The sequence below is a fragment of the Myotis myotis genome, unplaced genomic scaffold (genome assembly GCF_014108235.1).
Source record: "Myotis myotis isolate mMyoMyo1 unplaced genomic scaffold, mMyoMyo1.p scaffold_m19_p_5, whole genome shotgun sequence".
NCBI lineage: Eukaryota > Metazoa > Chordata > Mammalia > Chiroptera > Vespertilionidae > Myotis > Myotis myotis.
In genome coordinates, this window is record NW_023416357.1 from 29,487,451 (window position 1) to 29,553,298 (window position 65,848).

Genomic DNA, 65,848 nt, shown 5'->3' on the forward strand with positions numbered 1-65,848 from the left:
GCAGAGACGGCCTTGTAAGGCAGAGGCGGCGCTGGGACCGGCCTCCGTGCGTCCAGCGCGCTCCCCCGGCTTGGAAGGACGGGGGCGGGGCCCGGAGCGCCCGGGTGGGCTGGGGTGGGGGCCGGGGCGAGGCTGGGGGCAAGCTCGGGCCGGTGTGGACGGGGCCGACGGTAGGCTTGGGGGGTCTGGGGCGCGCGGGGGGCGTGGGGCGCTCGGAGGGGTGGGGGCGGTGGAGCAGGCGAAGCGAGGCTGGGGGGGCGTGAGCAGACCAGTGGGGGCGGGGCCGGGGCGGGGCCGGGGCGGGGCCGGGCGGCGGCGGCGCGAGCGCACCGCCAGGCACTCGGTTGCGAGCGGCCGAGTCGCGGAGGCGCCGCCGCAGCAGTCCCTGCGTCTGCGAGGTAAGCGATCGCGGGGCTCGGTACCGGGGCGCCGGGCAGACGGACACCCCTCGGGGACGCAGGGCCTCGGGCCAGCCTGCGCCGCCCGCCACCTGCGCCCGGGCTGCGCGGCGGTCGGCGCTGTGCAGGGTGCGGGAAGGGAGACACGGGAGAGGGGCGGGAGGGACTGGCGGTGCAAAGCACAGGTTTATAATTGGGCCCCAAGCGAGGCCCTTGGCCTTTCTTCACGGAGGTGCCTCTTGCGCCTTCTTTCCTGCGCCGCGCGGCAGTGTATCTCCCCGCCCTTCACGTCCAGCCGCAGGAGCGCTGTTTAGCGACGCCCGGGCCTGGGGTGCCGCTCCCCACGAGACAGTGGGAAATTAGGACTGAACGGGTTTGAAATGAAGCCGCTGCCCTACAGCACGGAACGGCCGTTTGTGTCCAGGGGCCCAGAATGAACGTGATTCCGGCAAGGGCTGCGCTGCCCCTCTCAGGGTCCCAGCCCAATGGGTCCGGCACAAACGTCACCTTTCCCGGGCCAAGTGTCAGGCCTACAGTCTGCAAATCGAAGCTTCCCAAGGGGTATTCCGTCTTCTGATCGCCTGTGAGCACCGAACCCGCAGGATAAAGAGGTTGCTGCCGGTGCATTTCCCACGCACCTCTGCGGCCAGTGCCCGCCTTTGAGAGCGAGTCCTGAGAAACCCTTCATTCTGCGGTTTCGGTTTTGTCCAGAAGCCTTGCGACGCGGTGGGGGGGAAATTAATTCGCGCTTCCCTGTTGGGACTGCTATTTTGATAGGCGTCGTGTGTTCTCCGAGGATCCGACACCTTTTGGGACGAGCCGGCTATGCTGTCATCCACCTGCGCATTTCATTGGCTGATTCCCCTGACATTTATTAGATACTTGCGGCGTCCCTGGGGGACGCTGATAAAAGGACCCAGCAACCCTGGCCGCCCTCTCCGAGAGCACAAGCGGGAGCGGGAGCGGGGTTGTCCCCAGAGCCTAGACCAGCCCCTGGCCTCTAGGAAGTGAGCAGTAAACTGACCTGAACTCTGAGTGCACTGGGATCACATCCGGGGATGAAGTGATGGGGCTGGGGAGGGAGAGCTGCAAACAGGCAGGAAATGGGGTGTGTGTAGTGGGCGGTGAATCAGGCCTCAAGGCTTCCCAATGCCTTAAACTGGATTCCAAGGTCCTGTCTCAGGTACCAGCCCCTGTTCCCATCACACAGTGGGACTCACAGGGCTCAGTGATGGGAGGTGGTGGGGGGAGGTGGTGCTGGGGAACTTCCTGGGAGCTGGGAGTGTCTGCAAATGCATGCCAGTGAGGGTTCTGTGGGCATGGTTTCCAAAGGGGTCTGACTCAGAAAGGTACCACAATTTAAGGGCTACAATAAAAAAAAAAAAAATGGATCTGCATCTCTATGGAGTGATGAGGTGATGGAGATTAGAGGAAGCTGTGCTGCATTCTTATCTCTCCTGCGTTGTTTGGCTGATCTTCCTGGATCCTTTAAAGTTGCAACAAATAACTATGTACGTGGTTATAAATGCTAATGGTGGAAAATGCACACATTTGATAAAGAAAATTAAAGCTACTCAGCGCTGATGGAGGTTTAAGAGAAACCTTTGAGCAGCCAGACTGTCCTCAGGGCCGTCGCGTCCTGGTGGCTTCCCTCCCGCGGGGCAGCAGAGCTGCTCCCTGTGGAAGAGGCTGAGAAGCACTGGGAGTCGCGAGGGGAACACTCTGTAAAGTGTATTGATTGTCCAGCCACTATGCTGTACACGTGAAACCAAAACAAAGCAATATTGAAAGTAAATTGTAATTGAAAGATTTTTTTTTTAAGGAAAGGCTTCCTGGGGAGAGGCTGTGCTGACTTGGAGCCAGGCCTATATTTAGCTGGTGATGTTGCTGGTGAGGCTGGAGGAGCATGCACAGAGATGCCATCTGGGGATCTTGAGCAAGGGGCCCTGCGGCACCTTGAAGTATCAGGTCCTCCTCGGGCTGTGAGATCCAGGCCCTGAGCTCCTGTCCAGAAACTCTTCTCCTGTGGCACAGTGTCTCCACATGTCCCCTGGACTGAGGGTGGTTTGGGCCTGGGGCCAAGTCCACCTGAGCCTACAAACCCAGGACCAGGCAGATGCTGGGACTAGGCAGGAGAGCAGACACTGCTTAAGTAACAGGTGGGAAGGAAAGAGCGGAGCTGCCTGGGTGGGGCCCACACTACCTGTCTCCAAATCCCATGTGAGCCCTCACCACTGTTCAGCCCCCTCCTGGGAGACCAGCTTCCTCTTTGGGTGGGGAGGTAGCCACCGTGTCATAATCCATGCCATCCCTAACCATGGCATCTCACCTCCGCAGAGCCTCCTGGGCAGCTTTCAAGTGCCAGGAACTTTACTTGGCTTTACTTGGCTCTGCTGGGGTCACCGGGGGAGGCTGCAGGGTCTGTGATCCGTTGGCAGCCCCCAGGACCTGCATATGGAGGAAGGGCAGCTCCCCACAGGAACACAGCATCCAAATCCAGGAACTGTGTCCAAATCTCGGTTCCTAATAGAGGAATTAAGACTGGTTTTCACTTCCATATTTTCCCTTTACTGTACAAAGACTTGTAATGGCAGCTCAGTTGTGACTGTGAATGACTCTCTAAACGTCCAAATGCAGGACCTTCTCTGGAGAGCAAATGTAAAAAATCTTTCACAAAGTATAAGAAAATGATGGCTTTCTGACTTTTGCACCACACTAAAATGTCTTCTGCAACCCCCCATACACTCGGAGACCTGAGCTTCTTAGCTGTGGGCACTGTGAGCTCATCCTTATAAGACCACATTCACGCTGACTTTAAAAAATATATATATATATCTTTATTGATTTCAGAGAGGAAGGGAGAGGGAGAGAGAAATCAACGATGAGAGAGTCATTGATTGACTGCCTCCTCCACGCCCCCCACTGAAGATCAAGCCCACAACCCTGTCAGGTGCCCTAACTGGGAATTGAACCGTGGCTGCCTCCTGGTTCATAGGTCGATAGTCAACCACTGAGTCACACCAGCTGGGTGACTTTTTCTCTTTTAAATTAGATTTGTGAAACGTCCTTACCTACCTGGAGTCCTTTATGCCCTCTTCTCCTGTGGCTCAGTGTCTCCACATGTCCCCAGCTTGTCTCCGTCGGGCCCAAGTCTCTGATTTTCTTGGCATGCTAAGTGGGGCATCCCGTGTGGGCTCCGCGTGATCTCCCCCGCCCTGGGCCACTTTTCTCGAGATCTCATCCTGTAACCTTGTTGCACCCTTTTGTTCAGCAGATGTCTGAGCACCTGCCAGGTGCCAGGTAAGCTGGCGTGGCCTCCACCCTGGGGAGCTCTCACTCTAGCTGGAATGTCACAAAACAGCCAGCATCCTCTAGGTGACCTCATTTAGGCCTCACACTCCCCACTGTCTCATCTCCTCTTGGCAAAGGATGAGCTAGGCGGGCAGGTTGAGCTTCCCTGGGGTGTGTGTGCATGTGGGCCTCACACCCAGGAGTCTAGCCCCAGAGTCGGTGTTAACTCAGATGCCCCCTCACATCTGACTGGAGTGAGCTCCCAGGAGCCTGCAGGGTGCCCCTAAGGAAGCGTGCTTCACACACCATGCGTGCCTCAGGGTTCTCACCACTGTCCACTTGATGACTCTCGGCCCCTCCCTGTCCCCCACCCCGCTCTGGTTTTCTAACGCTGTCCCACACCCATCCCAAACCAGGAGTTAAGACAGTGATGGCGTCTATCTGTGGCCGCCATGGTGCTGCATGTGCCAAATGTCCCACCTGCCTCTGGCGCAGGGTTGGCCGCAAGCCCCTGTGCCTGTGTCAGGGGCAGGCTGTGGACAGAATGGCGCTGGAGGATGAAGGAGGTCATCTGAGCCTCCCATCACCGCCCTGCCTTCCCTGGGATGCTGGCACCCAGCTGTCCCCGGGCCGGATGTGGTGGCTGCTCTTTTGTTCCTGGGGGCCCCTGTGCCTTTGCTGTGGTTTTACCACCTTCCATTGTAGTTGTGTTCAACCTTTATATCTAGGGAGCCACGGAGAACACATTCTTCGGTGCTGGCTTATTTCTGTCAGCGCTGTGTGAGCGGCTCTCTCGTGTGGTCTCACGTGTCCAGTGTGTATGTGCCGTGCTGGGAGCCCACCACCGTCATTTACCCACGGTGTGGCTGATGGGTGCGGGGCACTTCCATTTTTTGGCCGTTGTGAATGAAGCTGCCTGACCTTCCTGTGATGCTCTCTGGAGCACATGTGCGAGCGTTTCTGTTGGTGACGAGTGTAGGCCCTCGTTTATCCTGATGTCCCCCTGCAGTCCACGTTGCCAAGGCAGCTGGAACCATGTGCCCCACCGTTCCCTGTTGCTCCTCATCCCCCAGCACTTGGCATCACCGCCATTTCAGTCGTCCGCCATTCTGGAGGGTGTGGTGGTATCTGCCTTGTGTTTTTTTGCACTTTCCCTGTGTATTGGGCATCCAGTGTGCTCTCACTGAATGCTGGGCCAAGTCCTTGCCCTTGTCCTAGAGACGGTTGTCTCTTTCCTGTTGATGAACCGGGATCCTCATAGACTGAGAGGAGCCTATGTTCATTATTAATAGCTGATTCCTCCTTCCCTGTAGCTTGCTTTTTCACTCCCCCCATAATATTTTTTGATGAATAGAAGTTCTTAATTTTAACTCGGTGCCATTTGATAAGCTTTTCCTTTGGGGGTAGTGATGCTTGTGTCCTGGGTAAGGAATCTTCCCCTGCCCTGAGGACATCAGATGCTCTTGTGCATTATCTTCTTGCAGCCTCATTACCCTGCCTTCCCTGCTTCACTCTGCCATAGGCCTGAGCTGATGGTGTCAGGACCCAGTGTGCTTTTTTTCATGTGTCCATTCAATCAGCCCATCTCCACTGACTAAAATCATTCTTTTCCCTTTTTTTTTTTTTCTCCCTGCAGGGCCACCTTTGTCATTCTGAATGTGTCAATATATGCTTGGGTCTATTGGGGCTTTATTCTGTCTCATCAGTTCATTTCTCTCCTTGTGTCAGGACCACTATTGTTAAGTGTGATGGTTTGTATCAAATTAAGGAATTTCCTTTTTTTTCTAATTTGCTAAGAATTTTTATGGTTAATAAATGCTGAACTCCATTGAATGCTTTTCCTGCATTCATTAAGAAGATAATATGATTTTTATCCTCTATTCTGTTAGTGTGATGAATGATATTGATTGATGTTAATGTTAAACCAACCTTGCATTCCTGGCATAAACCTGACCCAATTGTAAGGTATTGATTCTTTTTATTTATTACTGGCTTCAGTTTGTTAATATTTGTTTAGGATTTTTGCATTTACATTCATAAGTGATATTGACATAAATTATTCTTTTTTAAAAATTCTCAACCGAGGATATGTTTGTTGATTTTTTTAGAGAGAGAGAAAGGGAGGGAGGGGAAGAGGGAAAAAGAGAGAAGAGAAAGAGAGAGAGAGACATTGATGTGAGACATAAACATCATTTGGTTGCCTCCTGTACAAGCCCCAACCAGGGATCAAACCCAAAACCTAGGCATGTGCTTTGACTGGGAATCGAACACACAAGCTTTTTGGTGCATGAATGATGCTCCAACCAACTGAGCCACCCGGCCAGGGCCATAAATTATTCTTTACTTGTAACACCCTTATTAAGTTTTGGTAGCAGGATTATTTTAGTCTTATAAAATGATTGGGAATGTCCCATCTTGTACTCTTCTTTGGGAGAATTTGTGTAAGATTGACATTACTTCTTCTTTCAATACAAGGTAGGGTCTGCTGACAAGGACAGCCATGGCTGGAGTTTTCTCTTAAGGCACAACCTTTTTATATTGTTGGACCTCTGTAGTGTATATTTATTTTCTAATTTATTAATTTTGTGCTTATATTTATTATTTCTGTTGTTTTTGTCCGTATATACATGTCTGTACACACACACACGTTTACATCACATCTAGGTGTTTTCTCTTGGGTATTTCCAATTCATGAGTTCTTGTTAATGCTGTGTTGAATCTGCTCTGTTGTTAAACATATCCACCGAGTTCTCAATTTTAGTTATTGTGTTTTTTAGTGCCAGAATTTCTAACATATTCTCTTCCAAAGTTGCTATCTACATTTTTATAGCTCCCAGTTTTTGCTGGAATTTTCCATCTTTGCACATGGCATGCATAGTTACTTCAACCCCAGTATCTGATCAAGTGCCAATAATTGGAACCTCTAGATTGTTCCTGTTGCATTTGTTCTGCACTTTTCCCCCTCATATGCCTGGTTATTTTTTTTACTGTGTACTAGATATTGTAATCAAAACATGTTTATAGAAATATTCTATGGTCTCGATGGCAATCTCTTTCTCTAGAGAGTTTTTATATGTGTCCTGTTGGCATGTCAAGGCATTAGCAATCCAGAGTCTCCTGAATCCAAGTTGTGGGTTGAGAAGCTGAGCTGATTCGGTCTCCTGCCAGCTCACCCAGCACGTCCCTCCAGGAACAGCTGTGAACAGTGTGCTCAGCTCTCCAGCACCAGCCAGTGCCCACAGAGAAACAGCGGAGTGCACGGCTGGCCTGTCCAGGGTTCCCTCTTCCTGGGTCCAGCCTGCTTCCTTTCTCTCTCCTGTTAGCACATGGGTGTATTGAGGAAGAAGGGTTTTCTCATTGTCCACTCTTCCTTGCTGCCCTGTGGGCTGGAAGGCCTGACTGGTTCCATCTCAGGAAGTAGGAGTGCAGCATTCGTATTTTCAAAGTTCCCAGCTGACTCTGAGGGGTGGCCTGGCTGAAAACCCCTTCACCGTGGCCCGTGTGCTGTCTGGGCTGAACAGTGCCTGGCCAGGTGAAGATGGTGTTTGCAGGGAACACTCCCACTTCTCTTTAAGGCGTGCTGCACTTCACAGCTGTGCCAGGTTCCTCAGCGTCTCAGCCTCAGGTGGGCCCTGCTCAGACCTCCATTCTTCCTTTCTGACTACAGTGCTCTGTCAGTCTCTTCCCACATTGGCTGCTTTTGGGGGCAGGAGATCTTTGAGGCTTAAAGGTACTGACACACTGAGAACCAGGCAGACCTGGTCAGCAGCCCTTTCCCGCAGGTCCTCTGTCCTTTCTGGGCGCATTCCTGTTGTCCCTGTTGTCCCTGCGCTGGCCTGAGCAGACCCCAGTTCTTTCTGACCCGCCCTCAGTTGCCTGCAATCCTTGTTGGTTTGGCCTGGGCAGCTCCAAAGCAGGAGAAGCCCTGGGGAGCGACTCCGGCCCCAGCTCATCCCTCAGGAAGGGCCCCCCCTGGCAGGGGCCAGCCGCAGGCGCACATGTTTATCTTTGCCCCGATTTTAAACGTTTCCTGTCCCGGTCTCATGTGCTTCACCAGTATTTTTCCTCGCCCTGAATGTGTACCCACCTTTATTTCCTGCCCAAATACCTCCAGCCTGAAGCCAGAGTGGGTATCTTAGAGGACAGGTGTCCTTTGGCAGTCCCCTACTTAGAGCTCATCCTGGCTCGGAGTGACCTCCAAGGGCCTCTGGAATCCACTGCACGGGGACCTTCTGCTGGGTCTTGCCCCTGGGTTCTCTGTGCCACACCCGATAGCATTGCCTTCTCCGGGCCTTTCACACACTCGTCTCTGTGGCCAGAAGCCTGAGATCCAGGTGTCCCAGGCATACTCCCTCCGGAACCTCTAAGGGAGGGTCCTTCCCACCTCTTCCAGCACCCGGCACTCTACTCTCATCCTCTGTCGTTGTGTGGCCTCCCTCATGTGTCCGTGTCTTCTTCTGTCTCATGAGGACACTCTCGCTGGACTCGGGGCTGCCCGGATGACCCAGGCCGAGCTCATCTCAACGCCTTTGGCTTGATCACATCTGCAAAGAACCTTTTCCCAAACAAGATCTCATTTTCAGGTTCTAGGGTGACGACAGGACACACCTAATGCGGGGCCACCAGTATACTAGCCCCCTGCATAGGGAGCCCTCCGGACCCCAGGTTGGCTATAGGACGAGACACCCCTCTATCCCAGCTGGTTCCTTGTGGGGCTGGGGGCTTGTGCTCATTGACTGAGGACGGGATCAGTGGCTAGAATTTTCTATGCGTGTCCTCATCTAACCCTCAGGGCACTTCTGGCGAGAGGGTGAGTGTCACCCCCACATGGTAGATGCCTGTTTATTGACGAGAAGTATCTGCCAGTTCTCCATCCTGTCTGCCCTACGTGTACCTGTGCTCCCGGGTCTTCTTTCTCCCCCATTTCATGGCACGGCTCCTGCTAGGTGCTCTGTTGGCAGAACGTCTTGTGACAGGAATGGAATTTAATTCGTGGGTCACTGGGCAGGCATCTTGGAGCCCGGTACCCATGCTGGTTTGGGGCCACTCTAAGGACTGCTTGGGTCCCTGAGTTGGGCAGGCAGCAGCAAGCTCCTTGCTTTTCTGTTCCTGTTGGTTCTGGGGGACCTTCCTTCCAGCTGCTCTGCGGTCCTGGGCCCTGAGTGGGGTGGCTACGTTGCCCTGGAGGGCTCTCCCTAACCTGTGAGACCCTCATTTTCTTAGCTCCCTGTGCCCAGCGCTCCCCTTGGCTACTGCTGGCCAGCTGTGTGCTTGGGTTTCACAGGAAACATGCTGACAGATACCAGGGTGGCTCTGGGGGCTGCAGCAAAGTGTGGCTCCTGGGAGGTGGGTCCCCCTGAAACCACCAACCCCATGGTGCTGGAGAAGCTTCTGCAACACCAATTCTTCTGAGCCGTAGGGAAAGACAACTCCACCTTCCTCGGTTTTCCTGGCCCATGAGCCTCCTTTTGGAGAGCTCACAGCCTGTCCTGGGGCTGCCCCATTCCGCCCAGCCCTGTCCTGCCCAGGTCCTTTGGGGACCCAGGGTGAGGACACAGTGACAGGATGGGCCCCGGCCCTCGGGTGGCTGGGTGACCTGGGGAAGCTTGCCTCCTCTGCTCTTTCTTCTCTTGTGTCCGGGAGAAATTACCTTTGACCTGTGAACAGGGAATAGCAGGGGTATGATTTAGTTCTCAGGCTTCTTGGACCCTTGGGCCTTCTGGGCAGCAGCCTGAGGCTACATGACAAGACATGAGCTGCATCCCACTCACACAGCCATAGTCCAGCCAGCCCAGCCTGTCAGGCTGCTCAATACCAGGACTGTGAAGGGCAGGGAGCTGGGTTGCAGGGCTGCTCTCCACGCCGAGCTGGGGCTCTGAGACCATCCCCGTGCACTTGGCGGGCGCCTGTGGACTCAGAAAGGCGGCTTTGTGCAGCTCTTGGAGGCTCCCGCTGCCTGGGACGGCCCTCGGGTAGACGAGTGGCCATTGACATCGAGTGTCCGGGGCACTGCGGGGTTGGTGGCCATGTTATGATTAGCAATGTGAACAATTGCTAAAGGGCCGTGTTGTACTCAAATGGACTCAAATAAAGAGCTGAAGATGGTGGGGGCAGGGCTGGGCTGGCCCTGGGGGGGTCCACAGGATTCTGATGGCCTTTGTTCCCCTGGGCTGTTTACTGGAGGGGGTGCCCTGTCCATGGGGCAGCACTGACACTCCTAGACCTGGACGCTGGGGGCCTGAGCCTCTGGTGGGATGATAGTGGAAGGGGGAGGTGGACAGACACCAGCTGCCTCCGGCTCAGGTCCCTATGGGCTTTTGAACTTAATGTCCCATCCTGACCTTGCCTTTGCTGAGGGCCTCACACACACATATCTGAATACCCAGGAGGTCAGGGCCTGTGGGAACCTGGCGGATTGCCTCCGTGAGCAGCAGATCTCCCTAGACCTGCTGGCCAGGCCTCAGCCTTCTTCGGTGCCTCTGGGGAAGTTGTGGCATTTACCTGGGGGCTCTTGCCATTATCCCCCCAACACCCTCTCCCTCCAGATCAGTGTCCTGGGACCAGGCCCTAATGGTGCCCATGAAGCACTCCTGGGAGGGCCTTCCTGGGTCCTTGGTGCCTGGGTCCCAGGATCACCTGCTGTGGAGGTCTCTGAGGAGAGGGAGGCACAGGCTCTCTCTACTTTTTTTTTTTCTCCTTCTGCACACTTTGTTTGGAGCTCCCTGGTTGCCTTTGAGAGTCCAGCACCATGTGGCAAGGCTCCTCCTGCGCCCACAGCCTCCCCATAGGTGCACTCAGCTCAGCTCCATCACCAGAACTGCTCCCTGGCTGCCGGTCAACCCTGCAAGTGTCAGGACCTCCATCGAGGTCTGCGCGGGAGTCCGTTTATCAGACCCTCAGGAATGCTTGCATTTCCAGGGCCTGTGGGGCTTCTCACACAGACCCTGGGCCTTGGGGATCCCAGCAGTGGTACCAGTGACGATCCAAGGGCTCTGATTCCTAGTCCTGGTGGTGAGAGGTACCTCAGACCCCCAGTGGGTATAGAGATTCAGCCCTAACCTGTTTGGCTCAGTGGATAGAGGGTCAACCTGCAGATCAAAGGGTCAAAGGTTCATTTCCGATCAAGGGCATGTACTTTGATTGCAGGCTCCTCCCCGGCCCAGGCCCTGGTCGGGGCTTGTGAAGGAGGCAACCAATCTATGTGTTTCTCTCACATTGATGTTTATCTCTCCCTTCCTCTCTAACACTCTCCCTAAAAATCAATGGGAAAATATCCTCAGGTGAGGATTAACAAAAAAAGGAAGGAAGGAAGGAAAGAAGGAAGAAAGGAAGGAAGGAAGAAAAAAAGAAAGAAAGAAAGGAAGGAAGGAAGAAAGAAAGAAAGAGAAAGAAACCATAAAAAGATTCGGAGGATTTGGGTGGCACCACACCCACCCCTCAGAAGTCCATGGGGTGGAGGACCAGTGACGCCCAGGCAGGAGCTCAGGGAGCCTGGGCGGCTTCCTTCTGATGCCCACTCTCCTGGGAGCCCTTTCCTACCTGCAGGGCTTGTGGCGGCATCTGTCACCAGCCTCAGAGACACACCCCATTCCCGCAGAGCACAGTGGGTGGGGCCCGTCCACTCATTTCCCAATCGAGCTTGCAACATGTGCATCCCAGGAAACTCAGCCCACCCGAGGGGTTTGGCGCTGTGCCATTAGAGGAAGAGGTTAATGTCAAGAACCCAAGCCGAGATCCTGCATTTAGACAGCAGAGCCACTGCCGGGAGCAGCCTCCTTGGAGGCCGGCTGCCTCGCCAGGAGCTCAGCAGGTGTGGCTTCCCATCCAGGCCCACAGGCGTCTGAATCACAAGGGTCCTGTTCTCTTGAAAAGGGGACTTCTCCAGTGGGATTTCTGAATAACTCTGGTTACACCAGAAGGTTCCGGAATTAGGATTGTGTGATGTCTCACCAGAGTTAGACACCTACACCTGGTGATTTGGCAGAGAACGTTTCTCTTGTGTTCATGGTGGAATCAGGTGGCCCTGGCTGCAGGACGTTTCTCCGTAGAGTGGGTTCTTAGTGCACAGGTGTCTTCATTCCACCACGTGCTCCGAGCTCAGGAAGATTAGTGGTGGGGGCGGGGTTTTGTCCCTCTCAAGGGTGGGACTGAGTTTCCAGCAGTTTGGCTGAGTGGGGCAGAATGGAGCCTGAGGACAGTGGCTGCCGCTGCGGACATGCTCCTGGGCAGGGCTGGGGCCACAGGGCTCTCTCTGTAGGCTCCCCCTTGAGAGCCTGAGATCAGGGCCCAGAGCAGGCCTCGGGCAGAGGATGCGGCTCCTGGGGAGGAGAGGCTGGTCAGGTCCAGCATTTCCCAGAGGCGGCCCCAGGGAGGCTGTCTGTGAGGCAGAGGCTCCCTGGGCAAAGGGGCCATCAGGAGGGTCTCGCACGTCAGTCCCCAGGTAGGGCCATGGGACTATGAGGTGGTGTGATGGTCCTGTGTGAGCTCTGGGACCCCTACGGCAGGAGCCAGTCCCCAGCCCCATGCATGCTGCTGGCCTGCCCCCTGCCCCACTCCGCACGCTCTCTGGCTGCTCACCCAGTGTTCATGCAGCTTGCTCAGGCCGTCACTCCAGTAAGGGTCAGCCATTTGGGTGCACCCAGCTCCTACTTGGGGAGGATAGTGTGTCAGTTGGCTTGGTAATGCCCAGCATGCCACAGACAATGGCACCCGAGGACGGAGGGGAAGTAGGAGGGAGCTACAGGCTGTGAGGGGCCTTGGGAGCCAGAAGGCACCTGGTTATAAGGCAAGATGGCCAGCTCCACTGGCCAGCTCAGACTGCAGGAACTTCCAGCAGCTGAAGGTGTAGATTGGGGACAGGACAAGGGAGCTCATGGGACATCAGCAATGAGTTGCTGGGCATGTGCTTGGGGGAGCGAGAGTGGAGATGATTCTCACCTATCTTTACATTCAGGGCACAACCATGTTCTGTCCAGGAAGGGAACCAGGAGAGCACAGAGCTGCTGTTGCTGCCACCCTTTAAAACCACACCTGGCCCTGCTCACAGTTACACCTGGCCCTGCTCACAGACACACCTGGCCCTGCACACAGACACACCTGGCCCTGCTCACATACACACCTGGCCCTGCTCACAGACACACCTGGCCCTGCTCACAGATACACCTGGCCCTGCTCACAGACACACCTGGCCCTGCTCACAGATACACCTGGCCCTGCACACAGACACACCTGGCCCTGCTCACAGACACACCTGGCCCTGCTCACAGACACACCTGGCCCTGCTCACAGATACACCTGGCCCTGCTCACAGACACACCTGGCCCTGCTCACAGACACAACTGGCCCTGCACACAGACATACCTGGCCCTGCTCACAGACACACCTGGCTCTGCACATACATGCCTGGCCCTGCTCACAGACACGCCTGGCCCTGCTCACAGTCACACCTGGCTCTGCACATACACACCTGGCCCTGCTCACAGACACACCTGGCCCTGCTCACAGACACACCTGGCTCTGCACATACACACCTGGCCCTGCTCACAGACACACCTGGCCCTGCTCACAGACACACCTGGCCCTGCTCACAGACACACCTGGCCCTGCAAACAGACACACCTGGCCCTGCTCACAGACACACCTGGCCCTGCTCACAGACACACCTGGCCCTGCACACAGACACACCTGGCCTGGCACACAGACACACCTGGCCCTGCTCACAGACACACCTGGCCCTGCACACAGACACACCTGGCCCTGCCCACAGACACACCTGGCCCTGCCCACAGACACACCTGGCCCTGCTCACAGATACACCTGGCCCTGCTCACAGATACACCTGGCCCTGCACACAGACACACCTGGTCCTGCTCACAGACACACCTGGCCCTGCTCACAGACACACCTGGTCCTGCTCACAGACACCCCTGGCCCTGCTCACAGACACACCTGGCCCTGCACACAGACACACCTGGCCCTGCTCACAGACACACCTGGCCCTGCTCACAGACACACCTGGTCCTGCTCACAGACACACCTGGCCCTGCTCACAGACATGTGAACTATTCATTCATTTGGGGCTAAGGTTCAAGGTCTGGAGAAGGGGCTGTGCACAAACGGATACACTAGACAAGAAATATAAATTTAGAAGGCATGGGGATCCGGGTGGAGACCTTACCCTCTAGCTGAGAGGCTCTCTGACTTCTCAGTCCCCTTTGCTTTTATTTACTAGAATACACATTTTCCCTTTAGCAAAGCAAACAGGCATATCACTGGTAAAGTTTGGTGAACAATATCAGGCTAGGGCCGTAGTCAACAAATCACAGCTCATGAGCCATATGCGGCTCTTTGGCCCCTTGAGTGTGGCTCTTCCACAAAATACCACGTGCGGGCGCCCACGTAAAGTGCGATTGAAACTTCGTGGCCCATGCACAGAAGTCAGTATTTTGTGGAAGAGCCGGTATGTTGTGGAAGAGCCACACTCAAGGGGCCAAAGAGCCGCATGTGGCTCTCGAGCCGCAGTTTGCCGAGCCGCAGTTTGCCGACCACTGGTTTAGGGGACTGCCTTCAGCCATTTGTCCAAAGCAGGGCAATATTATGCTGATTTTCAGCCCTTACTGAATATCAAAGTCCATTAGCCTTCCAGTGGACTTCTTGCATAATTATGCTAACTACTTGTTGGTCTTAGCCTCTGGCACAGACACACCTGGCCTTGCTCACAAACATACCTGGCCCTGACTACAGACACACCTGGCCCTGCTCACAAACACCGGGTCCTTTGGCAGGCATGTCACTAACACAAATTTTCATTCCTCCTGTTTGGGGTGCTGTGTGCTAATGTTATGTGGCAACTGTGACTATCACCTGTTGTGGGTGTGTCCTGTGTCACCTTTTCTATAGGTTTTGCCTCAGGCTGTCAAGTCTCAAGCATGTTCAGGAAGAGTCATTCTGAAATGGGGCCTAGTTTATGCTGGAAATTGGGACCTTGTCATGGCCGTCTTTAGAGCATCTATACCCTGTGAGGGGGTGTGGGGCCAGGGAGACCATGTGATATCTGAGAGACAGCCCACCCAGTGGTGAGGCAGCCCCTGGAGCCTGGTGGACACCCAGGGGCAGGTGTTCCCAGGTTCAGATGGGTCACCTGGCCAGGAGCTTTTGTTTGACTATTTCCTGGGTGGCTGCTTTCTGGGTACCCAGCACCTGCCCCTGTATCTCATGCTGCTCCGGTCTGTAATTCCACCTTTTAACTGCCCTGCCCTCTCTAAGCCTCCTTTAAAAATGCAAATCCGGTAACACAGTCTGCCCCACACCCAGTGTATCAGTTCCCTCCTGACCCCTCTAGGACATCGCCTGCCCCGCCTCAAGCAGGATCCGGGGAAGGCTAATGGCTCCCCTAGAACTGAACGTACTGGCTCCCCACACCTCACCTGCCTCCCACCTACTCTTCTCCCTGCCCCTTGCCGTCCTGTTTGACACCATCAGAGCCCAGAGCTGCTGAGGGGCTTGCTGGTGTGGTCCCTTCCAGGAGGGGTCCTGTGGGGGCTGCTTGGTCAAAGGCCCAGGGTTGGGGAGGGACACAGCTCTCATTCTCCTGCCCAGGGACCCCCGAGGCCAGCAGGAGAGGGGTCCCAAGGGAGCCCAGCTCTTGGCTGGGAAAGTAGGTCCCATCTCCCATCTGCCTCCCTGCCCCTCTGTATATTCCTCCTCCTCCCTCTCCACGCCCCCAAGCACACACAACATCCCTACGAGTTGGGGGCCTTTCCAGGGAAGCAGATGAGAGAGGCCCAGGAGAGAGACTGGGTTTTCACCTGGAGCCAGGGGCCATGGACCATGAAATAAATCAGACCTTGACTCACTGGGGCTTTCCTGAGCTGTTGAAAAATCCTTACATTGAAGAAACAGGAACAGAGCCTGCTGGGCATCCAGGCTGCCATGTCTGTGGCCAGTAGGAGTGATACCTGATCAGTCTCCACTTCTGCCTACACTGCCTTGTGCCCGTAAGGGAAATATTGGCCAGGGAGGGGTCAGCTCCCCTGGTAATGCAGGACACACATCTGGCATACAGGACACATACCTGAGCATACAGGGCACACATCTGGGCATACAGGGCACACATCTGGGCATACAGGACACACACCTGGAGATGCAGGACACTCACCTGGGGGTGCAGAGTACACACATGGAAACACAGTACCCACCTGAGAATACAGGCCACACCTCAGAGTATGCTTCATTTGGTGGGTTGGCATTTTCACCTCCTGGCAGCCTCTTCCTCTAAGTGACTTTAGTTTTCATTATGTGGAAAGTGGATGGCACAGGTGGGAATGGGCATGGAATGCCACCCTGGGTTCAGACTCACCTCACTCCCCAGAAACCGTGGACACAGGAAAGCAGAGGGGAACCACAGCCTCCATGGGAAGGGGGTGGGGAGGAGAGGAGCCAGGTAGGTGGGATGCTGGAGGCTGGCCCTTGGAGGGAGGCCCCTGCATGCAGGCTATCCTCACTGGTACAGAAGGGCTCTCTGGACACCCCTGTATCCCAGTAGACCTCTACTGGAGCCCTCAGCTTCTTTTTAAATTAAATTTATTATTATTACACTAGAGGCCCGATGCACGAAGATTCGTGCAAGAATGGGCCTTCCTTCCCCTGGCTACCAGCACCGCCTTCACTCTGGAGCCGCCTTTCCACCTACGCTCCGGCCCAGAGCCGCCTTTCTGCCTTCCCACGCTGCCCAGAGGCCCAGAGCAGCTGGGGTGGTGCAGAACGCCTGCTCAGCACCTGTGTATGCAAATTAACCCATCATCTTTGTTGTGTTAATTTGCATACTCATGATTAGCTGGTGGGTGTTGCGAAGGTGTGGTCAATTTGCATCTTTCTCTTTTATTAGTGTAGATCATTGTGGAACTAGCACATGGATTTCCTGGGGCGATTCAAACAACAGAAGGATGTAACCCCTCCCCTCAGGCCCAGCCTCCCTCAGGCTTCCTAGCAGCTCCAACGCTTCTCTATCTAGTCCCCACAGTCGGCTTTCCCAGAGTGGGGTGCGTGATTTCTGCTCTCCCATGCCCTGCGTCTCCACACAACAAACAATAGTCTTGGAGATCTTCCCCCACCACACATAGGGGCTAACTCCTTCTATTATTTTTGTTAAAGTAATTTTAAAATATTTTACTATGATCACACATTTTCATAGTAAAACAAAGCGGAAACCCAGAACAGAACTGTGTTTTGGGTCTTGTGGCCGAGTTACCTCTGCAGCTTCAAGGTCACAGACTGAATGGTTGGCAAGGGTGAGGGCAGCAGGGGCAGTGAGGGTGTGGCAGGGGAGGGGAGGTGCCCTGCTCCACCCACCTCCCACCTGGGTCATTGCTCCAGAGCCCTTCTGTCCACCATCCCTTCAAACATCTCTGAGCTGATCCTAAGTGACAACCCATCAACACACACAGACACAGCCCTCAAATGGCATTGAAGGCAGAGGCACGCCGCCTGCAGCCACAGCTCCAGAAGGAAGCATGGCAGGTTGAAGCCGCCAGCCACCTGGTGAGAAAGGCCCTGGGCCTGCCACCCCCAGGGCTGAGGTTAGAGGCTCCTGTTCATTTCCTGGACTTTCCTGGCCAGCTTGACCCTGTCTTTCTGCTCTTCCCAAACTCTCCCCCCAAGTCCCCCTCCCAGTGCTGCCTGTCCACTCTGGTCGGGCCTCCTGTGCCCTCCTCAGGGTTAGCCGTGGATTCTCACCGCCTGACTGCCACCAACAGCCTGCTTGACAAGTGTGGCAGAGCCCCCAGCTCGTCTGTGCACAGCCGTCCGGCCCCTCACCCCGGGGGCCATGGTCTGAAAGGGCTTTTCTTCAGCACCTTTAAAGCATGGGCCCCTTTCTTCTGCTGCCCAGGGCAGCAGATGGAGACCAGGTGGGGTTTTCCGTCTGGGAGCAACCTCAACTGTCCGGTGGGATTCAGGGCAGCATTTGTGGCAGACGCTTCATGCATAGCAGCCACATGCCGGTGCCTTCCTGCGGATCCAGCCTCCACTCAGGCTTCCCCTCCAATTCGTCTAAAATCACACTCACCATTGCCCTCTTACCGGCCTTCATTCTCCTCGGTGCACCTCTCACTACCTGATGTCATACCATTTATGTTTGTTTACCTCTTTATTGCCTGTATTCAGCTGGAAAGTAAAGCTATGACAGCAGAACTTTTTCACATCTATTCCATCCCTCTCACTTTTTCATGGACTCGTTAAAGCCCCGTGCCCAGCACGAGTTGGGCCGAGGGATGTGTGGTGCCTGAGCAGGTTGGTGTTCACCCCCTCCCGGCCGCCCCTGGTGTCCTTTATCCTCGGGATCCTTGGGGGCTGAGGCTCTCAGAGAGCCCACTCTGCGTTCCAGGATCAGTGTATCTGTTCAGCATGTGCTCAGAGCACTTCACAGGGATTCGTTTTGTTCTTGTCATTGGTGGGGTGCCCAGTCCCGCCACACGTGGCTTGTGGGGGGGGGGGGGCTTGCTGTTGGTTCCCTGGAGGGCTGGCTCAGCCCCAGACACTGAGCGGGGTGTGTGTTGGGGGACGCGGCGGGGGGGGGGGGGGGGCTTTGGGGAGGAGCCCTGGCTTCCCCCATCCAGGTTCTTGCTATAAAATAGTGCTGCTAGGAAAGTTGCAAAATACAGAAAAGCACAAGAAGAATGCCCACAGTTCCGACACCAGAGCCAGCGATCCCCAATGCACTCAGGGGTGCTTTCTTCTCACGATACGGCGCTTCCTGGACCATGCACTGAGCTGGAAGCATCACAGGAGGTTTCTTCCTCTTTGACCAAGTTGAATGCTCGTGCGCATTCCCACAAGTCAGCTCATGCTTCTTGTAACTGCTCAGCCATGTTTCCTTCCTGGGCACTGAGTGCTGAAGAGATGCTCAGCCGACCTCTCAAGAAACTCCTGTTTCAGACAGAGAAATAGTGTCAGTAATAAACCTGGAAGCAATTCTGCCGCCACCTGACTCCTCACCTTGGCACTGGATTCCTTGGAGGGATAGCGCCCCTGCCCCGCCCCTGAGCCCTGTGGGAAGCCGGAAGTGCTGTCCAACTGACACTTACATGGCTGTGCTCCATCACCGGGGGTCCAGGATCTCTCTCAGCAGCCGGTGCCCTTTTTGCGCCATCACAGAGGATGGGGGACAGAGTGGGACCACAGCCCCCGAGGCCCCTGAGAACATCCAGTCCAATGGCGGAGGGCATTTGACTCCTTCCTGTTGGGAATCTGTAGTATCTTGAGTTCAGCAGGGCCACCAGGACCCCCCACAATGCCCAGTCGCCCATCTTCCTCTGTCCTAAAGGGTGTTGAGAAGATAGATTGATGGGGATGTTCAGTGAATGGCAGAGCTGTGAGCAAGCTTGCACAGACTACCCCTGGATTGTGTGTTGTGCGCCAGTGGGTCCCGAGTTCTAACCTCTCATTGAGCCCCAGCAGTGACCTTTCTCAGGGAGGCATACAGAGATGAGCCACTCCTCAGGGACCCATGGGGATCTTACATGGGGCTGGCATCTCGTGGTCTTGCCCTGGCCGTGGCCTGATGCAGTGGGAGGCTGCATGGCTGCATTGCGTTCTGTGCTCATGAAACCCGCTAGAGGCAGCACGGGCTCCTATCTTCTGAGCCCCCGGGGACCCAGCCCAGCTTTGGGGATCTGGCACCTTACAGAGGCAGAGCCTCACGGGAAGGTCAGTGCAGACACCCCATCTCCCCACACAGGACCCTCAATGGTGGCTTTCCTCCAGTGCATGCAGTCCCCCCCCCCCTGCACCTGGCTGACGCCCTGGGGTGTCCCTCTCCTACTCGCAGGGGGGCAGCAGGCTCAGCCCTGAGGTGAAGTAGCAGCCGATTCTGGATACCCCCTCCCCAAGGATGGCATCACTCTGTGGACCCCAGGAAGGATGTCTTTCTGGGGAGTCACCCAGCAGGTGTGGCCCAGGGAGGAGACCGTGATGGGCAAGTGACAAGGAAGGGGCCCTGAGCCCCAGGTGTCTGAGCTGGGTGCACTACCATGGCCCTGCCAATTGCGGATGGCTTTGACTATTTGGGGTCCTTAACCCAGCAATGGCTGTCAGGGTGCTGGTGCTTGCGGGACAGGTCATGTTCAGCAGCAGGACAAGTGCTCACCATCCTGCTGTGGCCCCTGGGCAGGGGTTCTGCCCCCTCTTGCCCAGGGTTCGGCTCCAAGGGGCCCCAGGGGCCCTGCTACATCCCAGGCACCTGCCAGCCTCCTGTCCTGTGAGTGAGTTGGAGGAGCCTTGGGCAGCGGCCCCGAAGAAACAGAATAACCCCTTTCTTCTCTCCTTTCTCCACCAGAAACATGGCTGACAGCAAGGCCAAGCCCACCAAGGCTGCCAACAAGACACCCCCCAAATCCCCAGCGGACTCTGCCAAGGACAAAGCAGCTAAGAGGCTGTCACTGGAGTCAGAAGGTGCCAACGAGGGGGCGGCCGCCTCGGCCCAGGAGCTCAGTGCCCTGGAGGAGGCCTTCCGGCGGTTCGCGGTGCATGGGGACACCAGAGCCACCGGGAAGGAGATGCATGGCAAGAACTGGTCGAAACTGTGCAAGGACTGCCAGGTGATCGACGGGAAGAACGTGACTGTCACCGACGTGGACATCGTATTCAGCAAAATCAAGTAAGTGAGCTGAGCTCTCTCACCACACAGCCAGCTTCCTGAAGGCCTGTGGTCAGCCAGGCCGCAATCCAGGGTCCGCGGGTGGATTTTGTATCTTAACGGGCTGTGAGGAAGTGTGATGCTTCAAGATCCTTCCCTTCCCAGAATCAGATGCCCAGGGATTGGAACCAGAGCAGGCTGCCTTGGGGTTAGCTGGGACCGGGGGAGGGGGCGCTGCCCTGCCCTCGGGAGCTTGGAGGGGTCTCAGTGGCCGAGCTCCTGGCCCACTGTGGGCTGAGCCTGAGAGGTGCCGCTCTGAAGCCTGTCCCCCAGTCTGACCTGCATCTCGCCTGCCCCTGCCCGCAGCCCCTCTGTGGGGCTCCCCTTTCGTTTGGGAATGAGGCACGTGAAGAAGAGTGTGGGTGACAGAGCAGTTAGCACCTGAGCCTTCAGCTGTGGCCCCGTGACTGTGAGAAGTGTGCTTCCTCGTATGCACATACATCTGTGTGCATGCAGGTGTATGTTCCTGTGCATCTGTGGAGACACGCGTGTGTGTGCATGTACATGTGCTCCTGCACACATCCTTTCTGCTGGACATTGGGAGCATATCCAGGAAAGGTTACAAACACCCGCTTCCCTTTCCACCGGGCATCTCTGGAGCATGAAAATATTCTCCTGCCCTCCGCACCCATGAGCACACATGGGGAAATTAACAGCACCCCCAAGGCCATCAAGCGTCCAGCCCTCTCTATCCAGGTCATACTTGTTGCTAGAAAATGGCTTTATTTCAGTTTATTTTTGTCCTACGTCCACCAAGGCTGGTGTGATCCTTTAGTTATTTGTTGCTGTGACCTTGCCATGTTTCATCTCAGATGCCCCCGCGCCCTCCCTGCTAATGGCCTGGCTCCTCCCTCCCTCCATCCTCCTCTGAGCACAGAGGCAGTGAAAAAGAGTTTTTCTTTGCACCCCCAGAGCCTATGACTTCATGTCCCCACTTTGCTTGTGGAAATGTCTGGTGTATCTCCATCATGGTGAGGTCTCCCCAACTCCCCAGCCTGACATACCATCCAGACAGCCACGCCAGGCAGACGGGCCAGTCACCATGGAGCCATGGGACAGCCCTCCTGGGGTTGGCTCATTCCCACCAACTGGGAGGTTGCACGGGGTGGCCTGGCTGGGGCAGGGTAGAGGTGGCCCCACAAGTGGTCCCTGAGGGCCAGCCATCAGGACCTAGTCACCACCAGCACAGGAGACTGGCATTCACCAGGTCGAGGGACTCGGCCTCTCAGTCTCACCTGAACAGGTGGAGGAACATTGCAGATTTACTACAGTCGGGCCAGAGCCCCAACAACATAATAGCACAGGGTATGGGATCCTGGTGGACGATCCATTTCCTGTGAGCCTGTGCCTTTTCAAGGCCTAGGGTTAGAGGAGGGTGTGGAGCCAGGAATTGAAGGAAGGGCTGGATGCAGGTAAGGAGGTGGGATGCAGGTGAGGAAGAGGAGGAGGGCACAGGTGTGGAGGGGAAGAGGAGGTGGGAACCTGTGAGGTGGAGCAGGAGCTGGGCCAGGTGAGGAGGAGGAGCTGTGGCAGGGCCTGGGATGAGGCCCAGCATGGGCCCTCTGTCCAATTCTTGGGCAGGTCTCCAGGCCTTTAGCATTGGTCTTTGTAAACTCAGTGTGTCCAGGAGAGAAAGAGGGACAGACCCAGGAGCAAAGGAACCCCGAGAGCTGTGTCTGTGGGGGGATGTTACGGAAGGGCTGGAGGCAGGTGAGATGAGTGTTGTGTCCAGGGACAGGTCACCCCACCAAGGAGTGCCACAGGTTCCCACACCCTTGGCACTGGCCTAGACATGCAAAGTGTTGGGGCAGGTGGGGACAATTCTTCTTTCCTCGCTCTTAATTCCTTCTGCAGTAAGTTGCCTTTAAGCTATTGCATGCAGGCATGTACACACATGTGCACACAGCTCACATATGTGTACACAGACCTGCCTATGCACATGAGCTCACAGTGCGCGCGCGCGTGTGCGCACACACACACACACACACACACACACACACACACACACATACCACATATGCACAATACATGCAGGTGCACACAGGTAGAACTCAGGCTGCCCATATCCTTGCAGGGGGAGAGGTAGCAAGTGTGGTGGTGGCTCGTTCAGAAGACAGCTGCCCTGGACGAGCCCAGAAACCCTGTGCGCAGGAGGCATGTGCACCCCATTACCCACATGGGGGGCACTGGCTTCAAGGAGTGAGTGGGCACCAGGAAGGACTCCATCTGCTCCCCATGCTGATCCTGGGAGGCAGGATGTCAGCTGCTTGGACTCAAGGTTGAGGCGTGGATCTTAGCTCCTGGGCATGATGGGCCTCCCATTGCAGAGCCCAGGACTATTCGTGGTCCCCTGGTGTCCCTGCCTCAGGTCACTTTGGGGGACATGGAATGGGAGAATGGGTAACTGTGGCCTGGCCCTTGAGGGGTTGTGGCCACTACACAGTGAAGACCAGTTTGTGGTGGCCACAGGGGCCCCCAGAAGGGAGCGGGAAACCCCCTGCTTGGGTGGCTTGCTGGATACCACAGGTTACAGTAGGAGGGACTCACGCCCTTGTCCCTGGGTAGGAGAGGTGGACAGTGCCCTTGGGTAGGGTCACAGGATCCTGCAGGACGGGCCGAGACCTCAAAGTTGCTGACTTGGTAGAGAAGAGCAGCTCTTCTGTTTGGGGGTGGTTGCCAGGGCTCTGGGCGGTGACGCCAGCCAGGGTATCTGCAGCCTTTGTTTAGGTCCTGTCGCCATGGCAGTGCCTGTTTGTTTTGATGTTACTATGTGTTAAATTTTAAACAAATTTCTTGCAGCTCTGTACCAGGTCTAGATGGAAGACTATTGTTACCTAGACAAAGACTCCGACATCCTCCACGCCCCAAAGGACAGATGATGGTCAGTCTGAAAGATTAATTAATCAGGACCTCATATGCACAAGCAGGAGGGTCACCCTGACAGTCCCATTTGAGGGGCCATGGACGGCACCATCCCCTTCCATCCTGTATGCATGTGTGGGGTCAGGCATGCGGTTCCCACCCTGCAGGTGGAAAGGACAGACCAAGGGGGCAGAGGACGGCGGGGTCTCTGCTGCAGCCTCTCCTGACCCTTGCACATGCCTGTCTGGTGGGTGCTGTGTGCATGCAGAGAAAACAGCCTGTTTCTCGTGACACTGGTGCAGGGAGGCAGCTCAGCCCCTGTGTCTGGCATCTGGGTCTCAGGTTAGAAGGAAGCAGGTGGGCGGGGCTCCCTGTCACTGAAGACTTGGAAAGCTGCCCCATTCTTGCCACACACGCTACAGTCAAAGCTAGGACACACGGAAATTGTCTGAAGCAGGGGCTCCTGGGCCATGGGTGTGCACCCCAGAGGCTCAGCATAGAAGCACAGGCCTGAGGCCTACATGCCATCCAGTGGTATCCAGAGCCCAGAGCAGGCTAAGCCCATAGTAGGAGCCCCAGCAAAGCTCGAGTGTGGGGTGGGGTGTCTCCGAGAGCTGATATGGCCACACTCTGGGAGGAAGGGCAGCCCCTGCTCCTCCCTCCAGGCTGGCGGTGCGGTTGGGGCATTGGGGTTGGTGCACCCAGTCCCCCCCACTGTGCTTTCAGCTTCGTGTTGGGGTCTCCCAGTGTCAGGGTGGCTGTGGTGGGAGTGCTTCTCTGTGGGGCCCTCTGGTGACCACTGGCAGCAGTGCAAGGCGTCCACCGGGCCTCTGGGCCCTGCCCCTCCCAGGGTAAGTCCAAGCCACCTCAGGCTTGGACCAGGCAAACACGAAGTTAGGGTTAGGAAGAACCCTGAGGGTGTTTTCTCCTCCTTAGGGGAAGTAGCTGAATGTGGTGGGCAGGAGGGGGTGGGGGGTGGGGCAGGTCACAGCTGTCCCTTCAGGCAGGTCGGGGCCATCTGCAACCAGACCTACGATTTGAGTGGCTATCAGCTGGGCCTGCACTTGACTCTGAACCTGCTGGGGCCCAGGCAGGCAGGGTGGTCAGTGGAGGAAGTGGCCCTGGGCAGGGGTGAGGGCGAGTGTCTGCCAGGAGAGCCCTCCACGAGCATAGTAAGCAATCCTCCAGGCAGGGCTTCCCGAGGGGTGCGTCCCCCCAAGACAGCTCCTCCAGGTGCCCCCACATCTCGCTGGCCCAGGGGATGATGGGGATGCTACCGATGCTCCCAGCTCTCTGACCTTCATCAGTGCCTTAGATCTCCCCTCGACACCCCACTTCCTGCCCACAGTGGCATCCTGGCTGCTCTCTGGACAGGCCACCAGGTCCCAGCTGCTGCTGGTCAGGGGAGCCTGGGAGAACCAGCACTTTCTCTGGCTCTCCCACCCCTCCACCCTCAATGCCCCTCAGAGAAGGGCCTGGGAGAGTGCAGTTTGCTCTGATACTCGAAGTTGCTGGCAAGGAGGGCACGGGGGTCACGGTGGGTGCTCCATCCTGGGTGCATCCTGTGTGTTGGCCCTGGAGACACACAAGCCTGGGTCTGTCCTGGGAGGGCTGAACTGGCCCGCGTGTCCCTAGGTGGCCTTCAGGAGCAGCTCGCCCAGCCCCTCCCTGCTTGCCCTGAGTTGGGCCTGGAGGCCCAGGGGACGCAGGGGCCTCGCGTCTGGCTTTCCAGCAGAACAACAGCCTCTGAGCAGGGCTATGGGGGTGGAGGGCTGTGGGGACACCGCTGTGTGCACTTGGGAACAGGCTCGCTCTGTGTGGACTGCAGCGTGATGTGATCCTGTCCCGGGGAAGCGCCTGGCATTGTCACTGTAGAACTCCCGGGGGACTCTCTCAGCAGTAGGGCACCAGGTTCCCTGGGGAGGGCTCCAAGACCCACCTATCGGCCACAGAGGTATCCTGGGGGACACCTGGCCCAGCCAGGTGGAGCGGCCAAGTCAGGGACCTGGACCAGTGTGTCAGCCCAATCTGAATGCGCCCTTTGACGGGAGTCCCTGTGGGCCACCCCCCCACCCTGGCCGGAGTGACTCACCCTGGTGGCGCCTGGTGCCGCAGTGCCCAGAGAGGGCTGTGCGCTCTAGCGGCTGGTCACCGGGCCAGCCGTCAGGCCTGGTGTCCACATGCCAGCCTGGGCAGGCCGTGAATAGGAGACAGGAGTGCCTGTGACAGCCCAGGACAAACAGGCCCCCTCGGGCCCCAGAGGTTACCCACCAGCAGGGTCAGGAGTAAGACCAGAGTCTGTGTTTACACCATTCCAGGCACCCCAGGCTGAGGGCAGCTTCCCTGGAATGCCCTCTGTGCCCACAGACTTCGTGCCTGTGGATGCTGTCTGAGAGCTTTGAGGGGCAGAACCCACCACCAAACACTGTGGGTCTAAGGAAACCCCAGTCCAGCCCGTTACCCAGCCCCTGCCCTGTGGTCCTTGTCCATGCAAACGCCCTCGGGTCAGATGGCTCTGAATGTGCCTGAGGGCCCATCCCTCCTGCCCGAATGGTCTCCCCGAGGGTGAAGTTGGGCTGCAACCTCCAATCAGCAGTGTCCTGCCCATGGGCCAATCAGCATGGCCCGGTCTTCAGACACAAGTGTAATGTGAGAGGGAACCCCTGTGCTTGCTGGGGGCATGCTTGTTCATCCATTGCTGAAGGGCAGGGGCTGTTTCTGGGTCTTGGTGACTATGAGCAGAACTGTGAGTAGGGAGGCAATAATGCATGAGCTTGTCTTCATTGCTCTTGAGTGAGAACTCAGGAGTGGGTCTCAGGGTCATGCCATAGGTGTGACCTTTAAGAAACTGCCAGACAGCCTTCCACAGTGGCCGCCACGCTGTGTTCCCACCGGCTGCGTCGGATTGAGCCCCAGAGCCCCAGAGCCCCGCATCTCCCCAGCACCGGGGATGTCGTCACAGTCCTCTAGTCACTGGGGCCCCCTGTGGGTGTGTGGCGTCTCTCCTGGAACTGACGACATGGTCTCTCCATGTGCTTGTTTGCCACCCACCGATCTTGGTGAAGTGTCTGGTTCAAATATTTTGTCCAATTGTTTACACTGGATTTCTTCTTCTTGTTGCGTTTTCAGAGTTCTTCATATATTTCCAATACAGTCCTTTATCAGACATGTTTTGCGAGTATTTCTCCCAGTCTGTGGCTTGTCTTTGCATTACAGTGTCTTTTGAATAGTTATAAAATTCATCCTTTTTTTTGGATGGACTGTTTTCTGGTCTCATTTCTAAGATATCTCTAACTGAGGTCATAAGTATTTTCTTAGATGTTGTTCCAGAAGTTCTATAGTTTTAGGTTTATAATAAGTTTAGACTGACCCACGTTGAGTTAGCCTTGGTATATGGTGAGAGGCACAGGTCGAAGCTCCTTATTTTACGCGGATGTCCAATTGGTGAAAGGCGATCCTTGCTCCGTTGAATAGCCTTTGCTCTTATGTGGAAAACATGTTTGCCATTTTGAACCGGGGAAGATCCAGTTAAAATGGCAAAAATGCTTTTTTAGTTAAAATGATAAAAGGTGAAAAGCCAGGTTAGAGTGTTGGACTGACCTCCCATGGGAAACTCTGTGCTGTCATCGGTGCGTCTGGATGAAGGGTTGCACGTAGGCCCTGCCCAGCCCCGTGGCTCACCTGTGCTGCTCATCTGGACTGGCACTGGTCAGGCTGCGTGGCCTCTGGGCAGGGGGCAGCAGGGTCCTGGGTGGTGGGCCTGATGTGCGGGCCCTGGGCACACCTTGCCAGGCATCCTGGGAGTGCCCCCTCTTGTCCCTGGGTGGTGACCATGACCCAACACTGCCTGCCAGCCAGGACCAAAGCCTCTTCCCTGTGGTTCGGATCTGACGGGCTTCTCACCCTAACTTTTCTTTGAAAGTCCTCCCAAGTGGAGGCCACACACATGCCCCATTTAGAACCAGACAACGGCTCTGTTTGAATGTCCAGTTGTTCATAAAGGATGTGCTTCCTTTAAGCTTTTTTCCAAGACAATTTATATTTGCTGCTGTTGCCAATGGCGACGGACTGTTGGGGGTAAACACTGCAGGGGGAAGGGCATGTTCTGTGTTTTAATGTTAGGCTCACTTTCTGGTGTGGGTCCCCCGATGTCAGTGGATGCCCAGGCAGGGTTAGGGTTCCCCAAGGTCACTGGGTCCTGGGTCCGGTGCCCAAGCCCCCTCTCCCTGCAGGGGCAAGTCCTGTCGGACCATCACGTTCGAGCAGTTCAAGGAGGCGCTGGAGGAGCTCTCCAAGAAGAGATTCAAGGACAAGAGCAGCGAGGAGGCCGTGCGAGAGGTGCACAGGCTCATCGAGGGCAAGGCCCCCATCATCTCAGGAGTGACGGTGAGCGGGGCCACTGGGCGGGTCCCTCGGGAAATGGGGTCCATGGGGTCGTGGGGACAGATGGCAGTGCCCTAAAGACGGGGTGAGAGCCTTAATCCCCAGTGTGGGCCGGCCCAGGCCACCTCCCCGGGCTAGGTTGAGAGTGGATTCCAGGAGCATTAGCACCCCTTATGGTCGGGCCTAGCCCCTTTGGTTCCCCTCTCTGGCTCCCTGACATACCCATTCTTTCTCCTGCGGCGTGACGGCAGTTAACGTCTCTCCCTGCTCTCCCGCAGAAAGCCATCTCCTCGCCCACCGTGTCACGGCTCACGGACACCACCAAGTTCACAGGCTCCCACAAGGAGCGCTTCGACCCATCAGGCAGGGGCAAGGGCAAGGCCGGCCGCGTGGACCTGGTGGACGAGTCGGGCTACGTGCCAGGCTACAAGCACGCGGGCACCTACGACCAGAAGGTGCAGGGGGGCAAGTAGCCAGTTTCCCGGGGACAGGGCCTTCTTCCTTTGCTGGCCCCACATCACCTCACACTTCTTTACATTCCTGGGCTCACTGGGGCAGAACTCAGACGCTGGGGTGGAGGGGCTGTGGGTGACTCCCAGACCTCCTCCTGCCTGGAGCCCCGGCACGCTCCTCTCCTACCCCAGGTGCAGCCCCTGAACTCACTGACCTTCCTCTAATGCACCTGCCTCATCCCACGTCGGGAAGCTAAGGGGTGGTCATTTCCAAAGTGTTTCCTGGATCCAGACCACATGGGCCACCTGGTTTGCAGGTGAAAGGGGTGTTTTGAAGGAGCAGGTGGGACAGACCCTGCCAGAGGTGATGCTGACCTCCTGACCAGCAGACCTGCCCAGGAACCATGAGGGCAACATGCACTAATGCACTAACCAGCAGCACCAGGGAGATGACGTGAACCTCGAACAGGACACAGGGACATCTCTGAGGGCTCCGTTCAGATGTGCGACACACAGGTGCATGCTTACACACACACACACTCACGCACTCATGGACACATGCTTACACATGCTCATGCCCCCCCCCCCACATCCACTCACACACACATGCTTACACACACACGCCCACCAACCAGGTCTGTGCCGAGGACGGTCATATGAGCGAAGGCTGGTGTGCAAAGGAAGGTGAGCCCGTGAAAGGATGCTCCACAGGAGACCAAAGGAAAGTGATCTGAAGTGTGAAGTTAGAAGTTTTTAAATTGGACACTAAGGACAGGTCATTTCCTTTTGCTTTTTAAAGAAAAGAAGAAATCAGAAGAAACAGTGACTGTGTATTTATTCCCAGAGCGGATCAGGGAAGAATCAGAATATCCCGTGTCTGTGACTCTCTCTCCCTGTTGGCCCTGTTGGCCCTGAGGCTCCCCCACAGACAGGTGTGTGATGGGGCATCTTCTGCCCATCCCTGTTCTGAAATCAGGGCCTCGAGGCAGCAGTCGCCGTGGCTACTCCCTTTGCTCACAGTGCAGCACAAATCTCTGTGGCTCCAGCCTCTGCAGTTAATTCTTGCCTCTCTGAACTCCCCCGACCTGGGAGTACAGGAAACTGCACAACAAGACCAGGCCAGGGAGGGCCTCCCCGAAAGGCCCACACATATGCTGGGGTTGGCGAGCGCTTTCACAGTGGCCACAAGGCAACACTCCATTTGCATAAATGCAGCCACAGCCTGGTGCGTCACCTTCTGGCTATGTGGTCCTGGAGCCGGTCCTGGGAAAAGCCCACGGCAGTCTCAGAAGATGCTTCCACAGCCAGTGTCTGCTCTGCACTTCTTCCTGGTCACGGCCTGGCCCAGCACGGGCAGCTGAAGCATGGACCAGCACCGCCACAGCACACGGGCTGGTCACCGCTGGGGCTGGGAAAGGCCCAGGGCCAGCATCTCCAGCTGTGTCTCCACCAGACCCCTCGCACACCGGCCTCCCCTCACCATCCCCCATCCGCCTCTGTGGACAGCTTCATTCGGAGGTCCTGGGAGCTCACAGCGTGTGGCATTGGAGCCCAGGGGATGGAGCACAGGCTCCGAGGGCCACTTCTAGGGCTAATCTCACCATTGTCTTGAAAGTTTCTAACTTGGGGATCCTAGGCTGCCAGCAAGGCTACTCTGCAGTGAGGAAACTGAGGACCGGGGCTGGACAAAGGCAGGCAAGATGCCAGTCCCCACCCTGTGCCTCCCTCCTCCCCCAGGCTGGGCCTTTAGGGGAAACCCAAAGGCAAGAGTAACCTGTGGAAAAGTGTCTGAAGGCAACTGAACGTGCAGTGTTTCTTGACAATAAGCTGATCACAAACCACAGCCCTCGTGTTCCAGCGCTGGCGAGGTTTTCTTCCGTGGCCACATTTCCCCCCATGCGTGGCGGCACTGCCATGGGGGCATGCCGTGGGCTCCTGGTCAGGCTGCTTTTCTCCTGCCCCTGGGCAGCCCCGTTCCCCTCGTCACAGACACTGGAATCGGCAGGGCCTCGGCCACATGCACGCTGGCAAAGGCTGCCCACGCCACAGCCCACCGAGGCAGATGTCACCTGGGCCTGCCATGGGTGCAGGCCCTTCTCAGCCCTTCCTTGCCTGCTGGACCCGGGAGAGAGGTGCCAGCACCAGGACAGGTGTCCTGTCCCAGAGCGCTGTCTTCAGGCGAGAACAGCTCCACACAAAGGTTCCAGCCTCGGACGAGGGCCAGCTGCCGGAGCACCCTGGGAAATGGGGTCTGAGCAAAAGAAACAACGTGAGTCTGTCCTCCGACCCCGTGGCAGCCCGTGCTTTCTCCCACGGTGCCGCCTCAGAACTGGACCCCCCACGGCCCCCTGCGGCAGCCCTGGCCGAGGAGCACCAACCCACCCCCTCAGGCTGGTGGAGGTGAGCTACTTGATAGGAAACCCTTGGCCCACTTGAGGAAAATGTCAGAATGCTCTGCTCACCCTGATAGCAGCAGGTTCTTTTGGGGTTTTCTGAATGAAATCAAGAGCACACAGCTGCTCCCTGTCAGTGGCCCTCCCCATCCCCGCCCACCCAAGCTCAGGGGAGAGCCCCACACCCTGGGCCCGACTCCCCACACGCCCGGGCCGGGAGTCTGTCCACAGCTCCGCAGTCCCGCTGGCCACACAGGCGCTGCGGTTGCCCTGCGTCCCCTGCCCGTCCCCAGGCTGCGTCAGGCTCACACACAAGCCAGGACACATTGTTCTCCAGTCAAAGTAGAGCTTTGAAAACCCACCCACCCCTCTCTGTCAGAGAAGGAGGAAGAAGGGCTAAGTCATGCGGACTCAGTATTCACCGTTCTGCTCCTTTAATCGCCTGGTGAGTGCATCATTGCGTCTGTGTGTAGCTTCTCAACTCCAACTTCACTGCACAAAACCGACACACATGCATGTCCCTCCACCGGGTTCTGAGTATTGTGAATACGTAGGCAGTGTGTGTCTGTGCTGCATGTTCTTATGCAATGCCAGTCAGCTTCTAACCATGGTCACTTAGAAATTAAATATCTATCTGTGAACAAAAGAAACTGCACAGCAGGCACCCAGGAGACAGGCCGCGTTCCGAGGGGAGGATACCCCAGGAGACAGGCCGCGTTCCGAGGGGAGGACACCCGGGAGACGGGATGCGTTCCGAGGGGAGGACACCCGGGAGACGGGATGCGTTCCGAGGGGAGGACACCCGGGAGACGGGATGCGTTCCGAGGGGAGGACACCCGGGAGACGGGATGCGTTCCGAGGGGAGGACACCCGGGAGACGGGATGCGTTCCGAGGGGAGGACACCCGGGAGACGGGATGCGTTCCGAGGGGAGGACACCCGGGAGACGGGATGCGTTCCGAGGGGAGGACACCCGGGAGACGGGATGCGTTCCGAGGGGAGGACACCCGGGAGACGGGATGCGTTCCGAGGGGAGGACACCCGGGAGACGGGATGCGTTCCGAGGCGAGGACACCGGGAGACGGGATGCGTTCCGAGGGGAGGACACCGGGAGACGGGATGCGTTCCCAGGGGAGGACACCGGGAGACGGGATGCGTTCCGAGGGGAGGACACCGGGAGACGGGATGCGTTCCGAGGGGAGGACACCGGGAGACGGGATGCGTTCCCAGGGGAGGACACCCGGGAGACGGGATGCGTTCCGAGGGGAGGACACCGGGAGACGGGATGCGTTCCCAGGGGAGGACACCCGGGAGACGGGATGCGTTCCGAGGGGAGGACACCCGGGAGACGGGATGCGTTCCGAGGGGAGGCCAGTGCAACAGTGTCTGAACATCAGCAGAGAACAGAAGGAGTGCATTTGAGAACACTGATTATACCGGAATACTTATTTATTTCTATTTAACACAACTGGGCAGTAGTCAGGAATAGAGTTAGCTTTACCAAAACTGAAGTTCAAATTACATAATTTTAAAATATTATAGTAAGATATATATTTATACTGGAGTATTTTTACACCTTTAATATTCTCGGGCTTGAGTTTTGAGACAGGTGAAAATTACAGCAGATGCTGACCCGTCGGGGAAAGGTCCATGGAGGCCTTCCACTGGCATGGCTCGCTGCCTGTCTGTGCTCCTCGCCGCTGTGTCCCAGTGGCTGAGAGCTCCGGGCAGGCCAGTGGCCGTCTGACCGTCTGAGTGGACAGAGACCGTGGCAGCAGGCAGAGGCTCACCAACCCCCGGGGCCAGTACAATCGCCTATTTCTGTGAATAGTTTTAATGGGACAGGCCACACCCGTGTGCTTATATTATATACTGTCTGTGGCTGCTTTTGCAGCGACATTGGCACTTGGGGAGTTGACACAGATGCCATGACCCATGAAACCTAAAATATTCACCATCTGGCCCTTGACAGGTGAGCCCTTGAGGACCCACTTGTGTTCATTCCCTCCTGGGTATTTATACACAAGCTGGCTACTCCCTGTCCTGCAGCACACACCGTATGGGGGCACCCTGTTGTCACCTGTTCAATACAGTACAGGTTGACAATTTAGCTGTACTGTGAAATGATTACCCTGAGTAGTTTCCTTCCACTGATTTACCACTGAACACTCTATGAAATCTGGTGGTCCAGGGGCCTGGCCTTTGTCTGTGAGCACGTGGAGAGCGTGGCCGGGTGGTGGCGTGCCAGGCAGTGGTCACTGTGTTTGGAGATGCTTTAGTTAACGCTCTCTCTTCCTTTAGACTTTTGAAAAACCAAACCAAGCCAAACAAAGGAAACCTGCACAACTTAAAATAAACTTGAAAGTGATCATATACTACTAGTTTGTACTAAGTTTTTTCAGGAAAGGGAAATAAAATTTATATATACATGCAATATATTTTTACACCATCTTATTGTTAGGGAGTACTGAGTGTATCACTTTATCAGAGTGATGGGTACAGTCACGTCAATGTCCTGGGTGTTCTGCCTCAGAAAGTCTAAATGGCATTCAGCAGGAACATCCGTGGGGTTGGGAGGGCCCTGCTCCCCCTCCCTCGGAGTGCGAGGCTTGGGGTCACCTCTGGGGATGCTGTCAAGGCCTGGCCTGCAAACCTTTAGTGAAACAGCTAATGTCTGTCTGCACAATGCTCCTCATGTGTTCGCTGTTGTTAACATTGTTGTCAAAAGTGATAAATAAAGTGTTAAATGGTGGATCTCTTATCCTCAAAGTGTATGGTCTGGACCGGCAATAACATGGGCACCAACATCTAACATGGGACAGGCCCTAGGAGGGGTCCTGGGAGGGGGTGCAGAGCCATGACTTCCAGGGCAGAGAGCCTCCTGTCCCTCACCCAAGAGAGAGCCTTTCACTCCTCACTTAGGTGATCACTGACTCAACCCTGTGCTATGTCAGAGATTTTTACATTAGCAAATTTTGTAATTAACCACATTAACAATAAATAAGCTTAAAAATGATCTGATGACAAGAAATTCCACCCACATACTTTTGGTATAACACATTTTCCGGCTAAGTATAAAAAGTGGTGCTTCTGGACACAACCGTGACCGGACAGGTGAATGGAAGGACACCTGAAGCCCAGAGACCCCTCTATGGGGGAGACTCGATGCCCCCCGATTTCCCCAGAGTCCTGACCCACACAGCTACACACAGCATCTTCTCCGAGGCCCGTTCTTCTTCCTCAATCAATTAAACATTGTTCTAAAAAATTACTTTGTTTTATCAAAGAAAGCGAATATTACATAAGATATAAAGTTTTCAAACTAAAAAATCTAATTTTATGCCTTGTTCTGACATAATTTTCAGAAATACACTGTAAGCAAGAGAGCCAGAGCATGGGTAGATATTTGTACTGTAGGATGTTAATATCACAAAACGTTTTTATTTTTTATGTTTCCCACACTATAAATATTACTTTTATTAAGTCCTGGAACTTACTTTTTTCTGCTCACCAACCATGGTACATAGCTTGTTTTATAAAATAATTCAATGATAAAATCAGTTATAATTTATGAAGAGCCACTTTTTAGAACAACGTATTAATTTATTAAATAAGAACTGCTTATTATACAATAAATTATTTTCTTTAATCATCATACATAGTTCTCTTTTACATTAGGCAGAAAAACGCAAGATTTTTTTTTTATCTTAAGACATTTGATGAAAAATTAACAAACTGTTTGTCTTAAAATATGTCAGTGTTTTGTCTCAAAACATGTGAAGGGCCTGGATTAATCCTGTCTTTTTAGAATGTCTTAGCAAACTGAACTGTGGGCCCTGATTACATTTCAGAAATCACAAGATAACTGCAAACAGAAGAACCAACTCTCATCAACAACTACACCAGGTAAAGAAAACACGTGCAGGCCACACTAGGACGGTCAGGTTTAGGAGCAGCCACTGAGGCGGGTGCTGCCGACGGGGAACAGGGCCATGGTCTTCTTGAGCTCCTTGTAGCTCCAGTGTAGCTGCTCCACCTCGGCCCTGTGCTGAGCCCGCACCTGGCCCAGCTCCTGCAGGAGGTGCTCATTGGTGCTGACCAGGGAACTGGAGAGAACACAGGGCAGCCATGTCCCGGCTCTGCTGCTGTCCTCTCCAGCAGCACTCTCTCTCACCCGGCCAAGCCTGCCTGTTGACCCCACATGCCCCAGCCATGCCCAGGCCCACGAACTTGTCCCCTCCTGATCTCTCCTGGTGACTACCCATCTGCCCCTTGCCTCCAGACCAGGGGGGCGGGCAAGTCTGACTCAACCCCTCAGCCATCACCTGCTCTGCAAGCACTGGCGGCATCCATGAAATGGATCCAACTCAGCATGGATAGATGGATCCCTCAATGCTCTGGCCATGCATGGTTTACTGAAAAGACTTGTCATCGTCTATGGCCAGCAAAACAATGTTCTAATTCTAGAAAAGACTCCACACTGAAGTATTTCTAATTCCCAGTCAAATATAAAGGACCCTTTAAAAAATCCTGACATTGTATCAGTGTAACAGTACAATTGAAAAGTCCTCATTTTTAAATATTGTTAACCATTTTTAATTATAGAGGGGACTTCAGAAAGAAAGTGGTGTTGTATTTTGCCAAAGTGCACTACTCACTTGGTCAGCAATGACTCAAGCACATTTGTGGCATCACAAGAAATGGGCAAAAGCAGGGCCATTTTCTCCACACAGGTCTCCCCACTGACACCCCCCATGCAGGTGGCAGCCCTGTTTGCTTAGACCACAGAAACAGCCACTGGCCCGGCAGAGGCTCAGAGTGGACACCTCCTGGTGAACCCCACTCCACTGCACTTAGAGGCTCTGCACCCTGCCTTGTCCACATTAATCCCATGGTGCCAATACCTTGTGACCTGCCCCAGATGGGCCATAGGGCTCCAGGGAGTGATCTTGCCTTGCCTGTCACTTCCCTGTACCGTGACTGTGTCTCATTTCCTTCCTTCTGCTGCTCCATCTAGTCTCAGTTTAGTCCCACCTCTCAGGGAACACAGACCCGCATCATCACTCACCATCACGCACATGCCCCTCACCTCTCAGAATACTGCAGCAGAAAGAAAAGCTCATGGAAGTGCCAAGTCAGCACAGCAACACATGCAGGCCCAGAACACTGGCCACCAGCAGCTGCTGCTCCTGCACCCTCCACTGCTCAGCTCCACAGCCCTCACCCCCACCCCACCCCGGAACCTGTGGCTCTCCTGCAACATCTGTGTGAGCTCCTGGACCCTCCCTTGCCTCGGCTCCACGCCTCACTCCCCTCCCCGCCCGCACCTGTGGCTCTCCTGCAGCATCTGCGTGAGCTCCTGGACCTTGTCGTAATGTTCAAGGTGCTGCTTCAACTCCACAATTTCACCCGAGAGCCTCTTCACATTTGTTTGAAGCCCTGATAAAGAAAATAGGTAGTACTATTTAGTGAAATTCATTTAGACATTTGGAACATTAAAACAATTCGAGTTTAAACTGGACCTGGGACACAAGAAAAAGAATATAGCTTAGAAAAGATCAATTTTTGTAAGGAACTCAAAGGCAGGGGTGAACACATCCAGCCATGTCTACCCCAGGACCCAGTTCTGGCTCCCTCCTGGGGCTGGAGCTGCGGGGATCTGCCCTGCAGATATCCCTGAGGAACCCACCCCTGTGTCGAGTGATGACAGAGGTGGGCCTCAGGGCCTCTTTTCCACAGAGCATCAAGCTCTGGCAAGCGGAGGACTGAGGCTTTCAGGAGAAGCAACTGCCAGCCATTGGAAGCCCAGTGTGGCCACAGGTCTCTGGCCCCATGTCCAGCCATGACAGAGCATGTGCCTGTATTCCATCTATAGGGTGTTGCCTCTCTTTGGGTTTCCTTCTCAAGGCAGGAGGGGGCGGGGGAGAAATTTACTATTTATTGGCTCCTAAATCCAAACCGAGGATAACCAGGACACAGTAACTCCACATGTAGACATGCCACTGCCAAACCACACGACTGACACTGAGAAAGCCAGTACAGTGCGGGAAGGTAATGGCAAAGGGATGCCAACAGTGACAGCGGGTCCTCACAAAGATCACCCCAGCAATGGAGGGCGTCCTCCTGCACTTGGACAAGAAAACCTTACTCAGAATCTGTGTCCAGCCAAACCTCCCTGGAGGGCATGCTGAGCCTCTGGGAAGAGGGCAGTGGTGGCATGGGCCAGAGCTCAGTACCCTACACTAGTTGACGCCAAGAGTAACTAGATGACAAGACCAGAACCCCACAGACAACACTATAGCACCTGGAGACCAGGTAGCCTCAAGACCCCTAACGAGGCAGCCACAGCCCTGCATGGTATCCACGTCTGGGTGGGTGCACTCAGCAGTGGGGCAGCTGACCTGAGGACGGAGCACCTCCAAGTGTCCCGTTTTCCTGGGAAATCCTCGTAGGCTAACTAGGTAACGGCTGGCATGAGGGGTTCAGCCTCCTCTAATGTGATGAACCCAGGGGTGGAGTGGAGGTGTCCTGTGTGGTCTGAAGGGGCTGGAGCAACCCATGACCCCTTGGGGCTGACCTGCCTAGTCCCTCCTAGAACAGGGCCATTCTGCAGAGAAACAGATGAGGCGTCCAGGACAAAGGAGGCCACCATATTTATCTGTGAAGTTAGAGAAGCTGTCTGCCCTGCTCCTTCTAGAAATTCAGAACAGACTTCACTTCACCATGAACAATAGAGACGTACTGAGGTCAAACCCCACAAAAGTTATGGTATGAGCACAACAAAAGCCACACCCAGAACACATCAAAACCACAACGGTTTCAGAATGAACTAAGTCAGAATCAGACAATGTTAGAAAGGGGGTGGCTGAGCTCAGGCAAGAAGGCAAAATGAAGGCTGAACTAGAAGGAACCCAAGAGCAGTGAACATGCCAATGACATCTCAAAGAAACAGAAGGTACAAAGGGGGAAGTTTTAAAATAAAAATTCAGCCCTAGTCAGTGTGGCTCAGTTAGTTGGGCATCGTCCAGTGCACCAGGAGGCTGCTGGCTAGATTCCTGGTCAAGGGCACATGCCAGGATTGCGGGCTCTATCCCTGGTGGGAGGCGTGCAAGAGGCAGCTGATCCATATTGTGTTCTTGCATTGATGTTTCTCTCCCTCTCCCTTCCTCTCTCTCTACTATTCTTTAAGAAGAATTTTAAAAAGAGAAGACTGTAAACAACTCTCACCACTCAATAAACTAGCCCAGTAAACACAACGGGCAAGGACAGACCAGGGCAACTCTCTGTGGCTGCATTCATGTGACAAAGGCCACAGAAAGTACTTGGGACAGTAGCTTGAAATAGCTACTATCTGGATCGTTAAATAAAAGCTTTTGGATCCCTGAGAGGTGAGAATGGGAAAAGATGCTCAACCTGTCCTTCTTCAGTGAAATTAAAACTTTCAAGAGACCCCATTCCACCCAGAGAAAGTTACCATGGAAAACAGATACCACCAACACCTCCTCATTCTAAAGCCCAGTATCTGAACCTGAGATATTGAGAGTGGGCTTTTGTAAAATGGCAAAACAGAATCAAAGAAGTGGAGAGAGGAAAATGAAAATGATCTGGGTCTGGAAGGTACAGCGATCAAGGAGAAAGGCCACTGCGCCTGCTGGGGACAGACAAGGCTGAGCAGAAGGCTAGTACCCTGCACACGCCAGGGGCAGACAGGCTGGCACCACGGTCCATGGTGCCACAGCCACGGGATGATCCCTGAGCTCCTAAGGAGTCAAAGGACTGGAGCAGTGAGGACCTGTCGGAGCCCACAGGGGAGGCGCCTCTCCCTCAGGCACAGCTCTCCTTCCATGTACACCTGAGCGTGCCATGGGCAAGCATGCGCATCATTCATGAGCCAAGGCAACTCAGACTAACCAAGGGTGTGGGCTCCAATACCCATTTTACATTATTTGCTGGTTCTTAATTCTGGTAATAATTTAAAATAAGCCTCATGAGTGTTTGAACACGTACATTTCACCAAGTAGTGGTCCCAAACAGATCATAAACTCACCAGTGATCTGCAAGTTTAACGCAGCTGAAGCATCTGCATTTTTTACTTCTCTTTTCATGCTGCACAAGAGCGACTTTAAGCTACTATTCTCCTCCAAAGACCTGTCTAAATGTTGCCTCAAGTCATCCTAAGGTCACAGAACAATACATTTTAAAATGACAAGTCAATTTCAACAAGATGCACACAGAAAATTAAATAAAATCCTTTGAAATAACCAGATAGTGGTTTCCTTTTACGTATCAGAATTCTGAATCACAGTGTGAAAAGCTGTACAGTCACTTGTCACATAACAACAGAGATATGTTCTGAGAAATGCGTTATTTCATCATTTTGTGTACACAAACCAAGATGGGACAGCCCACTGTACACTGGCTACAAGCCTGTACAGCATGTTACTGTACTGGATAATGCAGGCAATGGTATCATATGGTAAGTATTTGTGGGTCTAAACATACCTAAACACAAAAAAGGCCCAGTAAAATAAGGTATAAAAGAGAAAACATGGGCCCTAGCTGGTTTGGCTCCGTGCACCAAAGGGTCCCAGGTTCAATTCCGGTCAAGGGCACATGCCCAGGGTTGTGGGTTCGATCCCCAGTGGGGAGCATGCAGGAGGCAGCCAATCAATGAGTCTCTCTTATCATTGATGTGTCTACCTCTCCCTCTCCCTGCCTCTCTGAAATCAATAAAGATATATTTTTAAAAAAGAGAAAACATGGTATGCATGTGTAGGGCACTTACCATGAACCGAGCCTGCAGGACTGGAAGTTGCTGTGGTGAGTCAGTAAGTGAGTGGTTAATGATGGCCTAAGACATTATTGTACACAACTGTAGACTTTATAAACACAGTACATTAGGCTACACTAATTTACAAAAAATACTTTTCCTTAAATAGTATATTAACCTTAACTTACTATAACTTTTTTACTTTATAAACTTAAATTTTTTAAAACTTTTTTACTCATAACACTTAGCTTAAAACACACACTATACAGCTATACAAAAATGTTTTTTTAATATCCTTATTCTATAGATCTTTTTGCAAAAAATGTTTTGTTTTTTTATTAATCTTTTTTGTTAAAAACTGCGACACAAACTCTCACATTAGGCCCACACAGGGTCAGGATCACCAGTATCACTGTTGTCCACCTCCACATCTTGTCCCACACAGTCTGCAGGGAAGTAACAGGCATGGAGCTGTCATGTCCTGCGATAACAATGCCTTCTTCTGGAACACCTCCTGAAGGACCTGCCTGAGGCTCTACTTGAGACATCACTCTTTGTAGAAGTATGACCATGGTGGTTTGCTCAGCCTGCTTCCTTTTTCTATCATAATTTGCTTGTAAGCAGACAATGCACCACGAGCATTCTATTAATGAAAAAGTTTTGGTGTTGAGGCCCATGTTTTCTAACCTTTTAAGGAGCTTGTTGAGGTCTGTAAAAGCTTCTGCTTAACCCTGCACTGTGAATTTTCTTGGGGGTTCTTCATCTTCTGCAGCTTCCTTTTCTCTTGCTTCTTCTTCAGCTATGCATTCCTGTTCCTGTTCCAACAACTCCTCAGTAGTCGGTTCCACAGCACCACCTTTAGGAGCTCCCCAATGTCAACCGCAGGCACACCCTGGTTAAAGCCGTTGCCCATATCACCACAGCCCTGGTGATTTTTACAACTTTTGTGCTATGACGTCAGGGCAGCTATGACATCACTAGGTGATAGGAACTTTTCAGCTTCATTATAATCTTATGGAATCACTGTCATATGTGCAATTGACTGAAATGTCGTCGTGTGGCACATGACTGTAAGCATGCATCTTCCCTGTCAGCAGAGAGGACAGGAAAAGGGGTAGTCCACCTTACAAGGGAGCACCCACCTTCCCCATGTTCCCTGGGGAGGGGTGTGCTTCCCATGTTCGCTAGTGAGGGGTGTGCTTCAACAGGAGCCACAGCGCTGGTGCTGAGGGGAACAGATGTAGTGGCTGGCTACTCAAGCCCTACCTCCTCCAAGAAGGCCCCATGGTCGCCACAGCAAAAGTACAGGCAGAACCCAGGCCTTTATGGTCCACCTGGGCAGGTAGCCTCCAACTTTTTACTATCCCATATAGAAGTGAGATCATGCAGTTTGCTCTGCCTGACTTTCTTCACTTAACCCGAGGTCCATCCATGTTGTTGCAGGATTTCCTTTTTAAAAAAAGGCTGAATTCATGTTGTAGATACATATGTTCTTTATCTACCTATTTTGTGAAGTTATTTTTCTTAATCATGAATTAACGTTGAACTTTGTCAAATGCTTTTTCTACATCCATTGAGATGATTGTGTGGTTTTTATCCTTCAGTCTGTTAATGTGGTATGTTAATTTGCATATGTTAAACCAGCCTTGCATTCCAGGGGAAAATCCCATTTGATCACGGTGAATAATCTTCTTGATGTAATGCTGAATTCAGTTCTCTAGTATTTTATTGAGGGTTTTACACTTGTGTTCATCAAACATATTGGCCTGTAGTTTTCTTTCTTGTGGTATCTGTCTGGCTTTGAAATCAGGTGATGCTGCTTCATAAAATGAGTTTGAGAGTTTTAGCTCTACTTCTATTTTTTGGAAGAGTTTAAGAAGATTCAGTATTAATTCTTCTTTCAATATTTGGTAGAACTCAGACGTGAAGCCATCTGGTCCAGGGCTTTTCTTCTTTGGGAGCTTTTTGATTACTGCTCAATCTCCTTATTTGTTATTGGTCTGTTCAGGTTTTATTTCCTCTTGATATAATTGTGGTAGGTTGCATGTTTCTAGGAATTTATCCATTTCTTCTAGGTTACCTAATGTGTTTGCATATAATCATTCATAATAGTCCTTTCTGATTTTTACTTATTTCTGAGGCATATATTGTAATGTCTCCTCTTTCATTTCTGATTTTGATTCTTCTCTTTTACTTTTCTTAGTCTAGCTAGGGGTTTGTTGATTTTGTATATATATTTTTTCAAAAACCCAACTCAGTTTTGTTGATTTTTTTCTATTGCTTTTCTATTTTCTATTTCTGCTCTGATCTTTATTTTCTTCCTTCTGTCAACTTTGGGTTTACTTTGTTTTTCTTTTCTAGTTCTATAAGGTTTAAATTTAGGTTGTAAATTTGAGATCTTTCTTCTTTTTTAATGTAGACATTTATGTGTGATGGTCTTATGGTGAGGTTACAAAGGACAAGGGCATCCCTAACCGCCAAGAGTCTTAGGCTCAGCTAGTAGGCCCAGCTGTGCTGGCTCTGTTGCCCTTTGGTGCCACCTGGTGGTGGAAATTCCCTCAAGTCCAATAGTGCCGGGAGCCGGTCCATCCTTGCTGTTCTCAAGGGACCTGGCATATATGGCATACTGTTCTTAATATGTTTGCTCACCTTCTTGGCACTATGTGTTTTAACCAAGGTCACCTCTCTGAGAAAGGTTGTCTCCCCAGGTAGGGATTTTCCCCTGAAGTTAGGGAGGGAATAAAACCCCTTAACTAAGTGCCAGGCGGGTAATTAATCACTTTAACTACGAACAATCACAATTAAGCTACATAATCTTTACTCCCTGGAATGGAGATAAGAAACGCCCTAACCTTTGGAATAGAGATTGATAGGATTGGAATCAACTGGTATAAATACAGATGTAACAAGACAACAGGACACAGAACCTAGACACAGAACCTAGACACAGAACCTACACAGAACCTAGAGACAGAAGAACTTCGCTGGAGAGAACATGGCAAAAGATCCTGGACAGAAACTGGACACAGAACCTAGAGACAGAAGAACTTCGCTGGAGAGAACATGGCACAAGATCCTGGACAGAAACTGGACACAGAACCTAGCGAGAGAACCTGGCTGAAGAACCTAGAGACAGAACCTGGCTGGAGAACCTAGCGAGGGAACATGGCTACAGAACCTGGCTGGAGAACCTGGAGAACCTGGCTGGAGAACCTAGCAAGAGAACATGGACACAGAACCTGGCTGGAGATCCTAACCAGAACTTTGCTGGAGATCCTGACCAGAACTTGGCTGGAGATCCTGGCTAGGCTGCTGATCAACTGAACGCTGTCTCTGTCATTCCTTCTTCGCCGACTCCATCCACACCTTTGGGGACCCCTGGACCTGCTGGGGCTGGACCCCAGCACAATAGGACACCTGGGGTCCTATGACTATTGCAAGCAGGACAGGAGCAGGAACCCTAGATCACACAGCTAACTGGAACCTCTCTCCTCAGAGGTCTGGGGAACCTGGGCCAGGGAACATGGGGCCACAAACCCCCCACTTTAAGCCCAGCTTCATCTTCTCTTGTCTCTCCCACTCACCCTCTCTCAGAAGAGAAGGCAACCAGTCAAAAGAGGTAGAGCTGGGAGAAGTGGCGATGCTTCCATCTGCAAATTGCTGTTGCTGTGGGGTCTGGGAGTGATACAAAGTCAGGCCAGAGTCCCCCCAGGTGGGGAAAGCCTGTGGGGAGGGTTTGTGATCCTGGAAGGGAAGAGGAGCCCCAGTGCTATAGCCCAGCAGCAGCTAAGGGGAAGTGCAGAATGGAGAATCTCCCCTCATTCTGTGAAGTCAAAACAATGTTTTTGCCCCATCTGTGAAAAGGAAACGCAAGGGTGTGGCTCACCATCTCTTTCCGAGTATTATTGAGCTCCGACACAACCTCACTCATCTTCTCACTATATTGCTGCTGTTGTTCAACAAGGTGATTTTGTAAAGATTTATTTTCAAGAGTCAGGTAGTTAATTTCTTCACTCGTAGTTGTCGAACTGTCCTGAGTTGCTGTAAAATCTTGAACAGATGACAAAACATGTCTTGCCTGAGCTAGAAGTAAAAATCAAGTATTATTATTGCATTTATGCCAAAAGAATGTGTAAACAAAATATGTTCAATACATTTTGAATAACACACACTACATGCCTTAAAAACACAGATAGGCATGGGGACTGGCAAAGGGACGAAGGTACCACTGACATTACCTTCACTCAGGCTGTTTTACATCCAGTCAAGCATGGGAGGCAGAAAAGAGCAGAAAAAAAGTTTTGTTCTTGAGAAAAGGTACCCCTCAGGAGAAGGCTACCACTAGGATGATTGGGCCGAATGCCCTAGCAGCCCACCACACTCTCTTCAACAGCCCTGCTGCTACCCCGAGAGGGTATAGATTTATGGGATCAGCATTCTTGGGGCACCCTGATTCTGAAATGCTCACGAGTCTCTGGTGTGGCTAGGATGGCAGCTTCAAGCAGGGCCCAGGGTCTCCCTGAAAGGAGAGAGCTGGCAGGTCCCCACTCCCAGTGGGACACTGAACATTGCACCACAGACTGAGGAGAGAGGTGTCTCACTGGGGATGCAGCACCCTGTTTCACATTCTGACTCTGGGTGACGGGACCCCAATGTGCTCTTGCACCCAGGCATCAGATGAGAGCAAACCAAAGTCCTCTCAGCGGAGGGGCCATCCTCCTGGACCTCAGTCATTTCCATCAAAGTTTAATTTCCATCAAAATCTTGGCAAATACCAGTTCGAAGAAGACAGTAGCAGCTTTTTAACCTCTCCAAATCCCCACATGAAAACATAGCCACAGAACCAAATACCTGTGAATGGCACTTCCAACAAAACCAGGCAATGATGCATCTCCCCAAACACCAGAGTCAGTGGCTGGGAAAACCAAAAGCTACACCTTAGGGGAGCCCCCAGTTACTGAGAGGACACTGTCAGGGTGCTCCCTGCAGTGCAGCCACAGTGACAGCTGATGAGGAGGTTGCAGCATGTGAGGAACCCAGAACCCCATGGGAGAACAAGTACCCACTAACACAATGCTACCCAATGAGGTGATTGTCCCTTCCCAACTCACCCAGGAACACCTCGTTGCTATGCAGGGACTTGCAGCCACTCCAGTACCTGTCCACCAGGTCGAGGAGTGATTCTAGGAGCGCCACCCCCATGGTGGCCTTCCCAGGTGGCACAGCTGAGAGGAGTTTGGGAGACACCTGCAATGGAAACAAAACCATGACACAGGATTTCAGTTCCTGAAACACAAGGCTCCTAACACCATATGCCAAGGGAGGACTGCTTGGCCCAAGTTCACACCAGGGGCGGGACAGCCCATCTCTATATATAAAAGCCCAAGTGATTGTTAAGACTGAACGACAGGAATGACTGGAACGACCAGAACAACCGGTTGCCCAGTCGCTATGACATGCACTGACCACCAGGGGGCAGATGCTCAACGCAGGAGCTGCCCCCTGGTGGTCAGTGAGCTCCCACAGCCAACCTCCCGTGGCCAGCCAACTCCTGCAGCCCTTCCCCCTGGCTGGCCGGCCCTCCTGATAGGCCCCAATTGGGGGGCCGGTCAGCCAACCTCCCAAGGTCCCTCCCCCCAGCTGGCTGACCCCCCAATAGGCCTCGACTGACGGCCAGGCCAAGGGACCACACTTGTGCATGAATTCATGCACCAGACCTCTAGTATCCTATAACTGGTCAGCATGGTAGCACTAAGGCCTGGCACCTTGCTGCCTAGAACTGAGGCTGAGACCAGCCCAGTGAGTGTTCCGCACAAGCACCTCCATCAGAAGCTGAATCCAGACACTGGGCCAGGGTGACAGGCATGAGTACAGAGCCAAGGTCTTCAGGGTGGACACAGTGCAGTCACACACATGAGGAGCACGGGCTGTGCCCTTTCCATAAGGACGACCACCATGAGGTCATAGCTGAGCCGAGAGGAGAGGGAGCCCTGGGCAGCACCCCCTCCTATAAAGTCCCAGCCCCACAGCGAGTATGCAAGTCTGCGACGCAGCTCTGCCCCTGGTGCTGTCCCCTGGCAGACAGGAAAGGTCTGAACACATCCCATTTTCCTTCCTTCCCTCAACCCAGACAGTGACAGACTGCATGTAAGAATGGATGACAGCAGGCCCTCTGTAAAAGCACACTGACCCACAGCCTGCAGTGACCAGCTGGGAAGCCAGCCTGCTATATCTGGGTCCCAATGCATGGAAGCACCTTTCTAGCAAAATAAAGAGGTGACAAACACCAAGGAAAAGTGCATTTAAGAGCTGTATTTATCTTGGGATCACAGTTAATGCTGAAAATAGAAGACATGGTGTTACCAAAGACAGCAGCCCCTCAACTAGAACATCCAGTCACCCTCAGCTCTCTGCTCACCTCCCTGGCGCCACTCGTGCTGTGGGGCCTCTGCTCTTCAGACTCGGACGCCTCCAGGTGAGAACAGGTCCTTTCGCTCCTGCTCCTGCTCTCAGAGCCGTTCTGCCTGCTCAGACTCTCCTCCAGGCAGCTGAGACATTCCTGGTCTGCAGGCGCCTGGAATCTCCCTCCAGGCATTCTCCGCTTCCTGTACTTTTCAAGACCAGGCAAAGGATTTAACACCTTTTGTGTTGACAAACTAGTCGTCTGAGAAGTGGAGGTTGAGTTCTCAACGTCTATGCAGTCTATAACAGAGGGGAGAACACAACCCTCATCAGACCAAGTTCTCTGGGCACAGGGGTACCGGTGCATGCACTGTGTGTGTGTGTATGCATGTGTGCACATACGGAAAATCCATCAGAGTGACAAGACTGAAGTAATAACTTTAACAAATTAATTGACAGATGATTATATGTTTTCTTGCCAGAATTATGTATAACAAAGATGAGTAAAAACCTAAAATTTTGGAAATTAGAAGAGGACTCAACAATTTGTTCCTTTAGGAGATTCTGTTAACTTTAGTACCTGGGACCCTCCCTACCTCAGGGGACATGGCCCTACATCTGCTGACAAAGAGAGTGTGTGCGTACATACATAAGGACACACATACATCTATACATGCACACATGTACATGCACACACAGAAACATGCACATACACATGTACACAGGGCGGGGCAAGCGTACAACAGAGCAAATGTGGTCAGTGCTGACTTTGGGGGTCTGGATGATGTAGATATGAAACTTCCTTATTCTGCCGTGGCAGCCTTTCTGTGTTCACTCTGGGAATTCACAAGGACTACAGGTCAATAAAGAGGTCTAAAGGTCAAGCACATGCACCTTGTGAACAAAGGTGAAATGATGAATTCTGACCATCAACAGAAATGGAGGTCTTGTGCACCCATACACCACAGCATCATTATGAAGCCTCAGGATATAAAGTAAAAGCAACCAGGACAATGAAAATAGAGAATATAATAGGGTGTGTGTTACCTGCCACAGGCAACCTGGGCAGGTCATCACCACAACCCACCCCAACTCTGAAGAACTCACCTGAACAAGCCTCAGGAAGGCGCTAGGTTCACTCATATTGGGAAGTTTTCTGACATTTTTGTCACATGTGTGCACACAACACTCTCAATTAACTTATTAATTTTCTTCATCATTGATTTTTAAAATACAGCTATTGTCATAACTTGGGCCCGTGCAGTTATAAGAAATTGTATGTGTGTGAGTGAGAGAAAGGGAGAGGGAGAAAAAGTATGTGTGTATGGTGTGTGTGTGTGTGTGTGTGTGTGTGTGTGTGTGTGTAGAGAAAAGCAACAAAGAACTCCCAAACTAGGAATCTGAAATATGAATATTCTAAATTTTTTTATCCTTACCCAAGGATATGTTTCCATTGATTTTTAGAGAAGGAAGGGGGAGAGAGAGAGAGAAGGGGGGGTGGGGGGGAGTGGGGGAAGAAATATTGATGCAAGAAACATCGATCGGCTGTCTCTCACATGCACCCTGATGGGGAATCGTAGGAAGGGACGCTCCAACCAACTGAACCACCCGGCCAGGGTGGTTGTATTCTAAATTTCAATGTATAAGGTTCTTTCCTAAGACATTTTAGAAAGCTCCACAAACAAATAAAGAAAGAGAATAGGAGAAATAGACATGATTAAGAAGGAGTCAACAGCAGTTGTTGCATGAGATTACCTGGGTGAGGGAGGAAGTGCACATGATGTCCGAAGGAGCAGCAGGCCTCGGGCTGGTCTCCCTGCTGGGGTGGGAGCTCTCCACAGTACTGGTTCTGAAGCCTCTTTTCTGGACAACATCCTCTGGAGCTGCTTTTTCTCTTCTCGTGGCCCTTCTTTATGGAGTCCCCACACTGGTGCTGGACTAAGTGAGGACTCAATAGATGTCTGGATTCTATTTTATTAAAGAACATTTTAAAAGTTTTAGTTCATTAAAAATTACATTTTAAGCTTCTGGCAGTGTATTATATCTATTAAGCGTATCAATTAAATAAGAAAAAGATGACTGAGTGGGTTAATAATGCAACCACCAAACCTGTAGTGAGTCTAGCAGTCACTGCAAACAGTGCTAACAGGAGTCAAGACAGTGCGGCATCGATGCAAAGACAGACATGATGACAGATAAAACAGCATCCAGAGCCCAGAGAGAGACTCAGGTTAACGGAATTAACAAATGTGCCAGGGTTATTAAATGAGACAAAGGACAGTCTTTTCAACAAATGGCACTAGCACAACTGGATATATGGGGTGGGGGTGAGGGGGAGACAACCGGACCCATCGCTCACCACGGTCACAAAGCCACTCTAAGCGTGGAGGGGCACAGACCTGAGCACGGGACCTGAGGACACCTACACGTCCACAGGAGAAAATCTTCACGAGCATGGGACAGACAAAGATTTTTTTTTCAGGGCACAGAAAAAGCACAAATCATATAAAGAAAAAACTGATAAACTGGACTTTATTGAAATACAAATTAAAACCACAATTAAATATTAATATTTACTCAGAACAACAACCAGAATAAAAAAGACTGAAAATCTAAGAGCTGGCAAGGATACCCAAAGAGCAGATGTCTTTGTGCCAGCAGGTGAATCCTGGGATTTCAGCCCAAACTTACACCTCAGCCTGTTGTCGTCTTCATGAAAAGCTCTCAGAAACTCATAATGGAGGAAGAAATGGTGCTAAAGCTTATACAAAAGTCCAAGTGGGAAAGAGCCCCTGGCACAGTAATGACATTCACACATGCACTGGAAGGCTTCACAATGAGCTTGCCAGGTTTAAAGTTCTAAGCCGTCAGCCCGAGCTCTAAGTGCTCCCTGACGCTAAGGGAACACCCCCTTGTGGCTGACACAGGCGCCCGTTCCACTAGCCACAGCACATGCTATCGTCTTGCCCACTTGGACCTTTTACCTCCTCCCTACAATTGGAATTGATCTGAGGAAGAATACAATTTAAACCACCATGTAGTATATGACTATACTCGACTTAAATACATGACTTTTTTCTTTTATAATTCTGTAATCCAAATTACTGATATTTACAAGTTCGCAGGACTTCATGAAGGTTATACATTTAAAGGTAAGCTTCCTAAAAAGTACAACTGTGCCCAGAGCAAGCTGGACCCTCTGGGCTTCGGGTGGAGCAGTGTACCTTGGGAACTATGGAAGTCATCCTCTTGCTCCTTCTGGCTGGAACTTGTACTCCTAGGAGGGTTGCTCAAGTCCCACTCACACTCGGCAATGAGGTTCAGGACGGCCTCGTCATCCGCATCCATGACTAAGCCCTTCTTGGCTGAGGGGTCAGTGCACTTAACTCTGGAGCGGTGCAGCCTGCAAAGAAAAGCCACCTCAGTGCTGTTGCTCCAGCCCGAGCAGACCCTGTGCGGGGACACGAGTGCGAAGAGCTCTTGGGAAGAGCAGTTGGTGTAACTGCAGGAAATGGTTCTTGTGCCTCTACTAAAGTGAGGTCGAGGAGGGACTCAGCAGACAACTGGTAATGGAAAGCAAGGGTGTGTGATGTCATCACCCCATTCAGCATTGCAGAGTCCCACTAGGGTTTGTTCAAGAACAAAAGTATGGTGTCAGATGTGTGTGAGATTTATTGGGATGATCACTCAGTAAGTTATGTAATGTCTAATCACTGGGATGTATACCTAAAACTAAAATAATAATGTAGATCAACAGTAATAAAAAATGATAAAGTGTTAGGAAAAAAAGGAAATAAGTAAGCAAGAATTCTTTTTGTCGGGGTGGAGAGATCATTTGATTCTTCCCCTAAAAGTTGGAAATAGAAAAAAAATTTCATAAATTACTTTCAAATAAATTAATTTAATTATATAAAAATATTAACTCTCCAGCTCTTTACAAAAAAAGTTGGCTGACCTCTACATATAAGGGATTTATAAATAAGCTAAGGCATAAAATGCAAGAAGAAAAAAAAAACCTATTAAAAACTTCAGACAAAACAAAATGGTGTACAAGGAGTGAATAATCCTAGCACATTATAAGAAACGTAAACAGTCTATTGACTTTTGCCTTTAGAATCAACCATACACAAAGCATGAAGACTCTTTATGGCTTTAGAACATTTAAATACTATTGACCCTGACAATCTAAAATTAAACATAAAGATGCAGATGGCAGGAACGGGAAGGCACAGACGGGCACAGATGGGCACGTGCTTCCACAGCCCCACCAGAGCAGAGCCTTGAGCACTGGCCACAGGGCACTGAGCAGAAAATACAGGAGGGCATAGTCCACAAACTGTCACCACGGGGTGGGGTGGGGCTATGGCAGCTGTCAGGTCCTGCTTCAAGTGTGCACACCCAAAAATGGCAACTAATGTGTATTGTCCGGGGACGAGGAAGGAAGCAGAGACAATCACAGAAGTGAGCGAAAATGGCTGCTCTGAGGAGTGGGTCGGGCAGTGGGGAAAGGGGACTGTTGCTTCTCATCACAAGTCTTCTGTGCTATTTATTTTACATGTATTAGTTTAATAAACATCTTAACATTAAAAAATAATTTATAGAAAATGTGGACAACAGAGAGAGACTCCATCCCACTGTCTCCTTGAGTCCCAGCTGGTATCTGGGCATTTTTCCTTTTCCTGCATGTCTGCTCTTTCAGTGGCGATCAGAGCACAAAAACATTTACATGTGTGAGTTAATACAGAGCTTTATACCCTTTAGTCAGTCATTCTATGAATAGGTAAGCCTGAGCACCACTCGTGTCCATACCTTCCAACTCTGCAAACAGCTGGGAAGCTTTGTGTGGAGTCGAGTGATTCCTCTGAAGCAAAATGCAACTGGGATGCTTTCCGCTCGCTCTCTCTCACGGGACGGTCATCTAGGGAGAAATGCCAGAGAAACTAGCAAGCACCACCATGAAGCAGGTGCACCCTCCGGCACCCCATCCCGCCCTGCAGCGCACCACACATGACCAGGCTGCCCCCACTTGTTCCGGGCCTTCTGTCCCCTCGGGGCTGACCCCGCCACAGCGTTCCCCATAAGCCCCGAGTAGACCCAGTAAAGGGATGCTGGGCTCTGGTGGCTACATGTGGTTTCTCAGGGTTGCTGGGTGCTGATTCCAAGAGGGCTGCCCTGCTCCCACAAAGCTCACTCCTCAGACACTGCTTTGGAGGCAGGCTACTGCCGCAGGAAAAGAAATACACAGCCAAGTTCACACACGCACATCCTCCTGGGCTCCCTCCCATCAAGGTATATTTTGGATGCTGCACGAGGTCCTCGAACCACACTGAGCGCACTAAGAATCTCTGGTGTGAGGTTTCTGAACACACTGGAGAGGAGACAGCCTAGCTGTGTGTTTGGATCCTCAGGACTGGGAAACAGAGAGATAAGTGTAAACTGTCCCCACATGTGTGCTCTGGCCTGAGGCCTCTGCTCAGCAACTCCCAGTCCTGCAATGACTTTGAGTTTCAATTATGTTCCTTTTTCATGTCTGAAAATATCTTTTCCACGTGGCAAGACTCTCATTTCCCTTCTCTATACTAACATACAATTCTGAACCTAAAACTTTTATGACAAATGATTGAAGACTGAAGATTGCAAAAATTTCCCATAATAAGAATTGTAATGCTTCTGAAAAAGAGCCAAATTAAACTATTTATAAGTTACTTAAAGTCAAAAGTTAGAACAGAAGCACTTATTCCTCCCAAATATCTAAAAACTAAAATGAAACATTGAAATTCTAAGTAGGTTTGACCCTTTGGGGGTCAATTATTCATACTCACAGCCCAGCCCTGTTCCCAGGCCCAGGCCGTGCAGAGAGGGGACTAGGGGATAAGCTGACACGCACGCGCTGTTGAGATGTGCATACATTCACTCACAGTCAAGAGATGCAGAACATGGGTTTCTACAGACACTGGTTGGAAGTGACAGGACAGTGGCAGTGGTCTGCCTGCAGCTCAGTATTTACCACAGGGATAGTGGTAGAGAAATGTCTTCTCTAACAAATGCTGGTCTGATGTGGGTCTCACTTTGGTGTCATTAGGTCAGAACCCAGGAGACGGAGATGCCTCAAATGCATCCCAAGCCTCGCCGAGAAGTGAATGGGCCTGCACATTGAGGACATGCTGTGATCACTGGGGCACATGACCACACCCTTCAATCAGATATTCCTGCACCACAGCTACCCAGCACTTACCACCACCCTTCACACAAGAGACTAAGGGTGAGGCCCCCTCCCTCCCTCCCTCCCCCGTGACCTGCATGTCAGTGCATCCTGGACTCATGCTCCAGCTCTCCCCCCTTGAAGTGCGACATGAGGGAGCATCAGAAGCGCCAGTGGCCTCACTACTCGGGGCAAAGACCCCTCCTGTAGGTGGTGAGGCAGGTGGGAAGGCATTGATGTGGCTTCCCTGGGTGTGATCCTCCCAAATGGACTTGTCCAGTTGGCAACCTGCAAGCTCTGCCTGTGAGGCTGTCACAGAGATCCATTTTTTTAGAGACATGGGTTAATAAGCCTAAATGGTGGCAGTACCTGCCAACAGAACACCCTCTCTCATCCCGGTCACCTGGGGGAGGGTGCGGCACAATGAACTTCTAGTCCTGTATTTCTCCAGGTAGATGCAAAGCCAGTAGAATCCAGCTGTCCACCTGGGCCTGAGACGATGCCCAGGGGCCATGCATGGAAACAGGGCACCAGAAGTTCAGGAACAGGCCCAAGTCAAACAGCTAGACAGCGAAGCCAGAATGAGTCTGAGCAGTACAGCCCATGCCAGTGCTCCTGGTGTCCCGGCAATTATCTCTGGCCATGGGGCTCCCTGGCACCTTCCCAGGCGGCTCTCCTACAAGACCCATCCTGTAATACAGGGACTCATGCCATCAGAGTAGAAAGTAACTTCCCTTTTCAGGGAGATCAACAGTGCGATGGATCTGACAGTATCAAACACCGGTCAGGGCTCTACTGAGCAAGGGTGTGAGCACACCACACCTACCCAGCTGCCTGAGCTTCGGGAGCATGTGCACAACAAAGAGGCGGTAATCAGACTCATTCTTCACCACCGGGTTCAGTCGGAAGTCCACGTCTATGAGCTCAGTCAAGCAGTGGAGCCGGAACACTTCTGCTAGCGAGGAAATGCAGTTGTAGTAGAGATTGAGGCTTTCCAATGCAACCAGGTACTGAATGCCCTGTTAACAGGACACAAGCTGAATGAGTTTATGCTTTTTAAAAATAAACACATAGAAAAACGGGCCACCAGTAGGAAGTGATCAACCAACTTAATAAATGAACTTATAATGTTATAGGAAGAACATAAAGATGAAATGTGTTCTTGTCTATCAATTTCTGTTCTGCACGCAGTGATATGACTGTTCAGGGAGGTTCGCAACAGTTGTGACTACTAAGGACAGCTGGCAGGTACCACGCTAAATGATTTACACAAATAACTTCATCCCATTACACACAACCCTACAGGGTAAGCCCTACTACTGCTCCCATTTCACAGATTAGAAAACTGAGGATTGGAGGCTAAGAGATGAGCCAGCACTGGGTGCAACCTGGATTGTAACTCACCTCTGACTCTGAGCAGATTCCTGAGCCCCATGTCAGGAGCGCTGAAAGTACCATGATCCAGGGCAGTGATGTCCTGCCTTTCTTTCAGGCAAGAACCCCTCTCTATATACACCATTTGCCCATCACTTGGGTAACTTCTCACTCACTCATTAGGAATGAGCCCCTGCTAGGTCAGACCCCCTGCAGCAAGGCTGCAATAGTGGCCCTGCCATTCAAAGGCCTGCAGCCACCGAGAGGCAGACTATAAACAGAGGTGCAGTGCAGAAAGTGGCTGAAGAAAAACACAGCTGATACAGGGATGGAGAGTGATGTGCACACACACATAAATCTTTGGGGCTTTATTTTATTCCTTTAAAGATACAACGGTCTTCATCAGAGAGTTACAACTTTTGGCTGGTAAAGTAGTAAAGTAATAATGCGATGCATAAGAAATCTAGTTCATAGTAAACACAAGAAAAACAACCGCACACTTAAATCATTGTTAAGTATACAGTTTACAAGTATTATAGACATATGTATAAAACATTGCATTTTTAATTATAAATATAATTTCCACTGCTATTAATAGGAATAAATTTTCCTTTAAAAAACAAACTTAGCCCCACTAGAGTGGCTCAGATAGTTTAACATCATCCCATGCAACGAAAGGTTGCCGGTTCGATTCCCGGTCAAAGCAAATACCTGGATTGCAGGTTTGATCCCCAGTCCGGGAGCATACGGAGGGCAACTGACCAATGTTTCTCTTACACATTGATGTTTCTTTTTCTCTCTCTCTCTCCTTCCCCCTCCTTAAAAAAAAAAAAAAAAAAAAAAAAAGACGACACAAACCTAAAACTTACCTCCAGACTAACCAAGGAGTTGCGTGAGAGATCTAAAGATTTTAGACCTGTTAAACTCATCAAAGAATTTCCTAGGTGAGTAATCTTTTCTTGATAAGTCCCAGGAATAGATAATGACTGAAGTTCAGCTAAGAAAAGAAAATTGTGAGATTTTAACATTATTTTTTAATTGAAAATAAATCATCATAAAAGCGAGATATCATAATCTCAAAAACAAGAATTGCATATAAAGTTTCAGATTATGTTCCCCACTAAAAACGCTACACAAAAAGATATGCTCAGCCCGGCTGGCATAGCTCAGTGGGTGAGCATCACCCTGTGGACCAGGAACCAGGAGGTCACGGTTTGATTCCCGACAGGGCACATACCCTGGTTGTGGGCTTGATCCCCAATATGAGGCCAGCAGGAGACAGCTGATCAATGATCCTCTCTCACCAATGATTCTCTCTCTCACCAGAGATGTTTCTATCACTCCCTCCCTCTCCCTTCCTCTCTGAAACCAATAAAAAAAAAAATTTAAAAAAAGATATGCTCAGAAATATAAAAGACAAATCAAAATAGAAAACTAAAAATATTCAAGTAAACCACAGGGAAAGCAGGAAAAGGGAAACAACACAAGAAAAACAAAGAGAACAAACAGAAAACAAATAATAAAATGGCATAGGTAAGCCCTACTCTAGTGATAATTACATTAAGTGTAAATGGTCTAAACACACAATAAAAGACAGAGATTGTCAGAGTGCATTAAAATGAATGAACTGTTCACTATCTACAAGAAACTAATTTTAAATAAAATGATATAGGAAGGTTAAAAGATAAAATAATAAATAGGTGGGGAAAGATATGGCCTGCAAACACCGAAGTACAGCTGGAGTGGCTACACTAACATCAGATAAAGTGGATGCCTCAACAAAGAAAATAATCGGGGCACGATGTCTCGACTAAGTATTAGCTACAAGAGTCACTCCAACAAGAAGACATACAAATCCTCAATAGTCTGCAACAAATAGCACGGCTTCAACACACACGGAGTGAAACGAGAAACAGGCAAATCTACAATTACAGTTAGGTCCCCCACCCCTCCCAACCACCTCCCCCCACTTCCACCTCTCCCCGCTCAGGCCCCCATGCCCAGCCCTCCCCCTTCCCCCCTCCTTGGCACACGTGCCCCTGGGGACCCCCACCCCTCACCCCCTCGCCTGTGACCGTTCCGTCCCTGTGCCGGCCTCCCTGGCCCGATCCTGACCCTCTGGTGGGAAGCTTGCGCCCTCAGCCGCGCCCCCCGCCTGCCGGCCGGCCGGCCGCCGCCACGCACCCAGGTCGCGGTGAGGCGACAGGCCGCTCTTCTCCCAGATCTTCTCCTCGCTCAGCAACAGCCGCGGGCCCGCCGGCGCCATGCTTTCAAACGGACCGGGGCCTGCGCCTGCGCAGTTGGGCCGCTGAGGGCCCCAAGGGGTGGCCTGGGGGCGTGGTCATGATGGGACGGGCGGGGCCTCAGAGTGGGCGGGGCCAGGAGCTGGAACCCGGCGGAAAGGCGTGGCCAAGGACCAAAGCGGGCGGAGGGAATGGCTGGGCCTCTGGGAGGAGAGGGAGGGGGGGGAGGTCGGGCCACCAGCCACGGGGTTGGGTGGAGTTGGAGCCCCTCTGAGGGCGCGGGACGCGACCCCGGCCAGCTCTGCCCACGATGCCCCTGGAGTGCTGCCGCTGGCTGGGCGCGGTGCCCTCCCTAGGAAAGACCGCTTCTTGTAGGAGCCGCTCTACCTGGAGACCCGCCCACCTGGAGACCCGCCCACCGCAGGACTCTGCGGGTTCCCAGTAGCGCCGGCGTCCTGGGCGGAACCCCCGCACCTGGAGTCGTAGGTCTCTCCCGCCGTAGCCACTCGGTGGCGGCCAGTCCTCCTCCGTCTCTGTCCTCAACTTCCCGGCGATCTCTGGGGTCGGATCTAGCCCGTCACCTGCTGCCCGGAAAGCTCATGCGTGTCTGTCCCTCTGGGTCCTTGTGGGGCGTCACGAGGAACTTTTGAGATCTGAATCTGCCCCACCCAACCTGCGCCCTGAGTGCCCCTTCCTACCCCCCCTGGTTTATGGGGGCGCCCCTGCTCCCCCTCACCCCAGTTTTAAACAGCTTGTTGGTAACGTCCCCTGGCATGTCACAGCCCAGGTGGTGGGGTGCAGGGTTGGTTATGCAGGGTGCGCCGTCCTAGGCAGAGCAGAACTTCAAACCTGGCACACAGGCTCCTTGAGCACCTGTGCGAGTGATTTATTGCGACTGGCGAACACTCAGTAACACTGGGTCAAGATTGTCCTGTAACACAGTATGTCCCGATACTGCCCCGCAGTCCCCTTCCTGCAGGACTGGAGGGATTCCAGCACATCCCAGGCCAGCCGCGCTCACCACCGGCTGAGTGGAACTTGGTGCAGCCAGGAAAGTGAACAAATGTCTTTGCTTTTCAGAAGCAAACAAAGGCAGACAAAAGGCTTCTGTCGGTCCCAACCCAAGACAAGTAGCTTGTCAGGCACAGCCCACACTTCAAACAGCGGCTGCTTCCTCCTGCCCGGTCACTTCAGGTCAGGTGGCCCAGTCTTCCGGCTGAGTTGTGGCGAACAGACCTCTGCACATGTCCTGTGGGACAGCACCACACAGCCCTTCTAATGTATTGGAAGTGCCAAGAACAACTTCGAGAATCATGTTTTCTGTTACTGAAGTGTTGCATATTCATTGTAGAAAAGACAAAAAATTTCAGGAGAAAACGAAGATTAAACATTTCACTACACAGAGATGACCAGTGTTAACACTTTCACGTGGATCCTTCAGGGATGCCTTCCCAGCCTGTGTGTATTCAGCAGTGGTGAGATTATGCTGAGCATTCTCATAGATGCTTTTTTTTTTTTTTTTGCTTTTTATAAACAGTTACTAAATATTCTTCAGCATCATTTATTAAACATCATTTTTAATGGTCACATTAGATCATCAACTAAACCCAGATTTATTTAACCTGTCTGTTTCCACTTTTTTTATGGTGACAAGTCTAGTCGGTGTTGTTTAGAAGTTCCTCTTGAGAAGCTCTGAGCGAGCCGGGGGTGTAACATGGGGCGGTTTCCCACCCTCCCCGAGACTCAGGCGCTTATTCCAGGTCTTCAGAGCCAGAGCGGCCGAGGGGAACCGATGTGCTCCTGAAATGTGTGTGAGCTGCTATGATTTGTCATCTCTGCATGGTGACAAAAGCCAGCACTGTTTCACCAACAAGGAAACAGTGGCCAACTGGTCTCAATTTGACTGAAAATCAATGTCATATAGGAGCTCCCGTGAGCCTGAAGATGAACCCACACACCCACATCTCCCGTGTCCACTGACAGCTCACACACATGCATATTCGTGCACTCACTAACACCACTACACACTCTCAGGCAGGCTCTCAGCCAGATACCCAATGCACACTTGCACACAGACCTCCAGAGCCAGCACACAGCCAGGGCTCCAACTCTGTGGGTCTTTACCAGCCAGATGGCGGGAACTGCCCTTGGTCACCCATGAGGCACTGTTGAGCCGGATTGCTCTGTTGGCTCACCCCACCCTGGACGAAGTGGATACTGAGCAGATGTACCTGAAAGACTCCTCATTGATGTGCCTGTGGACCGTGCTGCTTCCAAGTCTCTAGTCTCTAGGGCCCAGGGAGCAGGCCCTACCCACCTTCCCATTCCCCCATCAAAGCTTTTTCCTGGGAAGCATATGATCAAGGACAGCTTTGCAGTCGTATACTTCCTCTTGTGCTCATTCATTCATAAATGTTGAACAAAAGAGCCCTTTCCCTCACTACATTTCTAACAGTAAAAATCAACATTAATATTTGTGAATAGTCAATGTGCGTTTTGCCAAATAACTTCTCTCTGAAGTGTGAATGAACTGGGGTGCCAGGCCCTGTCTGTGCCGCTGTAATGTAAAGACTCTCAGAATGGGTTGGGAGCATGACAACACCTTGACCCACAACTAGTAATCGTAACACAGAGCTTGAGTCCTGCTTCCTCTGCCTTGTCTAGAACAGCAAGGCATCGCATGAGCTCCGTCAGCTCATGGGACAGGCTGTGGAGTGGCCGCTGAGGCCCGAGGGAGTCCAGGGCTGTGTCTTCACTTTACATTGAAGCTCTCACTGGAGGCGTGTCCCAGGACACCGGGCAGCAGGACTGACAGTGGGATGGGCCGCAGGTGCCCTAAGAGAAGAACCTCATCTGCATGGCTGAGCAGCAGGCCCTGCCAGGAGCAGATTCAGGCTTGCTGAGCCATGGCAGGTGCATTGCAGGTGTTGTCACAAGGATGCCATTCTCTCATGTCCATTTTACAGGGGAGTGATCTGGGCTTAAGGAGCCACGAAACTTGACATGAGCCACACCCAGTTCTGCTATCAAACATCAGCTCTTTACTAATGGAGACCACCTTCCGTAAGACACAAGCCTGCAGGGTACGGAGGGACTCCTGGGACCCCTGAGACGGGGGGCGGGGTGTCACCTTGCCACCAGCCTGCAGCAGTCTGGCCCTCCAGGGTGCACTTTCTTGCGGTGTACGCTCCGCTGGCATGGTATTGCTCTGAGGGGGTCCACTTTCCTCAGTTCCCCACGGAAAAGACTGAGTTGCCTCCTGTGGGTTATACGTCATTTTCTGTACTTATTTAACCTCCAGCAACCATTTTCAGAACTCGATCCCTGTAAATATTTTTTTTCAAAGGCCCCTTTTCAGTCTTAAGGAGCAGGAAGCAATATTCTTTTAAAAACCAATTAGCCACACATTTTTGCTCATTAAATAAATATTTTTACTTTGGACCCAATTGATTTTTCAGATACGAGGAACAATGGACTGAGTCACCTGTTTGCAGGTCTGCAGCCCCTTTCCTCCTTGTTCTTTGAAGTCCATGGGAGGCGGCCACACCTCGCGCACGGTGGGACCCGGTCCTACCCACAGACGCATGCCTGGATTCTCACCAACTTCACGGGTGTTTAGATATTGGCATTTCACCTGCTAACATATCCTTCTTCTTGGAACCCCATGACATGCCCTGCAGGGGAAAATACCCAAGGGATAAAGGGATGGAAACATCTGGGAAAGAGTGCCCGGAAGTCTGCCCCCGGGAGCTCCTCACACAACCACGCTCTTGCCAGCTCCTCCCAGCAATGCCAGCCCGGGGTCTTCACCCGCCTTGTTTATGAAGCCCCGACTTGCCTTATTTCCTGACATCTCTTTCCCTATTTCATGGCTGCTGGTACCAATGGAAGGCAGGTGAGAGAGGCCAAGACTTGTTCAGTTCTGTAAAAGAAGCCTTCAGCACAGGTTTATTCATCCAGCACGTGTGGATTGAGTGCTTACCTACCCCAGGTCCTGCTTTAGGTGCTGGGTGTAGAGCGGATCTTCCTTCACAGTGAGGGAGGCAGGAGTGTGGGCATCGGTAACTGCTGCAGCACACCCGAAGGTGAGACGTGCTGTGGAAACAGTGAAGTCAGGGGAGCAGGGCTAGGGGACAGCACTGGGCAGGTTCCGAGTTCCACAGGCAGGAGAGGCCTGATCAGGGAGATGCTGTTTGAGTACATACCTCGCGGAACGGAGGCACTGCTGTCTACACCAGGGATCTGGGGGAAGAGCAGGAAAGGTCCTGACACAGGTGCTCAGAGTCAGGGGCTGGTGACCATGGCCAGCCACAGGGTGGGTGAATGGGACACGCAGTCCTGCCGCACTAGTGCTGGCCTGCACTGACTAGCGTCAGCACCTCTTGAAGCCAAAATGCCAAAGAAGTGTTTGTTTCTATACCTTCCAGCGTTTTCTTCTTGCCTGCGATTATGTTTCTGCTGACTGACACTGAATCCATGTCCCACTAATCTTATAGTACTTTTGTTCTGTCTCTAGTTTGTACAGATCGACAGGATACCAAACCAAATGACAGGTCTTACAGGAAATGTATTTAATTTAGTTTAAATAAATGTCATATCAGTTACTTAGATAGTCAAATAGTTCATATAATACTCCTGAACAGAAATAGCCACAGGAATAAATAAATAAAGATTTAGAGTAGAAAGCCAAAGAAGCAGAATCAACAAATAATTGATATATGTAAACGGGTATCTTTCAATTTCTAGTAGTCCTCAGTTTTGGTGTTTGCACATTCATAAGTTGATTATTTTGGTGATGTTAATAGAATTCATTTAAGTGGTTTATTTTCTAATTCTTGAAGTGAGCTTAGAACTGGCTTATGGGCTAATTTCTAACCTGCACTAAGGGCTATGTGCCATTAAATTCATGTAGCACATCAGAAAGATACACTAGAAAACATATGAAAACCATAACTTATTATTTCAAAAGGGGCTAAAAAGAAGCAAAATGATTGAAGCTATGAAAGAACAACATAGTGATTTAGAATTAGAACCACTTACCTCAAAAAAGTGATTTAAAAGTGACACAAATGATCTGGGGAAAAATAGGATTAGAACAACTTAAAAGTGAAGTGTTTGGAGAAAGTAAATATTTGAAAAGGCAAATGACTAAACTCAGGAAAGAATTTAAAATGCTTTTATAACTTAGAGAAGACTAAACTAGAAGGAACACACCAATGAAAAAGCACAATGAATATGACCTTAATAGAAATAAGAGAAATGACGGCTATGTTTCAAAGTAAACAAAGCAGGACGAGGAAAGGACCAAAGGTAGTGTCCAGAGATGGGCAAAGAAGCCCATGGATACACGAGACCCTGAGGAAGAGAGCAAAGCACAGACCAATAGTATAAGTGTAATTCAAGAAAGCTTCCTGGAAGAAGAACAACCTCTTGAAAATATATATGAAAGCAAGCGCATCGCCCAGCCGGCATGGCTCAGTGGTTGAGCGTCTACCTATGAACCAGGAGGTCACAGTTCGATTCCCAGTCAGGGCACATTCCTGGGTTGCCAGCTCCCTCCCCAATGTGGGGCGTGCAGGAGGCAGCCAATCAACAATTCTCTCTCATCATTGATGTTTCTCTCTCTCTCTCCCTTTCCCTTCCTCTGTGAAATAAATGAAAATATATTAGAAAAAAAGCGAGTGCATCAAGTCTTGGAAAACCAACGCAACGCAACACGACTGGCACCAGGCATTTATTACCAAAGTAAGTGGGCTTTACAGAAAAAGAGAGCTTATTTGGTCAGGAGACAAAAAGACCAGCCCACACATAAAAGAAAGAAAATCAGGGTCATCTTTTTGACAAGAGTAACATATTCCAGATGAAGAGAATTTAGGCCAGGGACTTACATTCAGCCAAACTGACCCCAGACTGTTGACAGAATTGCTGCAGACACACACGGTGAATGTTCTCGAGAGCCTGGCCGAGGGTCCACCTCACAATGGTCAGCAGCGATTCCCTAAGGGCGAGATGGGAAAGAATTTAGGCTTTGTGGGCCAAGAGGCAAACTAAAGGGACTATGCAGGGCCTTCCAGAACCATTTAAAATGATGTAACCACTTAGAATGTAAAGACCATTCTTCCTCGGGCAGGGCTTGACTTTGCCATGAGTCCGGCTGTGCTGACTCTGCATATGAGAACTAGGCTGAGCCAGCTGGAGTGGTAGGGGAGCTGGGAATTAAGATCTAGAATTTGGTATCTGGTTTTGGATTCAAATTCTACATGCAGAACTTGGAATCCAGAATCTGAACACTGAGTAGTTCATAGTGTTCCCTTAGGATTCTCTTAGTGTCTGTGGGGACATGAAGATATCTCCTCTGTCATTACAGATATTGGTAATTTATATCTTCTATCTCTCTTTCTTTGATAAGTCTGGTTAAAGATTTATCAATTTTATTGACCTTTTCAAAGACCCAGCTTTTAGTTTCATTGATTTTTTCTTTATTGTCTTTCTGTTTTTAATTTCATTGATTTCTCTTATCTTTGTTATTTCTTTCCTTCTGCTTACCTTCAGTTTAATTTGCTCTCCCTTTTCCAATTTCTTAAGGTGAATGTTTTGATTGTTAATTTTTTGTTTTAAATACAAGCATTTCTTTATTCTTTCTAGTTAGTTTCTACTATAAATGATCAATTCTAAAAATAATAATAATAAATGGTCAATTCTATAAATGTCCCTCTAAACATTGTTTAGTTTTGATATAGTATATTTTTATTTTCATTCAGTTCAAATAATTTTCAATTTTCTGAGACACCCTCCTAAATACCTGGATTACCTGGAGTGTACTGTTTAAGTTCCACATATTCCCACATATTGGGAATGGAAAAAGGTACACCAGACTGTGGACCAAAAAGAGGTCACATACTAAACCTGACAAGCTCTGGGCGGGGAAGGGGGAGTCACATAGCAGGCCTTTCAAACTCAGAGACTGAAAGTAACCACATAGGATGGTCTGAACGTAAACATTCATTTACCTTAAGTGAGTCTGTCTATTGCCTTTTTTATATTTTATTTATTTTTTACAGAGAGGAGGGAAGAGGGACAGAGAGCTAGAAACATCAATGAGAGAGAAACATCGATCAGCTGCCTCCTGCACACTCCCCACTGGGGATGTGCCCGCAACCAAGGCACATGCCCTTAACCGGAATCGAAGCCAGGACCCTTAGTCCGCAGGCTGACACTCTATCCACTGAGCCAAACCAGTTAGGGCTCTATTGCCTTTTTGCATCTAAGATAACATACCTTTGAAATGTCAGAATAATCCCTCTTTTATTTTAAGGTTATAGACTGAAAACATCATCATTATTATTTTTTTATTTCAGAGAGAAAGGGAGAGGGAGAGATAGAAACATCAATGATGAGAGAGAATCATTGATTGGCTGCCTCCTGCATGCCCCCTACTGGGGATGGAGCCCAGAACCCCGGCATATGCCCTTGACAGGAATCGAACCTGGGACCTTTCAGTCCACAGGCCGACGCTCTTATCCACTGAGCCAAATCGGCCAGGGCTCATCATTATTTTTAAATCTAATGTCCATAAAGGTTTCACAGCATTTTTTAATAGGCAACAGAGCAGTGGTATTGTTTTCTACTCTTTGTACACAAAATTGATAGGATGACAATGGGATCCTCCAAACAAAATAGACAAGGCGGGGAGGGTTCTGTGGTCACGGTACTTAGGAAACACTGCAGATATTTGATATCACTAGGGCTCCTTCTGGAAAGACACGCAACACACATGACAGGAAGCCCTGCAGCCAAGAAACATAGCTTTGTTCAGTCCGCACCAAGCTGATGTGGAACTTCTCACCCAAGATGTCTATGACCATAATTCCAGAAGGAAAAACTTGACTCGTTGCTAGAGAAACAGCTGCTATGGAAATGATTCTGTCTTTCCAGACTGGAATTCACCAGGTTAAAAGAAGAAGTATAAATAGTTTCCCTCTGTTGGGAGAATAAAGAAAGAGATGAATGGAAAAACTCGGATGGGAAGAAGAGCTTCTGGGTTTGGGGCAGCTGATGAGGGGATGTTTTAACTTTGTTTTTTTCTTTCAACTTTTAGTCTTACTCTTGGAGATCAGAGGACATTGGGGCCCACTGGGACCCCGGAATGGTTTCACTTCCAGGACCATCCAGGGCCAGTTGCAAGGTCCAAGCCTTTGGGGTCAGGTGTGGACCCGGTTGGTCAGATCCAGTGGGAGGATGGCATCCAGTCATAGTCCAGTGTGGCCCTCGGCCTTGTGTTGCACACCCAGTTGTCTGTCTCTCCGTGGCTTGTCTCGTGTGGCCCCTGTACTTAACCACGCTCTGTGGGAAGCGAGGGAGTGAACATGTCCAGCACTTGAAACATCGCCTGGCACAGAGCAAGCAATGTGTTACCTACTGTGTGAGTTTCTTTAAATTTTCTTCAGCTTATATCTTCTTTTCAAGAACAATGATTAGGCACACGTACTAAATTTGGGATCACATGGAGATTGATACAGCACCTTCGTGAGGCCCTCTTCAGCCACTTCTGGTTCCCACCTGTGGGACAGTGTCCACTTCACAGGGGAAAACTGGGGCAGGGCATGCCCTTGGTCCCCTTGGAAGTTACACCTTCTCTTTCCTACCCGTTCACTGTGCGATCGACTGATAGCCTCAGAGGCAGCTGATGGTCACCGAACCCACAGCACCAACAAACCTGAGGGCGATCTCCAACAGGCAAGTTAAGGAATGAAAAATACAAAATGTCAGAGCAGGTCAGTCCCAGATGGGAACAGACTTGCAAGCAGAATAAGAGTGTCTGTACACAGATGTGCATGTCCGTGCACACGTGTGTGCAAGTGGGTGTGCAATTCTGCTTTGAAAATATGAAATATCCAATATCCAATATAAAACGCCCTCATGCCATGTGTTGCATCTGAACACTATTACTGCATGAAAAGCCTGCTGTGAAGCATGATGCTCTCTTGACAGTGTAACTATTTCCTGGACCAAACAGGTCCCTGTGGCATATGTAGTCCCTACTTTTGTTATGGCCAGAAGCCCCCAGCAGCTGTATTGAGGATGCCGTGCACCTGGGCACCCAGGTTGGGTTTACATGTGTTCGACACCTCAGTGATTTAGCAGGTGAAGGAAAGAATCTCTATTTTGACATCTTGCAAACACACAAGTAAAAGGTAAATGTTAAAAATTACAATTACAAATGGTGTGCATGTTTGATTTTCTTCAAATCCTATCCATTTACCCATCCACCCAGCTCCTTCACACGGTTTCAAAATGCCCGGAGGTGGCACACCTTCCACACCTGCTCCGGCGGCCCGGGCACAAGGCAGTGTCCCCGGCTGCAGCTCCGCGGCGAGGGCCACGGGAGCCTACCCTGCGAGAGGCACTGCTTTGTTTATTCTCTTCCTGCTTGTAATTCTGTAGCAAACAAGAGCATAATACCCGTGTGAAGATTCGGGAATTAAAAATATCAAATATCTGCAGAAATTGAAGAATTAGGAGCAAAGAAGGGAACACCTTGTGCTTGGTGTCACATGAATGCCTGAGAAGGGCAGAACAAATGTAAAGGAATCTTTAAAACACACATAATGAAACTGGATGAAATTCAAAACAAGGCAGAGCTTATCAGAGGAGGAAGCTCTGCCCACCAATTTAAGGATTACAACAAAAGGATGCGATGTTTGCACACATGCTCAGTTAACTCTGTGCTCACTCTCATGCCTGCCAGTGGAATCCGTGGCTGCCTGCTTAGTGGGTCAAGGCTTGGTCAAAAATCCTCATCCTGCAAAGGGAAGCAAGGGTGACTGCTTCACGCAACCACTAGCTGCCATCTGTTGAACACCTCCTATGTGCCAGGCACCGTGCCAAACATGACAACATCTCCAGGTGGGGAGGTGGGTCCGCCTGTAGGCAGGCACTTTCCAGTCAGCAGGGAGTGACAGGCGGTGCGGGGTTCATTCAAACACAGTGAAGAATCTGGGGTCATCAGGCCAAATGTCCTCATTGCAGCCCAGGTACCGTGGTGTCCTCAAGACGACGGGTCTTGTCAGAGCTCACAGGAGGCTGGGACCCAACCCACATAGTTAGAAAGAGGACTCGAGTGTCCAGGATCTCATCTCAGCCCTGAGCAGAGCCCTGAGCAGTTACCCTTAGGTACCCCACTTCGGGGGCTCGACTATCTCTGAGACTACCACAGACAACACCTCCCAGATCTCATTTCCTTACACCAATGGCACAGGCCACAATCAACCAGCATCTCAGCCAACAGTGGACAACACTTGAGCATATGAGGAAAGAGCTCAAGGGTTAGATCTAGTCCCAGCCCAGTCTCCATTCAGCTGTGTGTCTCTGGCCGGGTCAAGCAAC

General features: G+C 51.6%; 2 protein-coding genes across 9 annotated transcripts; one reads left to right on the forward strand and one right to left on the reverse strand.

The window, feature by feature from the left end:
• The first annotated feature begins 300 nt into the window (after positions 1–300).
• LOC118655822 (tubulin polymerization promoting protein) lies at positions 301–54,482 on the forward strand. Of its 7 annotated transcripts, XR_004967406.1 has the most exons (7): positions 301–398; positions 20,023–20,343; positions 27,477–27,630; positions 27,906–30,348; positions 34,323–34,377; positions 51,726–51,905; positions 54,067–54,451. XR_004967406.1 is itself a non-coding variant. In XM_036308240.1 (4 exons), the coding sequence occupies exons 2-4, from the start codon at positions 20,027–20,029 to the stop codon at positions 28,098–28,100; spliced, it is 666 nt and encodes a 221-aa protein (XP_036164133.1). In that variant the 5' UTR covers positions 301–398; positions 20,023–20,026; the 3' UTR covers positions 28,101–33,223. The 7 variants fall into 7 exon arrangements, 1 of the variants encoding a protein (XP_036164133.1); XR_004967410.1 differs by lacking the exons at positions 27,477–27,630; positions 27,906–30,348 and adding an exon at positions 23,182–23,263 and having other exon boundaries at positions 54,067–54,482; XR_004967407.1 differs by lacking the exon at positions 34,323–34,377 and having other exon boundaries at positions 54,067–54,448.
• Positions 33,323–55,498, reverse strand: CEP72 (centrosomal protein 72). Of its 2 annotated transcripts, XM_036308239.1 has the most exons (12): positions 55,404–55,498; positions 54,089–54,216; positions 52,672–52,864; positions 50,453–50,561; positions 48,868–49,046; positions 47,399–47,611; positions 45,660–45,943; positions 44,353–44,488; positions 43,128–43,324; positions 38,519–38,645; positions 35,799–35,910; positions 33,323–34,577 (listed from the first exon to the last, which is right to left on the reverse strand). In XM_036308239.1, exons 1-12 carry the CDS (start codon positions 55,483–55,485, stop codon positions 34,418–34,420), a joined length of 1,920 nt encoding a protein of 639 aa, XP_036164132.1. In that variant the 5' UTR covers positions 55,486–55,498; the 3' UTR covers positions 33,323–34,417. The 2 variants fall into 2 exon arrangements, 1 of the variants encoding a protein (XP_036164132.1); XR_004967404.1 differs by lacking the exon at positions 38,519–38,645 and having other exon boundaries at positions 34,556–34,577.
• Positions 55,499–65,848: the final 10,350 nt, after the last annotated feature.

Bases quoted from the DNA above. Each gene is read 5' to 3' on its own strand.
- LOC118655822 (XM_036308240.1), top strand. From the start codon at position 20,027: ATGGCTGACAGCAAGGCCAAGCCCACCAAGGCTGCCAACAAGACACCC. The intron at 20,344-27,476 runs GTAAGTGAGCTG...CTCTCCCTGCAG, and splicing joins ATCGTATTCAGCAAAATCAA to GGGCAAGTCCTGTCGGACCA. The intron at 27,631-27,905 runs GTGAGCGGGGCC...GCTCTCCCGCAG, and splicing joins CCATCATCTCAGGAGTGACG to AAAGCCATCTCCTCGCCCAC.
- CEP72 (XM_036308239.1), bottom strand. From the start codon at position 55,485: ATGGCGCCGGCGGGCCCGCGGCTGTTGCTGAGCGAGGAGAAGATCTGG. The intron at 52,865-54,088 runs GTAAGTTTTAGG...TCCTGTTAACAG, and splicing joins ACTCCTTGGTTAGTCTGGAG to GGCATTCAGTACCTGGTTGC. The intron at 49,047-50,452 runs GTATGGACACGA...TTTTCTTTGCAG, and splicing joins GCTGTTTGCAGAGTTGGAAG to GCTGCACCGCTCCAGAGTTA.